A 72,089-nucleotide genomic window follows, 5' to 3' on the forward strand; every position below is an offset into this window, starting at 1 on the left:
GCGGCCGGCGAGCTCGCGCACGCCGCTCGGCACCAACGGGAGGCCGGAAATAGCTCCAAGCCGAGCGGATCGGCACTTTATAAGCACCGCGGAGGAGATCGCGGAGCCTCATTCGACTTCCAGCGGCCGGCACATCCGGGAGGCCGTGCGCACGCGCCAAGTGGCCGAAAATAGCCCCCGCCGAGCGGATCGGCTGTTTATAAGCACCGTGGAGGAGATCGCGGAGCCTCATTCGACTTCCAGCGGCCGGCGAGCTCGCGCACCCGCCCGGCACATCCGGGAGGCCGTGCGCACGCGCCAAGTGGCCGAAAATAGCCCCCGCCGAGCGGATCGGCTGTTTATAAGCACCGCGGAGGAGATCGCTGAGCCTCATTCGACTTCCAGCGGGCCGCGCACTCGCGCACGCCGCCCGGCACATCCGGGAGGCCGTGCGCACGCGCCGAGTGGCCGAAAATAGCCCCCGCCGAGCGGATCGGCTGTTTATAAGCACCGCGGAGGAGATCGCTGAGCCTCATTCGACTTCCAGCGGGCCGCGCACTCGCGCACGCCGCCCGGCACATCCGGGAGGCCGTGCGCACGCGCCGAGTGGCCGAAAATAGCCCCCGCCGAGCGGATCGGCTGTTTATAAGCACCGCGGAGGAGATCGCTGAGCCTCATTCGACTTCCAGCGGGCCGCGCACTCGCGAATGCCGCCCGGTTCAAATTTTCTAAGTGCAACACACAATGAGATGCATGAGAAACGGCCTTGGTTACCATCACATTTGAAGCGATGAATACGAAGTTAAATTTTATGACTCGGTGTATAAGTCGAGGTCGATTTTTTTCGGTCGATTTTGGATCGAAAAAGGTCGACCAATACACCGGCAAATACGGTACTTGAAACCGACAGGAACCAAAAGGACATGAAGACGAGACGACAGCAACCAACACGACAGCAACCAATGATCCGACAGGGAGTGAGGGGCAGACAGGACTTATATACATGACAGGTTAACGAGAGGCAGGTGGGAATAATCACACTGATCATGGACACACAGGAGGGGAGGGGCGAGCACACAGACAGAAACCAAGACAACAGACACATAGTGGAGCAGTTGGGGAGGAGACGTGACACAACCCCCCCCACAAGGGACGGCTCTCGACGTCCCAAAAAAAAAAACTAGGGGAACCGAACCGCACTCGGGCGGCGACTTGGGGGACAGAACCGCACTCTGGCGGCGACTTGGGGGACAGAACCGCGCTCGGGCGGCGACTTGGGGAACAGAACCGCGCTCGGGCGGCGACTTGGGGAACAGAACCGCGCTCGGGCGGCGACTTGGGGAACAGAACCGCGCTCGGGCGGCGACTTGGGGAACAGAACCGCACTCGGGCGGCGACTTGGGGAACCGAACCGCACTCGGGCGGCGACTTCGGGGACAGAACCGCACCCGGGCGGCGACTTCGGGGACAGAACCCCACTCGGGCGGCGACTTCGGGGACAGAACCGCACTCGGGCGGCGACTTCGGGGAACAGAACCGCGCTCGGGCGGCGACTTGGGGAACAGAACCGCGCTCGGGCGGCGACTTGGGGAACTGAACCGCGCTCGGGCGGCGACTTGGGGAACTGAACCGCGCTCGGGCGGCGACTTGGGGACAGAACCGCAATCGGCGGAAACTCGGGGATACACAACCGCACTCTGCGGCGACTCGGGGAAACAGAACCGCAATCAGCGGCATACGAAAGTCAGCGCCGCAATCGGCGGCATTTAAAAGTCCAGATCGCGATCAGCGTCAATCGGAAGGCGGAGCTGTGGCAGCAGCATGAGCCACCACGCGTCACAGCAGTGGGAGTGGGGCCAGGGACGATCGCGGGTCCGGCGCAGCTGGCTTGAAATCTGGCGACGCCCGCAGGTCCTGCAACGCTGGGATGGAGCCCGGTGGTGGCCGCGAGTCTGATGGCGCCGGGAGGCACTCCGATAGCGGCCGCGAGTCCGGCGTCGCGGCAGCGAAGTCCGATGACGGTCGCAGAGGCGATGGTGCCGGGAGGAACTCCGATGGCGGCCGCGGGTCCGGCGTCGCGCCAGTGAAGTCCGATGACGGTCGCGGAGCCGATGGCGCTGGGGGGGAATTCCGATGGCGGCCGTGAGTCCGGCGTCGCTGGAGCAAGATCCGATGGCAGCTGCAAGCCCATGACGCTGGAACAAGCTCGGACGACGATCGGGCGTCGCAGCGGGAGCTGGTGGTGGAGGGGGATCCAAGCGCTGGTCGTTGTGATGGTCGGATCATTCTGTCACGGTCGTGGGTGGAGCATGGAGCAGGACGACCAAGTGCAGCTTGGACCAGGGTTTATTGGCGGAACTCAAAATACAGACTCGGTAAACTGACATGACTTAACAAAACAAAATGACTTCCCAACCAAAACATACTTAAAACCAACCAAAAGGACATGAAGACGACACGACAGCAACCAACACGACAGCAACCAATGATCCGACAGAGAGTGAGGGGCAGACAGGACTTATATACATGACAGGTTAACGAGAGGCAGGTGGGAATAATCACACTGATCATGGACACACAGGAGGGGAGGGGCGAGCACACAGACAGAAACCAAGACAACAGACACATAGTGGAGCATTTGGGGACAAGACGTGACATTTATCTTTATCAGCAGAAATGAACTCCAAGGCTTCCTTTTCAGGGCAGATCCTTCTTGGTCTCATTTTCTGTCAAAATTGACTGCAAGCAGGGAAAAACATTAACCTGTTATACACCACCAATGCACCTTTATATACACACTAACACTGCTACGTGCAATAACTATTTATTATTTACTTCAAGTACATTCTTCATTCATGATAATATAAATACTTGCATTGTGCATACTGTAAATAGAATCTTTCACATAAATTCTTAGACTTCCTTCATACTTTTTTTATGTTCGCAATGTTTTTCACCAGAAAGTAGCCCCAATGTCATTGCACCATTGTGTTGTAAAATGACAATAAAGGGCACTCTATTCTATTCTACTTTTTTATCAAATAGGTTGTCTACCCTTACTATTAATTGCTTAATATTTTACTAAGAATATGTAAACCTGTGGATCTTACCGCTCTCTTGATGCTCAAAAAAATGTTTGAGGGTTGATTCTTGGTGCACAGTGCTCCAACCAATAATGCAAACTGCAACTGAGGCCCCTCGTATTAATATGGTCCTGCCTGCTCACACACACACACACACACACACACACACGCACACACACGCACACGCACACACACACACACACACACACACACACACACACACACACGTGTGTGCGCGCGCATAGGGATAGAGAGAAATGTCAATAGCAAAACGGTTCAGTGGTGCCTCGCAGCCTTCTCTTCTCATACACCACACAAAGCCGCTTGGAAAATGACGTGTTTCTGAGATGAAGCCCTCTCTTATCGCAAACAATGCTGTGTCGGGGGTGAATAGCACATCTGAGTGTGCACCTGCTGTGTCGATGTACCCTTGAACCAAACCGACCATGCTATCGAGATTGATGCTCTGCTCTCGTGAGTTTTCGTGATCTCCTTCACCTTCATTACTGTTGCCCTGCTTAGACAAATTCTAAAATGCTGTCATTCGAAAGCTCATCTGTCAAATCACCCAGATAATCTCGTAGAGGGAGAGCACTTGCTCCTTTTTTTTTTTGCTCCTCTTATTTATTTATTTGTTGTTATTTATTCATTATTTATTCAGCACGCTTTTGTTGTACTTGTTTACTTGTTTGTCTGTTGTGGGCCATGTCTTGTCACCGTGGGATAGGGGGGAACGAAATTTCGGTTTCTTTGTGTGTCTTTGGCATGTGAAGAAATTGACAATAAAGCTGACTTTGACTTTGACTTTCGCCCGGTTTCATCGTTTACACGAGGCTGTCTGTGTCGGTGTAAAAAACTCTCCTCTGTAAAATTTCTAAATAGCTGTACATTTTCAGACGTGCATAGGCTGTTGTGAAACACGCGGCAGCCACATTTGATCTTTTTGACGCAGGTATCTCATTGTTTGTGTTGAAACAATACTGTACCATTGAATGTTTTTCGCTAATGAAGTGGAAGAATTTCACATCGTACAGACCTGAAAACAGAAGTTCAAAAAATTCCTCAGATTCTGTTACAATTTTTGTGTTTGTCATGTTCTGCGCGAGTTTCCCCCCATAGATTGTTTACAGCAATTTTGGAAGGGTCTCGTTGGATACCCTGATGAATTGCATACCCTTCTATGTATCTTTCTCTATCAGCCTGATTGACCACGTGAGCCGGATAACCTGAAGATTCCTGTTTACCTTTTAGAAATGTTCGCATGTAATCACGGAAAATTGTGTCGCTCGCTCTTTTGTAATGCCATACTTCTGTAATATCTGCAACCGTGGAGCCAAGGTCAAGTGCCTTAGCAAATTCAGGGGTTGTCCAAACACCTGTTAACGATCTTTGATCATCATTATGTGTACACGCTGTCTGCTGGTTGTTATGCTCAGTGAATGTACGGCACAGTGTGAAGACGAGTTTACCTTTAGCTGTTTTGAAGGGTAAAACAGGAAAATACAAACCACGGGGTGGGTTGACTGTGGCGCTGATGAAACCGAAATACGACCTGGGATCTTTAAAATGACCTTGGATAATCGTTGGATGACCGATGGGCTAGATGCCTGTGCTATTGATGAAAGGGTATAATGACGTCACATCAACATACGGAATCAGAAATCAGAAAACCTTTATTGTCATTCTACATAGTACAATGAAATTGGAGACCTCCATCCAGTGCATGAGGTAGATACGAGTAACATAGTCAAGTAATCGACTAATAGAAAAGTAGATGAATAATCGGAAACAGTAGTGCGGACAAAGTGCAGTAGTAGTGCAGGAGGAAAGTGTCATCAGTGTCGGCTGGAGTTGAGGGCGGCTATGGCTTGGGGAAAGAAACTGTTTTTGAGTCTGTTTGTCCTGGTCTTCATTTGCCTGTAGCGTCTTCCAGAGGGCAACAGGTCAAACAGGGCGGAGCCAGGGTGGGAGCTGTCCGCTGAGATGGCCTTAGCCCTGCTGAGGCAGCGGGTAGTGTAGATGTCCGTAAGGGAGGGGAGAGGGCGGCCGATGATCCTCTGGGCTGCCTTCACCACTCTCTGCAGCTTCTCCCTGTCAGCGGCGGTGGAGCTGCCGAACCATACTACGATGCAGTAGGTCAGTAGACTCTCAATGGAAGATCGGTAGAAGGTCAGCAACAGGTCGGTGTTGAGGTTGTACCTCCTGAGGACTCTCAGGAAGTGTAACCGCTGCTGAGCCTTCTTGACGATGGTGGTGATGTTCTCTGACCAGGAGATCCGGTCAGAGATGTGGACGCCCAGGTACTTGGTGCTGTGGACCCTCTCCACCTGCTCGCCGTTGATGAAGAGGGGAGTTGGCTCAGGGGTGTGCCTTCTGAAGTCTATGATGAGCTCGTTGGTCTTCTTGGTGTTCAGAGCGAGATTGTTCTCAGAGCACCAGTCGACCAGCTCCAGGACCTCCTCTCTGTAGGCTACCTCATCGCCATTGGAGATGAGACCGACCACAGTGGTATCGTCGGCGAACTTGACAATCCGGTTGTGGTTGTGAGCCGGTCTGCAATCGTGAGTGTAGAGGCAGAAGAGGAGAGGGCTCAACACACAGCCCTGTGGGGAGCCGATGCTCAGCGTACGGGTGGAGGAGAGGCGGGAGCCAACTCTCACAGCCTGGAGTCGGTTGGTCAGAAAGTCATTAATCCAGGCACATGTGAGAGAGGGGAGTCCGAGAGTGTCCAGCTTTGTGGTGAGTCTGTCCGGGAGGATGGTGTTGAATGCCGAACTGTAATCCACAAAGAGCATCCGGACATAGCTCTGCTGCTGCTCCAGGTGGTTCACCGCACAATGGAGGGCTACGGCGATGGCGTCCTCTGTGGATCTGTTGGTCCGGTATGCAAACTGGTGGGGGTCGAGGTGTGGGGGAAGATAATCCTTGATGTGCTGAAGAACCAGCCTCTCAAAGCACTTCATGATCACCGGAGTGAGGGCCACTGGTCGATAATCATTCAGGCTAGAGATGGCCGACTTCTTCGGCACTGGGATGATGGTTGAGGTTTTCAGGCAGGGCGGGACGGTTGCTAGGGCCAGGGAGCGGTTGAAGATCGTGGTGAAGGTGGGGGCGAGCTCCTCAGCGCATGCCCTCAGCACCTTGCCGGGGACCCCATCCGGGCCTGCGGCCTTTCTGGGATTCACTGCAAGGAGCACCTTTCTGACCTTGTGCTCCTGAACAGTGAGTGGAGTGATGTCAGAGCTGGGTGGGGGAGGGGGCAGGGCAGGGACAGGGGAGTGCTGCTGGGATGTTCCAAACCGAGCAAAGAAGCTGTTTAGCTCCTCTGCCAGCTGTGCGCCTTGGTCTTCGACTTGAGCGGCACTGCCCCTGAAGTTGGTGATCTCCTGGATGCCCTGCCACACCTTACGGCCGTTGTTGCTGGACAGGTGGGACTCGATGCGTTGTCTGTGGTCCGCTTTCGCCCGTTGGACTCCTCTCCTCAGCTCAGCTCTGGCAGCGCTGTACAGAGCTCTGTCTCCTGACCTGAAGGCGGTGTCGCGGGCTCTGAGGAGAGAGCGGACCTGGCTGCACATCCAGGGTTTCTGGATAGGGAAGACCCGGATGGTTTTGGTCACAGTCACATTGCTGGTGCGGAACTGGATGTAGCCCAGAACTGTGTCTGTGTGTGTCCCCAGCTCCTGGTGGTCGAACAGGTCCCAGTCTGTCAGTTGAAAACAGTCTTTGAGTTTGTGGAGTGCATCCTCAGGCCAGGAGGTGATGGTCCTTAAGGTGGGTCTGAGTTTGCGTCCGAAGGGGGTGTAGGCAGGGAAGAGCAGGAGGGACAGATGGTCTGATTGCCCGAGATGGGGGAGGGGGATAGCTCTGTATGCATGTTTGATGTTGGTGTAGACATGGTCCAGGGTGTTCTCACCCCGTGAAGCACACTTTACGTGCTGGTGGAAATTCGGCAGAACAGTCTTCAAGTTGGCCTTGTTAAAATCCCCCGCTACAATGTGGAAGCCATCAGGGTGAGCCCGTTGTTGTTCACTCACAGCTCTCAGCAGGAGAGAGAGTGCCGTGCTTACGTCAGCGTCGGGTGGAATGTAAAGACCAATGACGATAACAACAGCTAGCTCCCTCGGGAGGAAAAAAGGCCGGCACCTGACTGCCATGTACTCGAGGTCCGGACAGCAGTGGCTGCCTACGATGGTCGCATTGTTGCACCAGTTATCGTGCACATACACACAAAGCCCCCCACCTCTGCCTTTACCGGAGTCCAATGTTCTGTCCGCGCGTAGCAGGGAGCGGCTTGCTAGCTGCATGCTAGCATCGGGGATATCCGGGCGCAGCCAGGTTTCGGTTATAATAATCACACAACAGTCCCGGACGTAGTGGTTACCCGTGAGCTGTAGATCCAGGTCATCCATTTTATGCAGCAGGGATCTGGCGTTGGAGAGAAACAGGCTCGGGAGAGGCGGCTTGTGCGGTTGTTTACGTAGCCTTAGCATTAGGCCAGACCGACGGCCTCGCTTTTGCTTCCTCTCTCTTCTTCGCCTGCGACAGCACATGCTTGTCAGGTTATACTGTGTATCTTAAAACTAATGCGTTTGTTCGACCCCCAAAGCGGGCCTGCCTCGGCTTGAGAGTTGTAGGAAATTTGGCTTTTTTCAGGAATTCCTTCACCTCTATGCTCACCTTTTTCATTTGCAACCATTCGTGCTCCCACATAATTACAAGGTGGACATCCTGTTTAAGATGTAGTTCCTGAATTTTCTTTTGGGTGTTATCAAACCTCTCCTGAAAGGGGCGTTTTGTTGTCGGACATATTTTAGAGAGGTCGTAGCATTCTGCGCAGCAATGGTGATAACAACCCAAATACTCAAACACTATTTTTACACCCCCAATTTCAGCATATCCGTCTACAGTGTAGTTATCTATCTTGATCTCACCTCCGTTCAATGCATGCCTAATGTGAATATTTTGGCTATGCATGATCCATTGCAGGCATTGAATAGCGTCATGCGAAAAAGCTTTGTACTGACGCATATAGTTGTCTGAAGGTGTAATGGCTAGTGTTTGAGGGTTTAGGAAATTAACGCGAAATACTTTCATGCACGCAGAGGCTATTGTCACAGCATTGAATGGGTCTGTTCCAGTGGCCTAAAAAAACTCACTCCTGAATTTCTCACACACCTGCATTATCAGGTCAATGTCATTCTCGCAGTAGGCTATCGCCTGTTTAGCAAAATCGAACACACCACTAGCTTCTTTGCCATACCATTCATCAAACTTAGCTCGTTGAGAGGGTGACATTCGTTCGATGTTGTATTACGCAGGGTCAGGGTGACACCCCACGTAGTTTAGGTGTTCTAAAGAGCTGAATTTGTGTGGAAAATAACCCTTTGATTTATCTTCAAACTCCAGGGCCTTAGGCATCGCACTTAGAGGCATCGTCAGGAATGGGAGCGATTTTGTCTAAATCGACAAATGACAGAACTTTACTCCCCGGCATCAGAATGTCAAGTTTGATACCTAGTTCAAGCATTCTCCTTATCAAGATGTATGAATCAAAACCTCTCGCATTATGTGCAACAAATGTCGTTTGTTTAAACCGTGGGTTTCGAAAAAATCTGAGAAATTCGTCAACACAATCTGTGCCAAACCACTGTTTCTCCAGTCTATTTGATTTACAGCAGATAAGAAAATGTTTGTGTAAACCATCTGTATCTACATAGGTTTCAAAATCGTAGTAGACTACATTTTTGCAAGGTGGTTGAGGCTTGATGGGCTGAATGTAGCACATGTGGGGCTTCAACAGCGCGTCATCTTGATTTAAGATTTCATCACACACTGCGCATTTTTTAACAGGGCAACGATGCTTAGCACCGGTACCATCAGCTTTCACATAATATTGCCGACCACATTGCAAGCATTTTTTGTATGAGGTGCAGTTGCTCACACGATTCGTCAGACGAAACTCTTTATGTTTGGCAAAGCATTCCTCATTACGGCAAGTTTTGTTCCATGTTTAAACCGCCGTTGTTTACAACGCGGATCGAGACAAATGTTACAGTGTCCTTCACAATGGTGTTGTTGCCAGTTTTGATGCCCCTTGTACCAATGTCTGCAAAAGAACGCGTGACCAACGAATGCCTCTATAGCTTTCACGCCGTAGTAATGTCCCTCGAGGTGTAAGACAAAGTGTCTTCGTCTGTTTTGGGGTATTGCGTGTTGAAAAAAGTCAAGGGGCGACAGTCCTCTTTTCGGTACATCATAGTTATTCTCCGTTTGAGGACTTTTTCAAATTTATGGACATCCCCCAGACTCACAGGTGTTTGACAATTCAACCCTACACTCTCATGTAAAAGCCGTGCCTGTTGTGTGGCCTGTTTCGTTGTTAGTGTGTCATTTAGCAGATTAGTGAGAGAGCAAAGCACAGATTGTTGTCTTTGTGACGAGGTATGTGTAAGTGTCGTTTTTTTTCAACCTCAAAATTTCTTTGTTGGTACTGTTTACCAGCCTGCGACGCATTCCACCACCCAATGGAGTGACTATTTGTACAATAAGCTCTAATCTCTCATCGGCCAGAAGCTCTGTATTTGATTGGGCTAAATGCTCAAGCATGTCTGTTACACTATCTCTGATAGAGTTTATGTCACTCATTTGCTGGTAGATATAAGCCCTCTCGTTACCACCCACTAACTCAACCTGAATCACATCACCTGGTTGTGCTAGCCTATCCACCTCTTGCATAACATCATCTATTTTATCTTCAATCTGGAGGTATAAGGTTGCAAAATCATTGATGTTCGCTTGCGATGGTATATTTAACTGGCTCCTTACCTCGACATTATTGAAATGCGGTCTATTGACTACAACAGAACCACCCTGCTGATCAGTTATTATAGAACTGTTGTCAGGTTGGTGAGGCATGTGTTGAAACGCTGGTGTGCTGTCATCAGTAACATCTATTTCATGATCAATTACAACAGAGCAGTTGTTAGGCTGAGGAATGTGCTGAAACGTTGGTGCAATGTCATCAGTTATTACAGAGCCGTTGTTAGGATGGTGAGGCATGTGTTGAAATGTTGGTGTGCTGTCATCAATAACATCTATTTCATGATCAATTACAACAGAGCAGTTGTTAGGCTGTTGACCGATGTGCTGAAACGCTGGTGCAATCTCATCAGTTATTACGGTGTAAGGGAACGGACAGTACAGCCAAGTGCGTAGCGACGGACTTTATTGGAGAAGGGGATGATGGGAACAGCGGGCGCTGGAGCGGCGATCGGGCTGGAGAGGACAAACGATTCTGCGGGGGTTCCAAGTAGTCAAGCGGGTCCGTAGCTTCGGGACTGATGAGCAAGGCAGCATCAAGGGACAGACTGACACTCAGGTCTGCGCTGGCGGCGCTGATATAGTGCTGTCCATGAGCCCGTGGCAGGTGACGGCGATTCCATTGACAGGGGGGCGTGGTCCTGTCGCCGGTGGCACCAGCACGTGACAGAACCCCCCCCACAAGGGACGGCTCCCGACGTCCCCAGGAACCAAAAACAAAACAAAAAAAACAAAAAAGGAAGGCAATTCCCCGGGCGACCAGGTGGGGGGGTCAGCACACCGCCGAAACGTCCGACACCTCGCCAGACGCAGGATCGACGGACGCGGGAGCAGAAGACCCCGGTACCGGCGGGCAAGACCTCCCCTCGTCCCTCCTCGGGCGCCCGCGCCGAGGACCCGGTTGGTCCGGATGGCAGCGATGGAACTCCGTGATGAGCGAACGGTCGAGTATCCAGCGGCTCGGAACCCAGGAGCGGTGCGCGTCGTCATAACCCTCCCAGTCCACGAGGTATTGGAGACCACGACCGCGCCGCCGCGATCGGAGCAGGGAGCGGACAGCGTAAGCCGGGCCCCCCTCAACGAGCTGGGGCGGCGGCGGCGGAACGGGCGCCGGCGCCAACGCGCTCTCATGGATGGGCCGCACACGGGACACGTGGAACGTGGGGTGAACCTTCATGGACTCTGGAAGGAGAAGACGGACTGCGGCCGGGCCAATCACCTTCTGAATAGGGAACGGTCCAACAAAGCGGGGCGCCAGTTTGCGGGATCCTGCTCGCAGCGGCAAATCCCGCGTCGAGAGCCACACACGCTGCCCCACTCTGTACTCCGGAGCCGGTGTCCGGTGCTTGTTCGCCTGGCGGGCGTAGCTTGAAACAGAGCGGAGAAGAGTGACCCGGGCCCTCGCCCAGGCGCGATGACAACGGCGGACACAAGCCTGGGCCGACGGGCACGCCGCACCACGCTCCTGGTGGGCGAACAAGGGTGGCTGGTACCCGAAGACGCAGTGGAAAGGCGAAAGTCCAGTAGCCGAGCTGGGGAGGGAATTGTGAGCGTACTCTACCCAGGGAAGCTGTTGGACCCACCCGCGCTGGTCCCCGGCGGCCATGCATCGGAGAGACCTGCCCAGTTCCTGGTTCAGGCGCTCCGCTTGACCGTTGGACTGAGGGTGAAACCCCGAGGAGAGGCTGGCCGTGGCGCCGAGGAGTCGGCAGAACTCCGTCCAGAAGGTGGAAGCGAATTGAGGTCCTCGGTCTGACACGATGTCCTGTGGGAGACCGTGGTGGCGAAACACCTCCCGCACCATGATGGACGCCGTCTGCTTCGCAGATGGGAGCTTAGGCAGAGGGATGAAATGCGTCATTTTGCTAAAACGGTCCACCACCGTGAGGACCACCGTGTTTCCCTCAGAGGGGGGGAGGCCCGTGACAAAGTCGATCGACAGGTGAGACCAGGGACGCTGGGGGACCGGCAAGGGTTGAAGCAGCCCGGCCGGAGGACGAGTAGACGTCTTGTAGCGGTTACAAATTGAGCAGGCTCTGACGTAATCGCTGGTGTCCACTTGCCAGGTGGGCCACCAGAAACGCTGTGCCACCACGTACCTCGTGCGTGCCGCGCCGGGATGACAGGCCAGGCGTGAGTCGTGCGCCCATTGCAGCACGGACGACCGCAGACCTTCAGGGACGAACAGGCGACCCTCCGGGCAGTTGCTGGGGCCGGGTTGATCGCGTGATGCGGCTTCCACTTGGCGTTCGATCTCCCATGTAAGAGCCGCCACCCGAACTGAGCTCGGGAGGATAGTGGGAGGCGGACCCTGTCCCTCCTCCCCCCCCGGAAACAAACGCGACAGGGCGTCCGCCTTCGCGTTACGGGAACCCGGTCTATAGGAAAGAGAGAACTCAAACCGGTCAAAGAACAGAGCCCACCGTGCTTGTCTTGCGTTCAGCCTCTTGGCCGATCGCAGATACTCCAAGTTGCGGTGGTCGGTCCAGACGATGAACGGAGTGGTGGCGCCCTCCAGCCAATGCCGCCACTCCTCCAAGGCCAACTTGACGGCGAGGAGCTCCCGATTCCCGATGTCATAGTTTCGTTCCGAGGCCGACAGACGGCGAGAAAAGAAGGCGCACGGGTGGAGGCGATCGTCTTGGCGGCTACGTTGAGACAGCACCGCCCCGACACCCACGTTCGAGGCGTCCACCTCTACCACGAACTGTCTGTCGGGATCGGGAACCCTGAGGATGGGAGCGGATGTGAACCTCCTCTTAAGCTCCTGAAATGCCCGTTCTGCCCGTTCCGTCCATTTGTACGGGGAGGCGGGGCTGGTAAGGGAGGTGAGGGGCGCGGCCACTGTGCTGTATCCACGGATAAAACGGCGATAAAAGTTCGCGAACCCTAAGAACTGTTGCAGTCGCTTGCGTGTTTCGGGAACAGGCCATGACGTGACCGCTTGCACCTTCCCAGGGTCCATCTCGATGGATCCCTCACGCACCACATAGCCGAGGAATTTGACAGAGGAGGCGTGGAACTCGCACTTCTCCGCCTTCACGTAGAGCGAATTCTCAAGGAGACGGCGCAGCACCGCCCGTACATGCTTGATGTGCTCAGGGAGCGAGCGTGAGAAAATGAGGATGTCGTCTAAATAAACGAACACAAATTTGTCCAGCATGTCTCGTAGCACGTCATTAATCAGTGACTGGAAAACCGCTGGGGCGTTGGTGAGCCCAAACGGAACCACCAAGTACTCGTAGTGTCCGCTCGGGGTGTTGAAAGCCGTCTTCCACTCGTCTCCCTCCCGGATGCGGATTAGGTGGTAGGCGTTGCGAAGATCCAGCTTGGTGAAAATGGTGGCTCCCTGAAGGCTCTCGAAGGCGGAAGACAGAAGAGGCAGAGGGTATCGGTTCTTCACAGTGATCTCGTTTAGTCCCCGGTAGTCGATACACGGGCGTAGCGTGCCCTCCTTCTTCTTCACGAAGAAGAACCCCGCTCCCGCAGGTGAAGAGGACGGTCGTATGATACCGGCTGCCAGGGACTCCCGGATGTATTCCTCCATAGCCCGGCGCTCAGGAGCGGACAGGGAGTAGACGCGTCCCTTGGGAGGGAAGGTGCCGGGTAACAGCTCGATAGCGCAGTCGTAGGACCGGTGTGGAGGAAGAGAAGTGGCCCTGGCTTTACTAAAAACCTCCTTGAGCTCGTGATAAAACGCTGGGACATTGGGGATGTCGGGACTGTACCTCGGCGGGGCTCTGCTGAGTGGGCTGGTGGCCGCCTTCAGGCACGCCTGATGGCAGCGTTCGCTCCACTGCCGAACAACCCCCACCTCCCAGTCCAGCACCGGGTTGTGCTGCCGCAACCAAGGGTGCCCCAGTATGAGCTGCTGTCCTGGGAGGGAGAGAAGAAAAAACTGGATGGTCTCGTGGTGATTGCCCGAGAGCAGTAACTTAATTGGTTCCGTCACGAAAGCCACCTCGCCGATCAGACGGCCATCAATGGCACGTGCGGGAATAGACGGGCTCAGAGGGAGGAAGCCGACACCCCACTTGCGTGCCAGGCTAATGTCCATGATGTTCCCCTCCGCGCCGGAATCCACCAAGGCCGCCACGTTCTGGTCGCCCGCCGCGAGCTGGACGCGTGCCTGTAGCGTGAGCGTGCTGGGGCTGGGAGAGCCGGTGCTGGTCGAGCTCACGCGGATCCCCCGACGCCGCGTGAGCTCCGGCCTCTTTAACGGGCACCCCGCTACCCGATGGCCCCCCTCCCCACAGTAAAAACACAAGCCCAGTGAGGGGCGTCGACGGTGCTCCTCCGAGGGAACCCGAGCCCCTCCCAGATCCATGGGCTCGGCGGGTGGTGTGGTTGGCGGGTCCCCAGCAGACGGAGGAATGTGACCACACGGGTTTCGCGGGGACCTCCTCTCCCGATCGCGCCGCCGCGTCTGGATCCGCCGGTCTACTCGGGCCGCCAAGTCCATCGCGCCCCTCAGGGTTCGCGGGCGATCGTACGCAACCAGTCCATCTTTCATGTACTCAGCGAGTCCGTTTAGGAAGGTGCTAACGAGCGCCGGCGTGTTCCATCCGCTGCTGCCGGCCAACGTCTGGAACTTAAGGGCGTAATCTGCGACCGATCGGCTACCTTGACGCAGCGTCGCCAGTTCCTCGGCGGCGTCCTCGGCGGCGGATCCCAGGTCGAACAGGCGGAGCAATTCCTCCGCGAAGGCGTCGAAGGAATCGCAAGCCGGGGCCATCCTTTCATATTCGGCCAGGCCCCACAGCCGCGCCTCGCCCGTGAGGTGGGTTAGGACGAACCCGACCTTGGCTGATTCCGACGAAAACGTGATTGGCTGGAGGCTGAACATTATGCGGCAGTTCGACACGAATGCCCTCACGTGCTTGGGATCGCCGTTAAACTTCTCGATGTTGCCAAGGCGGGGCTCCGGGACGTCCACGAGCGTCCTGGCCTCGGCAGACGAGCGGTGCGGGGGTACCGTGACAGCCGGGGACGCAGCCACCGACAGTCTCTGGAGGGCTTGGGCCATCTCCTGCTGCTGTAGCTGTTGCTGCTGACCAACCTTGATCAGGTGCCGGATGTCGGCAGACAGGCTGCTGACGGCGGTCTCGGCTCGCTCCAGTCGACTCAATGCCGTCTCGTCGTTCGCTGGCTGCATAGCGTTGGTCAGTCTGTACTGTAAGGGAACGGACAGTACAGCCAAGTGCGTAGCGACGGACTTTATTGGAGAAGGGGATGATGGGAACAGCGGGCGCTGGAGCGGCGATCGGGCTGGAGAGGACAAACGATTCTGCGGGGGTTCCAAGTAGTCAAGCGGGTCCGTAGCTTCGGGACTGATGAGCAAGGCAGCATCAAGGGACAGACTGACACTCAGGTCTGCGCTGGCGGCGCTGATATAGTGCTGTCCATGAGCCCGTGGCAGGTGACGGTGATTCCATTGACAGGGGGGCGTGGTCCTGTCGCCGGTGGCACCAGCACGTGACATACGGAGCCGTTGTTAGGCTGGTAAGGCATGTGTTGAAATGCTGGTGTGTCGGCATCGGTAACAACTGGTATGGTATCGACAGGCTTAACGGTCAACTGGTCAACCAAAGGCTGTGTATTTAGATTTTTGATCATGGCTAGAAATTGAACAGGAATATCAGGACTGATTCGTCCGCTGCTATCATTAGCTTGGTTATTTAATTCCGCTATCATGTCTAGCAATCGTGACGGGATCGGTGTAGGACCTTCATTCAGACTTTGATTGTTCAGATGAGCTATGACAACTTGTAAACGGATAAGAATATCAGGACTGAGGGGATTTTCTCCCCCCGACACAGCAGCGTTCACATTGTTGAGAACCATGAGCAGATCTGATATTTGACCCCTAGACGCACCGGTTGATAGCAAATCAATATCAATGTCAAGACCAGGAAACGTGCAAGTAACATCTCTACAGACCCTTCTCACCCAGGTTGAACTACTCCCCTCCGGACGGGGTTATAGAGCTCTGTACATCAAAACCAGCAGACACAGAGACAGCTTCTTCCCCCAGGCTGTTGCTCTGATGAATTCACACCACTCTTAGAGTCCCAGAGTCATTGCTCTGCAATAGCATCCTGCTCTCCACACCTTTTTTGAATTGTCTACACTGTTTATACTATGTGTCCTCTCTGCATCTATTGCAGCCTGGTCATCCTGGAAGAGGGACCCTCCCATCTGTGGTCTCTTCTCAAGACTTCTCATTTTCCCTAGTTGGAGTTTTGAGTTTTTCCTTGCCCTCCTGGGAGTTTAAGATCAGGGGATGTTTGAGAATATTTGTCATTTTTCACACGTCCTGAGTGTTGTTAGTCACCTAAATGTTGAACAGAGGCTGTGATGTACCGAAGTCAAATTCCTTGTTTGGCACGCTCAAACATAGCGAATAAAAACTCTTGAATCTTGAATCTTATTAATGTTCAACAAATCTAGCTCAGGTGTATCACTTCTTTGTTTTCTAACCGTTTCACAAAATGTTTGCAAATCTATTTCATCAATGTTTGTTAGGAAATCTGACTCCGCTGAGGAGAGCTTATAATAATCCATTATATTTCTATTTTTTTAAACAACAAAACAGAAGCTGTTAGGGTTTTCCAGGTTATCTTTATCGTAGGATTATGTTGGAATGTAGACTATAATGATTAACCAATCTTGTCTTGCTCTCACAATGCAGTAAAATGAAGTGGTTGCTTCCTCTGCTTGAGTGACCAGCTGCAGAGGAAGCAATCAAAGTTGTTCTGTTTCCCACAACAGTATAAAACACCCCCTGCTCTGATCTTATCAGAGGCCGGGGGTTCACCAAACCTGTCCACTCTCACCCCCACTCTGTTCCTCCTAATAAGTATGCCCTTGCAGGAAGGAGACTTTCAGATTTCATTCCTTGAGCGAGTGAACTCTCCACCTGCAGGTGTCTAAAAGGACTTGCTTGTCTCCCGTGTGGTTCTTGCAAAATAAGTTGGAGTGAGCAAATCTCTAACAGAAGCAACACTGAATAGTAGAAAAAACAAAAACAAAAAAACCAGACCTATCTTGATTCAGCCAAATTTGTCAGGATGCGTATGACCCTACAACATTCTTGTAATCGACTTTTGTAGATGCAATTACCACCGCACTTTACTGGACGCCTCCTATTCTTATGACGATGACCCTCGCATGCCGGCTCAAGCCCCCTGGTGGTTGGATGGCTCGTGTTGTATACGGCTGCCCTCCTCCTCCTCCTTCCTCTTTGAATCCCTTGCCCCGTGTAACGATGCTTAACTGGAAGTAGATATTTAAAATCAGTTAAACCGTTATATTACCAAAAATAGCTAGTCGAATGATAACATAGAAAGAGAAAAATTAGAAGGGAATACCTCTAACTTTGTTTGCCGACACGTAAGGGTGGTTCACGCCTTCGTATGCAGATAAAGCATGCCCCAATTCTGTGTCCGTGAATGCTTCCGGCTCCACCTCTATGTTCGTGACAACTTCCTGTTGGTCTGCGTGGGGCATGAGTTGATTGGTCTCAATGGTAGCACGTGACTCTGATGCGATTGGTTCCGCTGGCTCTGATGCGGTTGGCTCTGGTAATTCAAAATGTCGTCCAGAGACACCTACTGGACTCTGTGTTTTGAAATCAGCTTCTGTCGTAATGGCTGCGGCTACGAGATTTGTTACATACATAAAATAAATCACAAATTAGTAGCATTTATATTAGCTACCATAGATGAACGGCTGACTCACCGTCGTCTGATTGCATTAGAATCCACTGAAGTCATCGTCGAAGGGTGCATGAGCATCAGCAAAAACGATATCTGCATGACAATACATAAAGATTACATCATGTTTTACAATTAACCCTAGTGTATTATAATAAACCTAATGTATTATTATTATTATTATTATACTGATAAAATAGTAACATTACCTACCTTTAACCATCTCAAAACAATATTTGGTGCACTCCGACTCAGCTGATCAGAGCTCATGCGCTGGCTTGTCTTCTCAAAATGATCGGTGGTCATCCGTCCTTCAAACTTGGTGGAGAAAAGACCACGCCTATGGGGTCATGTGACGCGAAAACGCTCTGCTAAAGCCAATGATTCTGATGGCGCTTTAACGACTCGACTCTTGGAGACGACTACGACCCCCCGCAGACTAATGAATGTCAAATTAGGTGCACCAACACCTGGCCTGTCTCCTTCAGATACCTTTTTTCAACAAAAATTATACATAGACGACTCTGAGCCAGTAAATGCTGGCGCTTTAACGACTCAACTCTTGGAGACGATTACGAACCCGCAAACTCAAACTATTTAACGGACCCCACTAAATATTGAATGTCAAATTAGGTGCACCAACACCTGGCAGCTATAGTACATGCCCCATACATGTCCCGATCCAAGATGGTGCCAGCCAGCCAAAATGGTGCCAGCCAGCCAAGATGGCGCCGCCTCGGCTGGCGCCGCCTCGGCTGGCGCCATACACATTAGCTTATACATTAGCATAACAATACCCTATCCAAGATGGCGTCAGCCAAGATGGCGCCGTCTCGGCTGGCGCCATCTAGACTGGCACCAAACTCATTAGCATACACATTTTAATAACAATAGACATCAAAGCGTTATACATTCTCCAGCCAGCCAAGATGGTGCCGCCTTGGCTGGCGCTGCCTCGGCTGGCGCTATAGACGTTAGCATACACATTAGCATAACAATCCATCCATCCAAGATGGCGCTGTCTAGACGGCACCAAAGTCATTAGCATATACATTTGCATAACAATAGACATCAAAGCATTATACATTCTCTTATTCACATCAAAGCGTTATACATTCTCTTATTCTCAGCTAGTAAATGCTGGCACTTTAACGACTCGACTCTTGGAGACGATTATGACCCCGCAAACTCAAACTATTGAACGGACCCCACTAAATATTGAATGTCAAATTAGGTGCACCAACACCTGGCAACTATAATACATGCCCCATACATGTCCTCATCCAAGATGGCGCCAGCCAGCCAAAATGGCGCCAGCCAGCTAAGATGGTGCCGCCTCATCTGGCGCCGCCTCATCTGGCGCCATACACATTAGCATATACAGTAGCATAACAATACCCCATCCGAGGTGACGTCAGCCAAGATGGCGCCGTCTCGGCTGGCGCCATCTCGGCGCCGTCTAGACTGGCACCAAACTCATTACCATATACATTTGCATAACAATAACATCAAAGCGTTATACATTCTCCAGCCAGCCAAGATGGCGCCGCCTTGGCGGGTGCCGCCTTGGCTGGCGCCATACACATTAGCATATACATTAGCATAACAATACCCCATCCAAGATGGCGTCAGCCAAGGAGGCACCGTCTCAGCTGGCGCCATCTTGGCGCCGTCTAGACTGGTACCAAACTCATTAGCATATACATTTGCATAACAATAGACATCAAAGCTTTATACATTCTCTTATTCTGATATATTCTCCAGCCAGCCAAGATGGCGCCAGCGCCGCCTCAGCTGGCACCATAAACATTAGCATATACATTAGCATAACAATACCCCATCCAAGATGGCGTCAGCCAAGATGGCGCTGTCTTGACTGACGCCATCTTGGCGCCGTCTAGACTGGCACCAAACTCATTCTGCAAACTGAAAAAGACAATGTCAGATGTTTACAGTGCATAAAGAATGCTTTAAATGTTTGCCATCTTTAGCCTATATATCATTCAAAAAATTCTGCTGTCAGACAATAATTTGTTTTAGCCCTTTGTTGTATGAACTCTGTATTTTTTTAGTTTTGAGTCATGTTTGATTAAGTTTTTGCATAATTGAGTGATATGAGGCCGCCGTGAGGATCTGTCCCCCCCTGTAACTTGGGCTAGAAATAAGGCAACCTGTTCAAATTTGCCACACTACCTGAACAGACCCTGAGGAAGACAAACCCCCCCCCCCCCAAAAAAAAAAAAAAAACAGTTGGAGTCCAGGACTTACTGTTCTCAAAATGGGAGGGGGGCACAAATTCTCACGGGTTGTTCCTGTTACAATTTTTATCCTAACCCCACTACCTGTCTCTTTACTTGGGACAAAAGGAGCCTTCAGAACTGAAATATATGTTCATTCATTCATTCATTCATTCATTCATTCATTCATTCATTCATTCATTCGTTCGTTCGTTCGTTCGTTCGTTCGTTCCTTCGTCCGTTCGTTTATTCGTTCATTCATTCATTCAAATCAATTCACTTAAATCATTCTCGTTATGAATGATTTCGTCACAAAACGTTTGTGGCTTTTTCTTAAATGAACACGTTTGACATTGCTATAATGTCTGCATTTAATTATAATGCACTGTCACTTTAAAGCAAATTAATAAATGCAACAATATTAAGATGCTTTGAAAATACCTGAATAATGAAAATAGATGAATGATCACAATTAAGTATAAGGGCTCCTTTCTAATATATACTCCTTGTAGCATGTAATGCTCCCCAAAAAGTGGAGCTCCTTTGCATCGAGGTTTATGCAAAGAGCTCACGTAATTATATCGTTGCTTTTTGGTGACGTGGCTGAGTGTTCCGTCTCTACGATTGGTCTTTGAATGCACCTCGCTTCAACGGCAGAACGCGAATGAACTTAAAGAAATAAAATGAAATAAATCCTTTCTAAAATGAAAATTGACTGACGCAAACGTGTGTCCTTCATATTTTTTATTGAAAACAACATAGTGCTGACGCTGTACGACGCCGTACGGCATCGGTTTTTCGCTTTCCAAACAAGGCGTGCGAGCTCCCGCGGCAGGGGAAACAAATCCTCACGGGGGAACCAAATCGAGCACAACACCTGTACGAGCGTCTTGACCAGAATGAATTGATCGTCGATAAATGTGTATACAGTCAAACCTCGGTTTTCGACCACAATCTGTTCCAGAAGGCGGTTCGAGAAGCGAATCGGTCGATTTCCGAATGTTCCCCATTACAAATAATGGAAAAAATTTAATCCGTTCCAAGACAAAAAAAAAAAAAACGCCTTTTTTAAGCATTTTTTCATTTGCGCATTTTTGTCCGATCGCGCAACTGCAGCGCACCGCCGAACGTGCAACTGTAGCGCGTCGCCGACCGCGCAACTGCACCGCACTGTTCGCATTATTGTGACAGAGCCGTCGCTTAAATGTAGAAAATATTTTAAAAGTCCTGATGTACTTTCCAATATTTAAGTGGACCTAAATGCGCAGGGAGCTTAATTTTGTTCGATCGCGCACCTGCAGCGCACCGCCGAACGCGCAACCGTAGCGCGTCGCCGACCGCGCAACTGCGCCGCACTGGTCACATTATTGTGACAGAGCCGTCGCTGAAATTTAGAAAAATATTCTTAAAGTCCTGATGTACTTTCCAAAATTTGAGTGGACCTCAATGCGCAGGTAGCTTAATTTGGTCCGATCGCGCAACCGCAGCGCGCCGGGCGCTCACTATCGCGTTGCTTTAAGAGTGTCTTTGTGTTTTAGTATGGGTTTACTGCTCCCACTTGCTTTCTTTGAAGGAATGATTAGGGGTTAATACAATCCTCAAAGTAACAAAAATACAATAGCGGAGTCAGTCGGCATCCGGGCCGCGCAATCAGGTTTTTTTGGCTCATCTCGCGAGGTTCGACCTCCGAATTTTGTTCGACAACTGAAGCAAAAAAACTCGAATTTTTTGTTCGAATTCCGATTTGTTCGAGAACCGGGACGTTCGAAAACCGAGGTTTGACTTTTTTTTTTGGGGGGGGGGGGGGGAACCCTGGGTCCCCAACAATATCACTACATTTATCCATATTTACTGTGGTTTACTTAAATAGGTGGTGATAATGAGCAGGACCAATTATCAACATCTCAGTTTTATCTGGGTTAAGTCATATGAAATTGAGAGACATCCATGTTTGATCTCAGCAAGGCACACCCCAAGATTACAACAATCCTGTGGATTTGTCAACGATAATGGCATTGATAACATTGAAAACCAATGTTGTATTTACAAATTATGTCCCCAAGCGGAAGCATATAATTACTAAATAGTATTGGTCCGAGTACCAATACCTACGGGACACCACACGTAACGTTAGTGAGCTCAGAGGTCGGGTTCCCATGGACGACACGATGGGTCCTGTCAGATAGATAGGAATTAAACCAGCAAAGTTCTGACCCTGAAATACCAACGCATGTTTTAAGGCTCTCTAATGAAATATTGAAATCTACAGTGTTGAAGGCAGCACCAAGATCGAGTAATAATAGTACTGATGAGGTGTTTGAACCCATAGGTCACTTTAGCAAGTGCTGTCTCAGTGAGTGGTTTGCTCTAAAACCAGACTGAAACGATTCAAATTGATTATTAACAATCATGTACTACTTTTTAAAGAATTTTTGCTATGAAAGGGAGATTTGAAACTGGGCTATAATTACTGAAACAGTCCAGGTTGAGGTTTAGTCGCTTAAGTAGCGGTTCAATAATAACGGTTTTAAAGGCTGTTGGCACGATACCAGAGGAGACAGACAGAGTAATTATATTTAAGACGGACGGTGCTAAAATCTGAAATAATTATTTGACAGTTTGCCTGGAAGCGAGTCGAGTAAACACGTTGTTTAACCAATTTTGTGAGCCTTTCAAGGGACACGCTTTTAAAATTTGAGAGGGATATCACATGATCGTCAGCTCCCGTAATCGGTCTTGACTGAGTGATTGGAACGGTCACCGTGATCTCATCCCTTATGGATTGAATCTTTTGAGCGAAAAGTTTCATGAACTTGTCGGCTGAGTGGAAGAAGGTTTGGAGGTCGGCTGGCGGAGTGTTAGCTTTGCCACCATATTGAATAAGTATTTAGGATTGTTTTTATTGAGATTGATATTTCGCGAGAAATAATTTGTTTTTGCAAAAATGGATGGATGGATCATTTTTATTGAGATTAATAATTTGCGAGAAATAATCAATTTTTGCTAAGATAAGCGCTTCTTTGTATTTCAGGGGGCTGTCACGCCATGCCTGATGGGAAACCTCAAGTTTGGTTAAACAGCATTTGCGCTCAAGCTTTCTACATAATTGTTTAAGCTCAAGTGTTTCATCCGTGAACCACGGAGTCGGCTTTCTACAGTGAGTTTTAAGACAGAGGCGCTACAGAGTCGATGGCATTTAACAGTGTCGTGCTGAATTCATTTGTAAGATTGTCAATTGAGCCAATATATGCGGGAAATACGGCAGTTGCCGGCGGCAGTAACTCAGAGAGTGCAGTCACAGTTACGGAGTTAATACTACGGCTGCTGTAACTTTGATTGCGCTCCTGTCGTTGACAGAGAGCTAACATTTCTAATTTGATTTGAAAGTGATCGGACATAACAGTAGTGCAGGGGTGGCTAAGAACCACATATTTTACTGTGTTACCGCAAAGAGCCACATCATACACATGAGCATATACATGAACCCCCCTCCGGCTGCTCGGTTTTAAATGGGCCACATTTAGCTGTGCATTTTTTCCCTGCCATTTTGAGAGCGAAATTGACACTACTTGTTTCCTTGAATGGGTTTGCCCCTCCTCCTTTGCGGGATTTCACTTTATGCTTGACGAAAATACCATATTGAACTCAAGCGAAGGGAACACGCAGTGTTTGACGATAATACCATATTGAACTCAAGCGAAGTGAACACGCACACAAAAAAGAAAAAACAAAACAAAACAAAAAGTTGATATGAATGTAAAGGAGTCGCATGAAACCAGACAAGGAGTCGCATGCGGCTCGCGAGCCACGGGTTGGCTACCGCTGCAGTAGTGTATGACGTACTGTTATGTTTGAGGTAAGAAAAAAATCTTTTGGAGCAACGTGCAAAATCTCTGAGGAAGTCTGCCATTTAGAATTTCTTTGGAGCTTGGTGCCGTTTCTGGCCTTTTATAGAGATTTAACAAACTCCTCTTAGAGAAGAATGGATCATGCCATAAAATAATGCTTAAAAGTTGGCCCGAGCGATCTTTGGCCGGTGCCCCTAAGATGCTGAGCCTTCTTGTAGAATAATTGCTGCTTGTCCAGCACCAATTTGTTCCAGCTCCATGTGAATGGTTTTGTGGTAGAAAAAATAAATAAATAAAATCAAAGAGCATGAGCTATCTTTAGCAAAACCTCTAAACCAGTCCAGCGAGAAAAGGTTATTCATGTTCTGCACTGAAGGGTCTCATGAGAGCTTTGCCTACAGCGGCAAAGAACCTTCTGATCCTGCTCTGTCTGGCTCTATCGTGCCTGTCATTGAGTGCGTTGGTCAGGTGTGTTAACACAGCGTCATCAAAGCATGAATCATCAGACATCAATGCTATTAGCAACTTCTTCCGAGAGCCAAACTGTCTGAAGAGGTATTTGATGACTGCCTGGATGAATCTACTGTAGCTGACCATGTCCTCGGCCGCCAGTGATGCCAAGTTGACTTTGAGCACTTTGTTGGAGAGACGTCGGATGATCAGAAGCATGTCATCTGGCTGCAGAGACCTACGGACCTTCTTTGGGAAGTTCTTGACCATTGTGATGATAAGCATGCTTACAAAGTTCCTGGTCACCTCTCGTAGTGAAGACTCATTGATGATGCGCTCTGGGTGGTCCTGGTCCCGTTGGTTAAATGCTGACAGGTAATTTGCTGACTCTGTTTCTGAAGTCCCCTGAGAAGTGATTGCATCAGGTTCTGAGGTCACAGTCGTGGTGATGAGAGTGTTGATGTCTTTTAATGCACCGCACACTTTATCGGCGCTGGCTTTCCTCTTTCTTGGCTCCATCTCCATCCAGAGGAAAACCTGTTGCAAAAACTTCCCTACAGAATCCTCAATAATGTTTTTCATGATCTCTGATTGCAGGAATTGTTTGCTTACTGCAATTTACCCTTCCTGAAAACTCTGCAGTGAAACTGGTCTGGTTGGCCTTGATATAATTATAAATTTTATCTCTCAGTTGTTTGGAGAACGTTGTGACGTCATCTCTAAGTCTTTCTAGGGTTTTGGCGACTTTTGGGCCTTCCATGGGAAATTTGTCATACAAGTCCTCCACTTCATCCTGTATTCCTTCAAAGTTGAATGGGGGAGGAGGGTCGGGCGTCTCCAACAAGGATCCCCCTGGATCGAATATGCTGCCACAGCCCGAGTATCGCTGAAACCCCACCAGGAAGTCGTACTCCTGCACATCTGGAGAGACAAATTCTGTCATAAGTTTTTCAAATCGATTCTTTGAAAAGTCCACAAAGCTGCTTTTGCGGACGACCTCATGGTGGGGTGTGGGCTGCTCACGAGCAGAGAAAAAGTTGATCAAGGTCTTCAAGATCAACCTCAGGTCAAAATGAGGACAGGCAGACACACTACTCTTTCTGTCTATATTGACAGCATGGTGAAGGTCGCGCCTCATCGTTCTGACAATGTCAGACAATGTACCATAAATGTCCGGGGAGGTGTTTGGTGGGGAACCTGCAGAATTGGAGTCTGTGGGTTCTGACCACTTGCGAAGAATTTCAGTCACCGCCTCTGTTGTCTCTTCGACACCAGTTTTTGATTTTGGAATGGAAGATGTCTTAGAACTCTGAGACTCTTCTCTTGCCTGAGTGCTGCTATGTTGGCCCCAGCATGGTCTCAAACACCGTGTGGTGGATTGGACATGGCCCAGGTAGGACCACAAAGCACCACAGGAGAGCCTTACCACTTTGAACAGAACCTCCAGCTTGGTGAACGTCCCTGGGACGTAGATAATGGGTATCAGTGGCTCAACGTCTGTATCGGTGGCTGAATCCAAAGTCCGATTGACCCTCTTGGAGATTTCCTCTGCAAGGAGCGTGCCCAGCTTGTTGGTGTAGTCGCATGGCTGCTCAGGAACACCAAGTGCTGATGCAAAGGCGGCATTCATGGTGCCATCCATGACTGGGGCCATGCATTTGGATTTAATATCTGGCACCCCCTGCTGGAACAGGAGCGGAATCATTTTCAGGGTGTCAGCTGAGAGTTTCTGAGCAATCTCTATGCACATGTCAGCCAAGATGGCCCCCGTGTCTGAGTCAAAGTCTTTGCCAGCCAGCAAACACCATTGCGCTGAAGAGATTTTGTCAAAATGTTTCATCACAATTGGGAGGACCACCTCCTGCTTGTCTGTGCATCCCGACTCCATTCTCAAACATCAAAGGTGTCCCGATGCTGGTGACAAATGATCCAAATTAAAACATGACACACCCAAACTGGCCAAAGAGGGACAGTGTTTCACCCTATGACAAAGGGACCCTTGATAGAAAATTCCAAATATGCCTTATGATGTAAGAATTTTACTCCACCTCTCTGTGATGGGATAATATTCCACTGTGCTTCCTGTCTGATCGCTGATGTCACTTTGCTCTCCTTGTATGAAAGGTGTGGCTCTGAAAATGCTGTCTTGAAAGGTTCAATGGTTATTTTTTGCTTCAAATAAAAACAAGTCACGTGCATTGGGAAAACTGAAAACCGCATAAGTGTAAAACTTTTCCTTAAGTGTTTTGAAGCCCCAGAGAAATGCTTTAGTCATTATCAGGCATACTTGTATTTGAATCATAGAGCATACAATTATTGACAGACTTTGGGTATTTCCCTACCCACAGACATCACTGGCCAATAAACTCTCTGAGTGATAGAATATCTTGGTTTGGTCTGGCCAGAGTGTGTTCTTGCAGGGCTGGCATGAAAGTTATGGAAAATGGCGGCTGCACCACAGAACACTTTTACTCTGAACGGTTTGGGAGTACCTTTGTCACGCCCGTGCCACAGCACGCTCGGCCTGCACTTTGCTCGGCCACACCCCTTTCGTTACCATAATGTCTGTCACCTGCTTCCTATTGTTACCCTGTGTATTTAAGCCCTGCCCGTGTGTTTCTCCCTGTCGGTGTCTACTGTTGTGTCCATTCCTGTTCGTGCCCAGTGTTCCTGTTCGTGTCATCTGGTTTTCCCTCGGTCTGTCTGAAGGCTCACGGTCAGAATTTTAATCTTGTCCAAGGGGACTTCATGCCGGTCAGTCTGTCTGTTTTGCTGGCCGTGAGTCTTCCTCCCGTCTGTGTCGTTCGTTCCCCACCTGCCTCCCTTCCAACTCCTTTTCCCTGCAATAAATCCTGGTTCAAGCTGCATTTGGTCGCCCTGGCTCAACTCATTCCTGACAGAAGACACCGACCATCACAGCGACCAGCGCTTGGACCAACCCTTTGCCGGCTCCCGCAACTGTTGCATGGTCGCCAAGGAGATGAGTTCAAGCGACGCAAGATGCACGGTTGCCCCCCCCCCCAAAACAGATCCGACGGCGCGGATGTTGCGGCCGCCACTTGTTCCGGCGGCGCGGATCCAGCGGCTGTCACCGTCGGCCTTCAACGGTGCATGACGCACGGCCGCCCCCCGACCCAGTCCCGACGGCGCGGATGCTGCGGCCGCCACCAGTTCCGGCGGCGCGGATCCAGCGGCCGTCACCCCGTCGGCTTCAACGGCGCATGACGCACGGCCGCCCCCCGATCCAATCCCGACGGCGCGGATGCTGCGGCCGCCACCAGTTCCGGCGGCGTGGATCCAGCGGCCGTCACCCAGTCGGCCTTCGGCGGTGTGTGACATGCGGCCACCTCCCCATTTCCTCCCGGCTCTTGTTGGACAGTCTTGGACTTTTTCTTTTTTGGGACGTCGGGAGCCGTCCCTTGTGGGAGGGGTACTGTCACGCCCGTGCCACAGCACGCTCGGCCTGCACTTTGCTCGGCCACACCCCTTTCGTTACCATAATGTCTGTCACCTGCTTCCTATTGTTACCCTGTGTATTTAAGCCCTGCCCGTGTGTTTCTCCCTGTCGGTGTCTACTGTTGTGTCCATTCCTGTTCGTGCCCAGTGTTCCTGTTCGTGTCATCTGGTTTTCCCTCGGTCTGTCTGAAGGCTCACGGTCAGAATTTTAATCTTGTCCAAGGGGACTTCATGCCGGTCAGTCTGTCTGTTTTGCTGGCCGTGAGTCTTCCTCCCGTCTGTGTCGTTCGTTCCCCACCTGCCTCCCTTCCAACTCCTTTTCCCTGCAATAAATCCTGGTTCAAGCTGCATTTGGTCGCCCTGGCTCAACTCATTCCTGACAACCTTTCTGGCACCAAAAGTATGGCTCTCCTCCTGAAGAGAGGCAAAAAAGTCATGATATGCAATATAAAATGAATAAGAAAATAAATAATTAAAAAGCACAATAAATATGCATTTCGAGATTACATTTTATTTATCTCGTCTGAGTCACTTGATTTAGCTAAAAACATATCTCAATATAGAATATATTAAATGTCACATCTCTCCAGGTCATTATCACATATCAAGAACACGTGTCTTCAATGTCCCAATATGCTTCTCTGAACCAGGTCTGAATTTCAGATAAACACCAATCCCTCCTCCAATCCTATCTTTATTTGACTTGGTTTACAAACCAATCTGCATGGTGTTGCAAATTTCCATCTCATGTAAGATCTATATATATATATATAAAAATAAAAAATAAAAAAAACTTTTCCTCACCCCCCGTGGGTGGTCTCTTTTTCCCTTCAAGCTCGGGTCCTCTACCAGAGGCCTGGGAGCTTGAGGGTTCTACGCAGTATCTTTGCTGTTCCTAGTACTGCACTTTTCTGGACTGAGATGTCAGATGTTTTTCCTGGGATCTGTTTCAGCCAGTTTGGGGGTTACTGCCCCTAGTGCTCCAATGACCACAGGTAGCACTGAAGTCTTAACTCTCCAGGTCTTCTCCAGCTCTTCTCTGAGCCCTTGATATTTCTCAAGTTTCTCATGTTCCTTTTTCCTAATGTTACCATCATTTGGGATGGCTATGTCAACCACAACGGCTTTCCTCTGCTCTTTGTCCACCACCACAATGTCCGGTTGGTTCGCCATTACCATTCTGTCTGTCTGGATCTGGAAGTCCCAGAGGATCTTGGCTTGGTCATTCTCTACCACCTTTGGAGGTGTTTCCCACTTGGATCTTGGGACTTCCAGTCCATACTCTGCACAGATGTTCCTGTACACTATTCCAGCTACTTGGTTATGGCGCTCCATGTATGCTTTACCTGCCAACATCTTACACCCTGCAGTTATGTGCTGGATTGTCTCAGGACCTTCTTTACACAATCTACACCTGGCGTCTTGTCTGGTGTGGTAGATTTGGGCCTCTATTGCTCTGGTGCTCAAGGCCTGTTCTTGTGCAGCCAGGATCAGTGCCTCTGTGCTGTCCTTCAGACCAGCTCTTTCTAGCCATTGGTAGGATTTCTGGATATCAGCCACTTCAGCTATGTTTCGGTGGTACATCCCATGTAAGGGTTTGTCCTCCCATGATGGTCCCTCCAGCATCTCATCTTCCTTTGATGCCCATTGTCTGAGACATTCACTGAGCACGTGATCCGTTGGGGCCTTATCCCTGATGTACTTATGGATCTTGGATGTTTCATCTTGGATAGTGGCTCTCACGCTCGCTAGTCCTCGGCCTCCTTCTTTACGGCTAGTGTACAGTCTCAGGGTGCTGGACTTGGGATGGAACCCTCCATGCATGGTTAGGAGCTTCCGTGTCTTGATATCTGTGGTCTGTATATCTTCCTTTGGCCACCGTATGATTCCTGCAGGGTATCTGATTACTGGTAGGGCGTAGCTGTTAATGGCTAGGGACTTGTTCTTGCCGTTGAGCTGACTTCTTAGGACTTGCCTTACTCAATGGAGGTATTTGGCTGTGGCTGCTTTCCTTGTTTCCTCATCAAGGTTGCCATTTGCCTGTGGAATTCCAAGGTATTTGTAGCTGTCCTCAATGTCTGCTATTGTTCCTTCTGGGAGTGAGACCCCCTCTGTGAGGATTACCTTTCCTCTTTTAGTCACCATGCGGCCACATTTCTCAAGTCCGAATGACATTCCGATGTCAGAGCTGTAGATCCTGGTAGTGTGGATCAGGGAGTCAATATCCCGCTCGTTCTTAGCGTACAGCTTTATGTCATCCATGTAGAGGAGGTGGCTGATGGTGGCCCCATTCCTGAGTTGGTATCCATAGCCCGTCTTGTTGATTATTTGGCTGAGGGGGTTCAGTCCTATACAGAACAGCATTGGGGACAGAGCGTCTCCTTGGTATATACCACATTTGATTGTCACGTGTGCAAGTGGCTTGCCATTGGCTTCAAGTGTGGTTTTCCACTGTTTCATCGAGTTGGCGATGAAGGTTCTCAGAGTCCCATTGATGTTGTACAGCCTCAAGCTTTCAGTGATCCAAGTATGTGGCATTGAGTCATATGCTTTCTTGTAATCAATCCAGGCAGTGCTCAGGTTGGTACGTCTGGTTCTGCAGTCTTGGGTGACTGTTCTATCCACCAGGAGTTGATGTTTTGCTCCTCTGGTATTTTTACCAATACCTTTCTGAGTAGTGCGCCGCAGTCATCTGATGGCGCCGCGGATGGCTGCCATGAGTCGCTCTCTGTTTCTTTGTCTTATTTTGTGTGTTTTCTGTGTCTTCTGCTGTCCATCCCGGATCACTTTTACTAGAGAAGCACTGTTAAACATCGGTAGGTCTTCTTCTGGTATTTTCTCTCCTGTTCTCTCTGATTCAGACTGTTTGTCGGAGATTTTAGCCGGAGCGGCGGTGCTATACAAGCTAGCGCGACGGCGGCGACGCGGAAAACGAGCGGGAGGCCTCGTAAAGCTGAGGCAGAGAGGGTTCCGTTCTGCCCTACCGTCAATTCATCTGGCGAATGTCCGCTCCCTGGCGAACAAGATGGACGAACTGCTGCTCCTCACTTCAAGGAACACGGACTTCAGAAGATCCGCCGCGCTGTGTTTTGTTGAGACGTGGCTTAGCGAACGAACCCCCCACCACGCCATGGAGTTAGCTGGGTTTCGGCTAACGCGTGCAGATCGCAGCGCGGAGCTCTCCGGAAAATCAAAGGGAGGTGGTCTCTGTTTCTACATTAATGAACGTTGGTGTACCGATGTCATGGTGTTGAAAGAGTTTTGCAGCCCTCTCCTAGAAACACTTTTCATAAACTGCCGGCTGTTCTATTCACCACGGAGTTCTCCTCGATCGTCATGGCGGCTGTTTACATCCCAGCACACGCACGTGCGAGTGAAGCCACGGAGATGCTGGCTGACCAGGTGACAGACATGGAGAAACTTCTACCAAATTCACTAATCATTGTTCTGGGTGATCTTAACAGGGCGAACCTCGCACACAAACTCCCCAGATACAGACAGCACATAACGTGTCCCACCAGAGGGGCACAGACACTGGACCACTGCTACACCGTAATTAAGGATGCATACCACTCTGTGGCTCGTGCAGCTTTAGGATTCTCGGACCACTGTCTAGTTCATCTGATCCCTGCCTACAGACAGAAACTAAAAACTTCTAAGCCTGTGATGAGGACTGTCAGGAAGTGGACAGTGGAGTCAAGGCAGGACCTCCAAGCCTGCTTTGACTGCACCGATTGGAGTGTTTTTGAAGCTGCAAACTCAGACTTGCATGAACTCACTGACACTGTCACATCATATATCAGTTTTTGGGAGGATCTGTGTGTGCAGACTAAGACCTTCTGCACGTACAACAACGACAAACCTTGGTTTACACCGAACCTTAGGAGGCTGCGCAAAGTCAAGGAGGAGGCCTACAGGAGCGGCTACCGGGACCTGTTCAAGCAGACCAGAAACACGCTGAACCGAGAGGTCAGGAAAGCCAGGAGGTGTTACGGGGAGAGCCTGGAGAGACACTTCTCTGCCAATTCTGATCCCTCAAAAGTGTGGAAAGGCCTGCAGAGCATCACGGGCTTCAAGAAACGAACCCCCCGTCCTGTGGAGAGCCCAAGGCTCGCTGACCAGCTAAACAGGTTCTACTGCAGGTTTGATCGGTCCTCCCACACAACGGGACCTCCTGCAGCACAATCCACACAATCCACATACTCACCTCCCCCCACAACTGGTCTGTCCACACCTCCATTACCGTGGTCACCGACTCTCTCTCTTGCAGAGGCCGCGCCCGCACTCCAGATTCGCGAGGAGGAAGTGCGCCAGACGTTCCGGAGACAAAAGATCAGGAAGGCACCGGGCCCAGACGGCGTGTCACCTTCCTGCTTGAAAGTCTGCGCTGAGCAGCTGGCGCCCACCTTTGCACGGATCTTCAACCGTTCCCTGGAGCTGTGTGAGGTGCCCTCGTGCTTCAAAAGCTCCACCATCGTTCCAGTGGCCATGACAGGTCTGAATGACTATAGACCTGTTGCACTGACATCTGTGGTCATGAAATCTTTCGAGAGGTTAGTACTGAACCACCTGAAGGATGTCACGGGCCCCCTGCTGGACCCCCTCCAGTTTGCCTACCGGGCAAACAGGTCGGTGGATGATGCGGTCAACATGGGACTGCACTACATCCTGCAACACCTGGACACCCCAGGAAAGTACGCCAGGATCCTGTTTGTGGACTTCAGCTCGGCGTTCAACACCATCGCTCCTGACATCCTCCAACAGAAGCTCATCCAGCTCGCGGTGCCTGCCTCCACCTGTCAGTGGATCACCAGCTTCCTGACCAACAGGAGACAGCGTGTGAGGCTGGGGAGCATCACATCTGACACCCTGACCACCAACACTGGAGCCCCTCAGGGATGCGTCCTCTCCCCACTGCTCTTCTCCCTCTACCCCAACGATTTCTCCGCAAGTGACTCTTCCGTGAAGCTCCTGAAGTATGCAGACGACACCACTCTCATCAGACTGATCCAGAACGGTGATGAGACTGCGTACAGACAGGAGGTGGGGTGGCTGGTCCACTGGTGCAGCCAAAACCACCTGGACCTGAACCCGCTCAAGACCGTGGAGATGACAGTGGACTTCAGGCGAGGCCCTTCACCACTTTCACCCCTCACTATCCGCAGTAATACTATTCTCTCATCAGACACCTTCAAGTTCCTGGGAACCACAATCTCCCGGGACCTGAAATGGACCGGCCACATAGACTCTGTCCGAAAGAAGGCCCAGCAGAGGCTGTACTTCCTGAGACAGCTCAAGAAGTTCAACCTGCCGCGGGAGCTGCTGAAGACCTTCTACACTGCCATCATCCAGTCTGTCCTCTGCACCTCCATCACTGTCTGGTTTGGATCGGCCTCCAAACAAGACAAGCACAGACTGCAACGGACAATAAGGACTGCAGAAAAGATAATTGGAATCAACCTCCCATCTATCCAAGACTAGTACCTGTCCAGGACCAGGAAACGTGCAAGTAACATCTCAACAGACCCTTCGCACCCAGGTTGCAGCCTGTTTGAACTACTCCCCTCCGGACGCCGTTATAGAGCTCTGTACACTAAAACCAGCAGACACAGAGACAGCTTCTTCCCCCAGGCTGTCGCTCTGATGAACTCACACCACTCTTAGAGTCTCAGAGTCATTACTGTGCAATAACATCCCGCTTGCCACACCTTTTTTGTCTACACTGTTTGGACTATGTGTCCTCTCTGCATCCATTGCAGCCTGGTCATCCTAGAAGAGGGACCCTCCCATCTGTGGTCTCTTCTCAAGGTTTCTCATTTCCCCTAGCTGGAGTTTTGAGTTTTTCCTTGCCCTCTTGGGAGTTTAAGATCAGGGGGTGTTTGAGAATATCTTTCGTTCTTCACATGTCCTGAGTGTTGTTGTTAGTCACCTAAATGTTGAACAGAGGCTGTGATTTACCGAAGTCAAATTCCTTGTTTGGCATGCTCAAACATGGCGAATAAAAAAACTCTTGAATCTTGAATCTTGAATCTTGAAATAGATGGAGCCATAATTGAAAGAATCCAAAAAATTTAATTTCTTGGTGGAATTATAGATGAACATATAGTACATTGGAAAGAACATATTAAATACAGTCAAACCTCGGTTTTCGAACGTCTCGGTTCTCGAACAAATTGTAATTCGAACAAAAAATTCGAGATTTTTTGCTTCGGTTGTCGAACAAAATTCGGAGGTTGAACCTTGCGAGATGAGCCGAAAGGACCTGAGAAAACCCGAACGCGCGGCCTGGATGCCGACTGACTCCGTTCGTTATTGTATTTTCGTTATTTTATTCAACAAAATCCAACACCAAGAACAGACATGAACGAGCAACAACAGGCTAAACGATAGGTATGCTAGCGTGACATAAACACAAACGAAGAGCTGAGAACGGGCCTGACGTAACATTCAGAGTTATTCAAATAACTATTACATAAATAACACGTTTATAAAACCATCTGTGTCACTCCAATTCATTAAATCCATCGATCGTCCTTTATGTCAACAATGGGTGCGCGCCGCTGACGGCGCTTGCACTTCAAAATATTCCACAGGCCTATATAACGATGTATATAAAGTATATATCAAATAACTATTATATAAGCAATAATATTATCAAGCCATCTGTGTCACTCCAAATCATTAAATCCATCGTTCAAATTCCTCGTCCTTTGTCAACAACGCCGCGCGTGCGCCCTGACGTCAGCCTCGTCGTTATTCCACAGATCTAGTGTATAACTACATATATTGTAGCGTTAACAAAGTACAAGGAAAGACGTGTGTTTGGTAAACGGCTCTTTATTTAACAAAACAAGAGTTCAACGAGCAGACAACTACTGAACTGTAACGATAAAAACATATATGTACAAGTTGCTACATGGAATAAAATATATCAAATAACTATAACATAAATAGTTCACTGCCACACGGCCCCAAGCACCGGCGTAGACTTCCAGGCGTGTGGCGGCGTGGACTTAAAAGCCATGTCCGAGCCCCATCCACCGTCCCCGGACAGCCACCCGGCCGAGCACCGGCCCCCGACTTCCATCCACGGAGGTGAAAGAGAGCTCGGTAGAGTTGGACCGGGCGTGCGTAAAAGCCATGTCCGAGACACATCCACCGTCCTCGGACAGCCACCCGGCCGAGCGCCGGCCCCCGACTTCCATCCACGGAGGTGAAAGAGAGCTCCGTAGAGTAGGACCGGGCGTGCATAAAAGCCATAATAGTTTTTCAAACTCTGTGTCACTCCAAATTATTAAATCCTTCAAACTCTTCATCCTCCGTGTCACTTACAAACAAAGCCGCTAATGATGCTGGTAGTACGTGGGGCCCTTCGTCATCTTCGTCATCCCGTGATCGAATCTTTGTCCTTTGTGTAAACAACCGGCGTGCCGCGCTGCGCCGCACCGCGCTGCTAAAGTCACTTGAAATTCAAATTACAGTAATCCCTTGCTACATCGCGGTTCGTTTATCGCGGTTTCACTTTTCTTTTTTTTTAATTTTGAAAATTTAAGAAAAAATTCACATGTAAGTCGCTCCTCAGTATAAGTCGCCATCCCCCACCCAAACTTAAAAAAAAAACATACAACACAACAAAATACGGTACTTTATTTTTAATTTTTATTTTTTCTCCTTCTTCCTTTCTATTCATGTGAAAGTCACGGACATCAATAGGTAAACTAACAACTCTGTTACAGATAACTACAAATTTTATTTATTATTTTTTTTCTTAAATTGGATAAGGGTGGATTAAATAAGTCTTACTTCTTACTTCTTATTATTTTTGTACCGAGTATTTATACAAAGTCATAATTAAAATGACTTTCACCTAGTTTTTGCCTTTTATTTTATTTGATTGATGATGTTTACATGTTTGAAACAAAAAAAATAGAAAAAAAATACATTCATTCATTCATTCATTTATTTAGTTTCCAAGCAGTGCTCCCATTTTTAACAATAATAAGACTAGAATATTCAGGGTAACAATGAAAAAGAGGTTATTAGATGGAGAGTGAAGATAATGAAAAGAAGGTGGAGTTGAGTAGATGTTTGGTTGAAGGTGACAAAGAGGACGTGCATGTACTTGTCATCTGCTGCCACACCTCAAAGGTCCATACTTCAAAGATCATTCTTTGTGTGTGCATCTGTGCATGTGCATGAATCTTTTTAAAAGCCACAACACTTCAAAGATAACTTTGTGCGTGTGCATCTGTGTGTGCGTGTGTGCTTACGTTTATGCGTTTTATAGCAGAATGTATTGTAGTTTGGACAGCAGTCATTCAGGTTTTTGGACAATAATAAAATCTAGCTCTTGGATTTCGAAGATGCTTCACAGCAATTTTGTCTCCGAAACATGCACTGCTCTCACCATCTTAGTGCACAATAAATGCATACAATGCATCCTCAAAAAATTCTAACCAGAGTTACAGGGCAATTTTTCATTTTCATATTCGCCTCATACAAAGAAATTAAAATTGAAACATTTGTTTGGCACATGGTTGACGGAGCAGGAAGAAAAATGCACGAGAAAATTAAATGTTTGTCTTGTCGTGTAATTATTGTCACACATGCTCTCTGTAGAAGACAACCATGAGGTAATTTTACCGAGTCTTGGGCCTATACGCTAGCAGTCCCCAACATTTTTAGTATCACGGACTGGATTATTGTCAGACAATATTTTCACGGACCGGCTTTTAAGATGTGGTGGATAAATACAACAAAATAAAATGATACAACCATCATAAAAACTGTGATGCCGAAGGAAAAGAGACACAGGAGGTGTGTCGCAACAGACTTTACTTAACATACCGTAATTTCCGGACTATAAACTTTGTCCATATATAAGGCGCACCATTAATGCAATCACAATATAATAACTTGAAATAGTGAAAACAATAACAATATATCAATAATGTTAATATCACACAACACACAAAATAAACATGTAAAGCTTACTTTAATAAATACAAAACAAAACAGTCAGATAGCTCAGTAAACTTTAAAAGTTAAAGTTAAAGATTAAAATAATAACAAATTAACAATGAATGAATTTGAAGTTGAATGAATTTGTTATTAGATGTATTAAGTTTGTTTTATTGTTGTTATTGTTGTATGAATAAGAAGGGTGATATTGGTGTTTGTGACTGCAGTAAACAGGCCAGGTTGCATCATGTCAGATTTTTAATCCAAATTAAATCATTCTCCATTTTATTTTTTTATTTCAACTTCAGACGCAACAAATTACTTTATAATCACAAAATAATGATCTATAGTCTTTTGGATTCATGATTCATAGTCTTCAGCGGGCCACTTATGATTGATTTTATTACACAATGCTTCGGGCCAGTTTAAATTTAGTCGGGCCGGAATTTGGTCCATATATAAGGCTTTTGAGAAAATTTGAGGTTTTTAGGTGCACCTTGTAGTCCGGAAAATACGGTACTCGTAAAATAAGGAATAGGAAGAACAGCGGAAGCGCGTTACCACATAAACACCATGTTTCCAACATACCCTTCAAACCGTAGTTCCATGGGCAAATTCTGTATGCAAACACCACAGTATAATAATAAATGTGATTCCACTCTGTATTCCTATGCAACTTTACTAGCAGCGTCCTCATAACATCGCGCTAACATAACATGAGTAATGTTATGTTATGTTCTAGTCACCAAAGAGCAGGAGAGAATCTGGTCCATTTTTCAAGATATAAGAAGATTCAGTCATACTCTAATAAATGAAATGGAAATAAGGCAAGTTATTTATTCTTTCTTGTGCAGTCCGGTACCAAATGATCCACAGACCGGTACCGCTCCGCGGTCCGGGGGTTGGGGACCACTGCTATACACGTCTTCGTTACACTGATGTTAATGGTGATGGACTATACTAATGTAATGTGACGGGATTGGTTTCTGTGAAATGTTAATGGCTAGCAGTTCCGAGCTGCCTGGCATCAACAGTGCATCATGAGTACTTTACTTTTGATACTTCACATACAAGTTGTACATCATTGAATTTGATTCTCCGTGGTCACGTGACCTCTAATTGAACGAGCTGGGAGAGAGATGGTTCTCTTCTCTTCTTGGTACTGGACAAAAACTTCAACCCAGGTAGTGTGACATAATGGTGTTGAGAAGTGTGGCCAGCAAGCTGTTCTGGTTACTGCTATGTTTGATGGGCATTATGTTATACAAGCCCAGATGACCTGTGCCAGTATGGCACCATTGGGCAAGCTAATAGCGGTTTGATGAGCTAAGGCTGGTGAACGCTATGCTAGCTGTTTGCTAGCAACCTGGGTCACGCGTGGAAGCGTATAGCATTGAAAAACCGCAAAACTTAAACTTACATGACTAAGAATGTATTGCGTGGCACAATACATTTAATTTATAAAGTTATAGGGATGTTAATCCTTGTTATATACAGTGGGGGAAATAAGTATTTGACCCCTTGCTGATTTTGCAGGTTTGCCCACTTACAAAGAATGCAACGATCTACTATTTTAATCATATGTACATTCTAACAGTGAGAGACAGAATCCCAAAGAAAATTCCAGAAATTCACAACATATGAATTTATAAAAATTGATAACGGTCTAATGAGGAAAAACAAGTATTTGAACCCCTGGAAAAACAGCATGTTAATATTTTGTAGAAAAGCCATTATTGGCCAGCTCAGATGTCAAACGGTTTTTATAGTTGGTGACAAGCTTTGTGCACATTTCGGCAGGGATGTTGGCCCACTCCTCCCTGCAGACAGCCTCCAAATCATTCAGGTTCCGAGGTTGTCGCCTGGCAACTCGAATTTTAAGCTCCCTCCAAAGATTTTCAATTGGATTCAGGTCTGGAGACTGGCGAGGCCACTCCAGAACCTTGATGTGCTTCTTCTTCAGCCACTCTTTTGTTGCTTTGGCGGTGTGCTTAGGATCGTTGTCGTGCTGAAACACCCATCCTCGACCCATCTTCAGCTCTCTCACTGAGGGAAGGAGATGTTGGTCCAGAATTCTACGATACAAGGCCCCGTCCATCCTCCCCTCAATACGATGGAGTTGTCCCGTCCCCTTGGCTGAAAAGCACCCCCAAAGATTGATGTTGCCACCACCATGCTTGATGGTGTTCTTTGGGTTGTACTTGGTGTTCTTTGCCCTCCACACACGACGAGTTGAGTTGAGGCCAAAAAGTTCTATTTTGGTCTCATCTGACCACATCACCTTATTCCAGGCCTCTTCTGAGTCGTCCAGGTGTTGAATGGCGAACTTCATGCGGGCCTGTAGATGTTTCTTCTTGAGCAGGGGGACCTTGCGTGCGCGGCAGGATTTCAATCCATGACGGCGTAGTGCGTTACCAACCGTTTCTTTTGTAACTGTGGTCCCAGCTGCCTTCAGTTGATTCATCAGTTCCCCCCTTGTGGTTTTGGGATAATTCCTCACCATTCGCATGATCAGGGAGACCCCACAAGGTGAGATCTTGTGTGGAGGCCCAGACCGAGGGAGGTTGGCGGTGGTGTGGTGCTTCTTCCATTTCCTGATAACTGCACCGACAGTTGATCTTTTCTCTCCAAGTTGCTTTCCGATTCTCTTGTAGCCCATCCCAGCCTTGTGCAGATCAACAATCCAGTCCCCAGACCTGAATCCAATTGAAAATCTTTGGAGGGAGCTTAAAATTCGAGTTGCCAGGCGACAACCTCGGAACCTGAATGATTTGGAGGCTGTCTGCAGGGAGGAGTGGGCCAACATCCCTGCCGAAATATGCACAAAGCTTGTCACCAACTATAAAAACTGTTTGACATCTGTGCTGGCCAATAATGGCTTTTCTACAAAATATTAACATGCTGTTTGTCCAGGGGTTCAAATACTTGTTTTTCCTCATCAGACGGTTATCAATTTTTATAAATTCATATGATGTGAATTTCTGGAATTTTCTTTGGAATTCCGTCTTTCACTGTTAGAATGTCCATATGATTAAAATTATAGATCGTTGCATTCTTTGCAAGTGGGGAAACGTGCAAAATCAGCAAGGGGTCAAATACTTATTTCCCCCACTGTATGTGCGTTTGTGTTACCAGTAATTGAATGTGTGTCATATTGCTGCTGAACATCAACAAGACCAAGGAAATCGTTGTTGACTTCCGGAAGGGTCACACAAAACACCTGCCGCTGATCATCGATGGTGCTGTGGTGGAGAGGGTGAGCTGCACCAAGTTCCTGGGGGTGCACATCAGTGAGGACCTCTCCTGGTCCGCAAACACCTCGTCACTGGCAAAGAAAGCTCAGCGCCGCCTGTACTTCCTGCGGAAGCTCAGGCGTGCATGTGCTCCTCAGGCAGTCCCGTCTACATTCTACCGTGGCACCGTTGAGAGCGTCCTCACCAGTTGCATCGCTGTCTGGGGTGGTAACTGCACTGAACAGAACTTGAAGGCCCTGCAGCGCATAGTGAATACAGCTGGTAAGATTATTGGTGCTTCGCTCCCCTCCCTGAAGGACATTTACACTTCCCATCTCGCCCGCAAGGTAACCTCGATTGCGAGAGATGTGAGTCACCCGGCTCACTCTTTGTTTGACCTTCTGCCCTCTGGGAAGAGGTACGGGAGCCTGCGCTCCCGCACCACCAGACTCGCCAACAGCTTCTTTCTCCAGGCTGTTAGGACCCTGAACTCGATACCCCCTTCTGCGTAGCGTGCGGCACTGTTGCGCTATTTTCTGGAATGTCTGCTGTACGCTCACTTGCTCCTTTTTGCTCCTCCTATTTATTTATTGTGTTATTTATTCATTATTTATTCAGCACGCTGTTATACTTGTTTACTTGTTTGTCTGTTGTGGGCCATGTCTTGTCACCGTGGGATAGGGGGGAACGAAATTTCGGTTTCTTTGTATGTCTTTGGCATGTGGAGAAATTGACAATAAAGCTGACTTTGACTTTGACTTTGATAATTAAACCTCAACATATGTTTTATTTCTAAAAAAAAAAAAAAAACGTGACTTTATGTTGTGTCATGTATAGACCCAGAAGCAGACATGACACAAAATTTGAAAAGTAAAAGTCTTTATAAAGTATCAACAGAAAGCAGGGCTGGGCACTCAAGAAAAAGAGACATTCCACCTGGAAGAAAGCTCGACGCACTGACAACTTCTCACAGAATAATCTAAACTAATATACTGTAAGACAGCGTGTTAGAGATTCGCTCACTCCAACTTATTTTGCAAGAACCACACGGGAGACAAGTAAGTCCTTTTAGACATCTGCAGGTGGAGAGTCCAGTCGTCGCTGTGTGTGCAGCGATGATCGAATGGAGGTCTGAAACTCTCCCTCCTGTAAGGGCATATTTATTAGGAGAAGCAGAGTGGGGGTGAGAGTGGACAGCTTTGGTGAACCCCCTGCCTCTGGTCAAATCAGAGCAGGGGGTGTTTTAAGATGTTGTGGGAAACAGAACAACTTTGATTGCTTCCTCTGCAGCTGGTCAATCAAGCAGAGGAAGCAACCACTTTATTTTACTGCGTTGTGAGAGCAAGACAAGATTGGTTAATCATTATAGTCTACATTCCAACATAATCCTACGATAAAGATAACCTGGAAAACCCTAACACAGCGGTCCCCAACCTTTTTAGCACCAAAGACCGGATAATAATAATAAGTGATGGATAGGGGTAGGACATGATAAGCCTAGGCTTCTTCCTACTCCTTTTTGAACAGTGATATCTATTGTTTGTTGTTTGTTTTTTTTGTTTGTTTTTTATTGTTTTTATTCTTTAAATCATGTTCGAAATAAAGATTCATTCATTCATGTCAGACAATATTTTCATTGACCGATCTTTGAGGTGTGGCGAATACATACAACAAAATAAAATGACACAACTGGCATAAAAACAATGACATAACAGGACAAAGCATATAAGGGAAACGCATTAGCATTACTTGGCTATTAGTGTTACTCCACTGCTGCACCTCATTAATAAATCCACACGAACGGAATTTATACAGTTGAACCAAACCGTTTGATTCGATTTCAAAAGCCATTCCACCCCTAGTTTATTTGCATGTGAGTTCCTATACTCGGTGGCAAAAGCGAGTTCAGTGTTTACCATCGCGGTCTGACGACGTGCCGTGGTAACTCGCACGAGCTTTGCCCTAACCTCGAGCTGGTCGATGGATTAACGAGCGGGTTCATTGTATCCTCCAGGATTCCTCCAACTTTAGAAAGAGAAGAATGAACTATGAAATGAACAAGTTCATAAAAAAATATGAGAACTGAACTGGACTGAAGAAATTGGCTTAGAAAATGAACTTCCTGAATACTGTCTAATGACTTAGCATCTTAGCATCATAGCATGTTAACATTAATTGACTTATTGCGTTATTGTAGATACCATTTAGAAAGATGAAGGCTTGTGCTTCGTCATAACAAGTCAATGATGAAGGCCAATGAGCTTCCCCTCTCTTCTTCACATTCCTCCTGGCAACTGACCCGTGTCGGACATTTGAAGCGTATTCGTCCATGCTTGTCTGACGGGATTACCCCAACTGGCGCCCCGCCTCCTCTGCTGGTTGTGTTGTCCCCTGGAAGCAGGATTGCAGCCAAGTGGGGTGGTGTTTCTGTCAACTGGGGGATGGCGGTGACGTAATATTGATTTTACTGCCCCTATGGGTGATTTGAAGAAGTGATGTTGCTAATAAGATAAATCAAAGCACATCACATGACATTCACACCACTTTGTTGGACACAACACACACACACACACACACACACACACACACACACACACACACACACACACACACACACACACACACACACACACACACACACACACACACACACACACACACACACACACACACACTAGTAGTGAACACAGTCAACTGTCTCTCAACACTATTTTCTTCTACAGCACAAAAAAAACAGCTGCAGCTGTATCAAAGTACTGTACAGTGCATAAGATCATTCATGATAAATGAAGAATTACCTTTTTTGCCACCACAGAATAATCGCAAAGAAGTAAAACAAAGGCTTTATTAAACAATAAAAAATATGACAATAAAATGAATGGACAATCGTTCTTTTTTTTTAAATAGAATCAACACATTTTATTTCTAAAATTTACATTGTGTACAGCACCATACTTCATTTTCTTGTCTAAGCATAGTTAAATTACTTAAAAAATCTCTAATGCAGTGGTTCTTAACCTTGTTGGAGGCACCGAACCCCACCAGTTACATATGCACATTCACCGAACCCCTCTTTAGTGAAAAAAGCAACACATTTTTTTCAAACACACCAATGTTCTTTTCACTGGTGCACAAAATGAGCCGTGCATGAACATCACCTTGTTCAAAGAACAAAACCGACAATGCATGAACTCAAATCAAATTACATACCTGCAAATCAGTGCGACTTCTGCTGTTGCCTTTATGGTACCAGTTCAGATATGCGTCATCATGAATTTACACAATAAATCAGGTGTGTTTGGACCTCCGCAGTGGAGGCTCTGTCGAACCCTTGAGACAGACTCACCGAACCCCTAGGGTTCTATCGAACCCAGGTTAAGAGCCACTGCTCTAATGTAATTTTGTCAAAATTTATGACAAATTATTCCTTTATTTGCTCTACATAGAGCTACCAGAAAACATAAGTATTTTTAGTTGAACTTTTAAGAATTCAAGCGTTTAACTTTTTCAGTGACACTAATTTAAAGTGAAAAAAAAAAAAAAAATCACTCCAGCAGTAGCCAGGCATTATGTATAGTTAACACATGCAATAAGAAAAACTGAGTGACTCCGATTTTAGGAGCTGATCCAATTCTCTGCTGGATTGATTGATTGATTGATTGATTGATTGATTGATTGATTGATTGATTGATTGATTGATTGATTGATTGATTGATTGATTGAATGATTGATTGATTGAACTTTATTTATCCCACAGTGGGGAAAATTTATTGTCACAGCAGCGTACAAGAGTGCAAGAATACAAGAAACAAGTGCCAAATGTAAACATGGATAAATAACAGACAAACAAGGACAAAGACAAGTGCCACGAGTACCAGTAAAGACGAAACGGAAGGAAACCAACACATGATCAGGTGCCGCACATGTTGTACAGTCTGACAGCAGTGGGAATGAAGGACCTACGGAACCTCTCCTTCCTACACCGTGGGTGTAACAGTCTCCTGCTGAAGGAGCTGCTCACGGACCGCACAATGTCATGGAGGGGGTGAGAGGTGTTGTCCATGATGGATTTCAGCTTAACTAACATCCTCCTCTCACCCACAAGCTCTATGGAGTCCAGAGGACAGCCCAGGACAGAGCTTGCTCTCCTGACCATTCAGTCTCCCTCTGTCCCGGTCCGTACTGCCCCCTCTCCAGCAGACCACAGCGTAGAGAATGGCTGAGGCCATCACAGAGTCATAGAAGGTCCTTAGGAGAGCCCTGCACACACCGAAGGACCTCAGTCTCCTCAGCAGGTGGAGGCGACTCTGGCCCTCCTTTTACAGGGCGTGGATGCGATCAGTCTAGTCCAGTTTGTTGTTAAGGCGAACACCCTGGAATTTGTAGTTCTCCACTACCTCAATGTCTGATCCCTGGATGTTCACCGGAGTGAAGTGGGGTGTTGTCCTCCCGAAGTTCACGATCATCTCCTTCGTCTTGTTGGTGTTCAGCTGAAGCTGGTTGAGCTCACACCAGCTGACAAAGTCCTTGATGACCGTCCTGTATTCCAGATCGTTCCCCTCAGAAACATATCCAACAATGGCTGTGTCGTCGGAGAACTTCTGGATGTGGCAGTGTGTGGTGTCGTGGGTGAAGTCCGAAGTGTACAGGGTGAAAAGGAAAGGAGAGAGCACCGTACCCTGGGGGACACTTGTGCTGCAGAACACAACGTCAGACTCACAGCAATGTAACCTCACGTACTGTGGCCTGTTGGTGAGGAAATCTGTAGTCCACGCAGCCAGGTGTTGGTCCACTCCCACCTTCTCCATCTTCACCCTGAGCAGTGACGGCTGGATGGTGTTAAAAGCACTGGAGAAATCGAAGAACATGATCCTCCCAGTGCTCCCGATGTCCTCCAGGTGAAGCAGTGTTCTGTGTAGTAAATAAATGACTGCATCGTCCACCCCAACACCAGGCCGATAAGCAAACTGCAGGGGGTCCAGCTGTGCTCCCACCAGTGAACGCAGGTGACCCAGGATGATCCTCTCCATAGTCTTCTTCAGGTGGGAAGTCAAGGTAATCGGCCTGAAGTGGTTAGGCTCCTTGGGGCGCGCCACCTTCGGTACGGGGACCACGCAGGAGGTCTTCCACAGGCCTGGAACTTTATTCAGGCTCAGGCTCAGGTCGAACAGGTACATGATCACGCCACTTAGCTGATCTGCACAGTCCCTGAGCAGTCTCGGACAGATGTTGTCTGGGCCCGGGGCCTTCCCTCCCTTGATCTTCCTGAGTTGACTCCTCACCTGAAGATCTGTAAAGGAGAGGGGTGCGTGGGAAGACTGGGGTGGGGGAGCGAAGAGTGAAGAGTGTCTTCGGAGAGTGAGAGGGGGTTGGTGTGCTGGCGGGGGGGCTGGAGTGTTGAAGGTGGCAGGCTGAGGTGCGGAGGGGGAGCAGGCCGGGAAAGGTGAGGAGTGGGAGCAGGGTGGGTAAAGGGGTGGGGGGGAGGGTGGTATAATCAAATCTGTTGAAGAACAGATTGAGTTCATACGCCCAGTCCTTGTCCCCACGAGTTGGTTTCCTATCAACCCCTTTACCATGGGCTGAGATGGATTGCAGACCTCTCCAGATTTTTCTGGCGTTGTTAAGCTCCATTTGCTTCTCCAGTCTCCTCCCGTAGTTCTCCTTCCCCTTCCTGATCTTCAGCCGGAGTTCCTTCTGGACTCTACGCAGCTCCTCTACGTCCCCCGAACTAAAGACACTCTTCTTCTCATTAAGCAGAGCCTTTATTTCGGAGGACACCCAGGGTTTGTTGTTGGGAAAACACTGTACCAACTTGGAGGGCACAGTGTTCTCCACACAGAAATTAATGTAGTCCGTAATGCAATGGGTCATGTCACTGCCATGGGGGCTACAAAGTGCTTCCCAGTCTGTATTCTCAAAGCAGTCTCTGAGCCTGGCATTAGTCTCTTCAGACCACAACATCACATACCTCCTCTCAGGTGGTCGTTGTTTCACCACTGGGGTGTAGTCTGTGACCAGATGGACGAGGTTGTGATCTGAGCGACCAAGTGGGGGGAAAGGGGGATGAGGTATATGCATCCTTGACATTAGCATACAACAGGTCCAAAGTTTTATTGTCTCTGGTGTGGCAATTTACATATTGCGTAAAGGTGGGGAGAGAAGTCCCCGGAGATGAGAAGGGAGGATTGGGGATGCTGAGTTTGAAGCTGAGAAACGATAGTGTGAATCTGGTCACACAGTTATAGCAATAACATGTGAATACTCCCTCCGGAGGTAGTACGGCAGCATGCTAACCACTAACGGCTCCAAGTCTCTGGAGCAGAGTTGCTCCTTAACACTGATGTGTCTGGGATGATACCATCTATCGTTCACAAACACAGCGATTCCCCCTCCTCTCTTCTTACCGCTCTCCGTAGCTCTCCTGTCAGCCCGCACCACTTGAAATCCATCCAGGGAGGAGTGTGAGTTGGGCAAGAGATCGTTCAGCCACGTCTCCGTGAAGCACATGAGACTGCTTTCGCAATATTCCCTCTGCATCTGGGTTAGCGGCGTTAGCTCTTCCATCTTGCTTTGAAGAGATCTTACGTTCCCCATGATAACCGACGGCAAGCACCATTTAAACCGTCACGTCCCATCGCCCACTGCCCCTCAGAGATGATCATTGGGCCTTTACCTTTTACCAATGGTACTTTTGATACATAAAAGTTCCCCCAAAAAACAGTGACAGAAAATTATGAAGAAACTTCCATATATCCCAATATATGATTTTCTCTTAAAATTATATAGCATTAATGTCAATTTCTATTCTCATTTTTAATTATACTGTTTTTTCCCCCTCAGGGCCAGTACTGTGACATTTGTCGTCATGGCGACAGCGACCGTGCCCACCCCATCACAAACGCCATTGACGGCACAGAGCGATGGTGGCAGAGCCCGCCACTGTCGCGCAGTACTGACTTCAACGAAGTCAACGTCACACTGGACCTCGGACAGGTACTAAGGTTTCTGTTTCATAATTAGCCAAAAACTAATGCTTAATCTTAGGTAAATGTTTAACTTCAGTTTTTGTGAAACACTATGTATTTGATGTACATATTAGCTATACAATACAGTGGAGCCTCGGTCCGTTCCAGGAGGCTGTTCGTGAAGTGAATCTTTCGAATTCCGAATAATATTTTCCCATTACAAATAATGGAAAAAATGTAATCCGTTCCAAGCAAAAAAAAAACGCCTTTGTAAGCATTTTTTCATTTGCGCATTTTTGTCCAATCGATACTATATATATATATATATATATATATATATATATATATATATATATATATATATATATATATATATATATATATATACACACATATATAAAATTATTTTTTTAGTGGGTAGATCTTTGTGACTTGGTCACTTCAAAAGTAGCTCGCGAGCTGAAAATGCTTGGGCACCCCTGGTCTAGACCCTGAATGTAAGACGACCCCCACTTTTTCAGTCTTTTTTCAATGCAAAAAAAAACCTCCTCTTATATTCGGGCCAATACGGTATTTAGCTTGTAAATCATGAACTCAGACTGACCCTACTCCCATTGCCTCATTAATATGTTAATCTGCTACTAATTCCACTAGTGTTCCAGACCAGGAAGAGGAGGAGGAAGGAGGCTAAAATGATAAGACAGAGCAGATAACTTCTGACCCAATAAGTGCAGTGGCGGAATCTTTCTATAAGATACGACTTCACTAGATTCAGAAACACAAATTGTAGATATCATTCATGTAACAGCATAAACAATTTCTATCAATAAAAAACATGGGATGTACGACATGCTGTGATAGTTTGGGTCCTTGACGTTGTCAGTTGCAATTGTCATTTATTTTGCATCGCAGGGTTGTGATTGGCTGGGTGTCTTTCATTAGCTTGAATTGCTCAATGAAACCTTGTCAGAAGGTCTAGTTTTCTGCCATCCCCTTCTGCATCCAGCCTTGTCACTTTGTATTGTTTTTACATTAAGACAATTATTTTTCGACTTCTGTTTCTGGGTCCGAATTCTGCTGATCATGTTACACATTACTACAATACTTTTTGTATACAACAAAATCTGTATCTGTTGTTGCAGGTTAATAGAAAAAAAACATTTCAACCGACCACCGTGCTGCCCTGATGGGTATCAGTACCTATTACCGTATTCTCACGACCAAAGGGCACACCGTACTAAACGGCACAGTCTCAGTTATGTGTGCTATTACTGTATTTAACACACACAGGGCGCACCGTATCATAAGGCGCATGTATGCCATGATTTACGGTAAACAAAACAAAAAAAACGTCACTGGAGCAAGAAAGTGAGTTCGGTTGTACTGTTTAACCATGTACTCTACTGTACTCACATTATTGTTGATCGATATTCATACGCAAATCCGTCCAAGTCCTCATCTTCGGTATCCAAATTAAACAGTTGGGCAAGTTCGCCATCTGTGTCGTCGTTTTCACGTTGCTTTTCGGCAATGATCACAGCTTTCCAGGAAGCTTGAATTGTGTCTCCTAAGCATGTCTCTGTCTATGCGGAGGTACGTATTCCTCTACAGTCCTCTGATTGTGCCTCGTAAGCAAACGTAAACGTAAGCAAATGTAAACTTAAGCAAATGGGTACCTGTATATCACGTGTAGCAGAAGCCAATGGCGGCGGATGTATGTACTCCCCTACGTATTACAGCCAGTCGTCTGATTGGTTTACCGCCCCGAAAATGTAATATCCTCTGATTGGTTCATCGGGTGCCTGTATATTACGTCTCTGTGTGGCGGAAGCTACACAAAACAATGGTGGCGAAGGTACGTACTCCTTTACGTGACACGTCTAGTCCTGTGATTGTTTTTTTTTTTGTCCCGATCAACGCGGCGGAAGCCACACAAAACAATGGCGACGAAGGTACGTACTCCTCTACGTGTTACGTCTAGTCCTCTGATTGTTTATTTTGTCCCGATCTACGTCTCCCCCTGTAGCCACACAAAACAACTTAACAGATTTTTGAATTTGGTCCACACAAAAGGCGCATCTTCGTTTTTTGAGAAAACTAAAGGCGTTTATGTGCGCAATATGGTTGTGAAATAACGGTAGAAAAGTTAGGCGATTTGATGACCCTGACTAGCATTTTATATGTATTTAATAGTAATGCTCCAAAAACTAATCACACATTTATTGGTACTTAGCAGTGACATTTCAACACACCCATTTCACAACAAAATGCACACTCATACCCGCGCACAAACATTTTTAATTAAAGCAGGACCAACAAACGTTTTCTTGCAATTTTCAAGGACCAAAATAAAACAAATTATTAAAAGTAGAGCTGTACTTCCAACAATCCGTGGCTCTTTACATACCAACAAGTACAGTAGAACACGTTGCAGTGTCATAGCATTTTCTATCCATCCATTTTCTGAAGCTAATATTCTCGCTATTAGCCATTAGCTAACCTCGGCTGCCCCGGATTTAATTACGTGGCCTCTTGACGCCTCCCAGACCCGGCAACAATCTACAGAGGTGCAACTATCGTGTCAATTTGTACTGTATTCCACTCAATTATAGACTGAGTAGCATTTTAAATATATTTAATAGTAATGCTCCAAAAAAATCCCAAATTTATTGGTGCTTAGCAGTGACATTTCAACACACACATTTCACAACAAAATGCACACTATACCCGCGCACAAACATTTTTAATTAAAGCAGGACCAACAAACATTTTCTTGCAATTTTCAAGGACCAAAATAAAACAAATGATTAAAACTATCCCTCTAGAGCTGTACTTCCAACAATCCGTGGCTCTTTACATTCCAACAAGTACAGCAGAACACGTTACAGTGTCATAGCGTTTGCTATCCATCCATTTTCTGAACCTAATATTCTCGCTATTAGCCATTAGCTAAGCTCGGCTACCCCGGTTTTAATTACGTGGCCTCTTGACGCCTCCCAGACCCGACAACAATCCACAGAGGTGCCAGCTTCTTTCCCCAGGCTGTTAGGGCCCTGAACTCGCTACCCCCTTCTGCGTAGCGTGTGGCACTGTTGCGCTATTTTCGGGAATGTCTGCTGTACGCGCACTTGCTCCTTTTTTTTCTGCTCCTCTTATTTATTTATTTATTTATTGTTGTGTTATTTATTCATTTTTTATTCAGCACGCTTTTGTTATACTTGTTTACTTGTTTGTCTGTTGTGAGCCATGTCTTGTCACCGTGGGATAGGGGGGAACGAAATTTCGGTTTCTTTGTGTGTCTTTGGCATGTGGAGAAATTGACAATAAAGCTGACTTTGACTTTGACTTTGAATTTGTAATGTAATGCACTCAATTATAGTATCAATGAACAAAGGTTAAAAAAGAAAAGGCACGGCTCGGCCTTCATCACTCTCCGGTCAAACCAACCGGGAATGGGTTTTATTTTTACACTGTAGGTATTTGTTTTCATCATTTAGGACAACCTTAAAATGGCAAATTTTTCACCAGAGCCAATGAGTGTGCAAAGATTGGTGAGTTTTTGTGCAGGTTTAGAGTGTCAAAATGCAATGCTTTACAGAAAAAAAATAAGAGAAACTCTTACTAAAACAATAATGACATCGCAGCTGTCGCTGCTCAGGCCGTAATTACATTCTTCTGCATCACGATGTTGATTTGAATTTGATTGATCAGCCCGAGATTTCATGTACTATATATTTATGGAACAATACAGGTAAATAGTGTATAACAAACATGTGCGCACGTGCACGCACGCACGCACGCACACACACACGCACACACACACACGCACACACACACATACACACACACACGCACACACGCACACACGCACACACGCACACACACACACACACACACACACACACACACACAAAGCTTTTACACAGAGCAACATGACATCATACAATATCTGTGAGCATAGAAGAACAGCAAGTAAGTGTCAAACAGTGTTCAACATCCACAACACCCTCATATGGTGCCTCCATCCCTTTCAAGCGCTTATTGCACACAGGATGTTTAAGTGCCACCCCTTCTTAAGTGTGCAGGTTAAGGCAGGTTTACTCACATTCCTTCTACACTTTATTTTGGGGGTCTTTCGTGTTGCACACACAAAAACACAAAGCAGCAATAAATGAAGAGGCCAGTCAAGCAGGAAAATTTCACACAGAACATTGCAGAGATCATAAGAGCTTTCTTTACTGTGTTGTGTATGTGTGCCTGCCTGTGTGTCTGTAATATAGATGTGATGAGAACAAAAACTGTGGAAATCCAGCTGAAACATGTTTGAAATTTAGAAAGTTTTAAATAAATACAGTTAAATACAGTAATAGCACACATAAATGAGACTGCGCCGTTTAGTACGGTGTGCCCTTTGGTCATGAAAATACGGTAATAGGTACTGATACCCATCAGGGCAGCACGGTGGTCGGTTGAAATGTTTTTTTTCTTTTAACCTGCAACAACAGATACAGATTTTGTTGTATACAAAAAGTATTGTAGTAATGTGTAACATGATCAGCAGAATTCGGACCCAGAAACAGAAGTAGAAAAATAATTGTCTTAATTTAAAAACAATACAAAGTAACAGGGCTGGATGCAGAAGGGGATGGCAGAAAACTAGACCTTCTGACAAGGTTTCATTGAGCAATTCAAGCTAATGAAAGACACCCAGCCAATCACAACCCTGCGATGCAAAATAAATGACAATTGCAACTGACAACATCAAGGACCCAAACTATCACAGCATGTCGTACATCCCATGTTTTTTATTGATAGAAATTGCTTATGTTGTTATATAAATGATATCTACATCTACATAAACAATAAACAAATTTTACTCCAGACAATGACACACTACCAAAAAAAGGGAGACCACTGAAAATGAAAGGGAGGCTGTCAAGTTTGTTGTAAAAAAAATGCATTTTGAATATGATCTGTACAAATAGCAGGGATTGAAACTAGCGACCATTCTCATTTTCAAACAATGCAGGATGCTCAAGGACATTGATGCACCACCTGTTTGTGACTAATCTTAACCTGTAAAGTTCTTAAGGCTTACTTTAAGGAAGTGTTTCCCGTTTCCTCACCTCTGTTATTAGGTGTTTGTGAGTTAAAACTCTGCTCTGATTTTCAGATACCCCTCACCGTGTTGCCGTTTTGATTACTTTATTTGGATGTATGCTTTCACCGATTCTTCAAGATGATATATTTGGTCAGAATGTTTACCGTTTGATGTGATCTCATAAGATAAACATACATCTTTCATTAATCTGACCTGCAGGCACTGAAGTGATGGAAACTGTTATTCATAATAACAGTGTCATATTTTATGAGAATCACTGATAGCAGTTTTTTAGGGATGTTTTTTTTTTTAATGCTGTTAATAAATGCATTTGTTTTCAAAAAACTTTTTTTGAATATCCATGCTTTACTACCTACTAAAGGCCAAAACCTTTTATGCAATGACCTTTACAGGTCGTTTATATTACTTCACACAAACACTACATCCATCTGCTCCTGGTTCGGCCCCCCGGTCAAAATTTAGAACCCAATTCGGCCCGCAAGTCAAAAAGTTTGCCCACCCCTGCTCTAAACTATTGTTTGTCAAATTACATGCGCCAACACCTTGATTTTTTTTGTCTTTCAGATACCTTTGGCACCATGCTGACGACACTTCAATGATTTTCTCAACAAAACCCCCTTGATCTTCTAAACTATTGTTTGGCAAATTACATGCGTCTCGCTTTCAGATAACTTTAGCTAAACTATTGTTTGTCAAATTACATGCGACTCTTCCAGACAACTTTCGCACCAATAATAACGACTCTCGTGACCCCCCACACTGACACAAACACCCCCTCCTCTTCACCTTCTCAACAAAACGGGCCCCTTCAAGCCACACGTACGAGCTGGTAGCAAAGCTAGCTCAGATGCTGTACCTGTCTTGATTCATAAAAATACATGCCCATACACATCTTAAAAAGGGCACCAGCAAACCAAAATGGCGACAGTCAAAGATGGCGCCGTCACGACTGGCGCCATCTTGATGCCCCCAACCCCGCCCCAATTCAAAAGGGGGTGATTTATGATACCATAACAAGTCATAAAAAGGTCATAAAATTTGATGACCCCTAACTCATTTGCATATGAATAGACATCAAAGCCTGATACCTTCTTTCTCTCTCACGCACGCCGCCCGGGACCACCGGGAGGCCGTGCACTCGCGCCGGGTGGCCGAAAATAGGTCCAGCCGAGCGGATCGGCACTTTATAAGCACCGCGGATGAGATCGCGGAGCCTCATTCGACTTCCGGCGGCCGGCGCACTCACGCACGCCGCCCGGGACCACCGGGAGGCCGTGCGCACGCGCCAGGTGGCTGAAAATAGCTCCAGCCGAGCGGATTGCCACTGTATAAGTACCGCGGATGAGATCGCGGAGCCTCATTCGACTTCCGGCAGCCGGCACACTCACGCACGCCGCCCGGGACCACCGGGAGGACGTGCGCACGCGCCAGGTGGCCGAAAATAGCTCCAGCCGAGCGGATCGGAACATTTTTGACATTCTGAACTAAAGAAGCTGATTTACATTCCAAACGTCTACATGTGATGATCTTTCAATTTAACTAGGGACACATTTTCAATATTTCCACAGCAAAATATTTGTATTTTCACCAGCATAATAGACATTCTAACAGATTCCAACTGAATTCCCCACTCATATGTGGGTTTGGATTTCGGACGTGCCGTGTTTTTAAGATTGTGTGGTGCCTTCTCCAAGGCCGGCATAATTCACTTTACCATATGTGTGTTCTGTTATATGTTAAGAAGTTCTGATTAAATTTAGAGTTGTGGTTCCTTTAAGAGTTCCGGTGACGGCTTTTTCTGTCATGCGCATGGGATGTACTTTGGTCAGTTAATAAACATGGCTCACAGAGTCTGAATGTGAGACGTTTTCTGCTCGTTTTCTACGCCTTTAAAGTACTACATGGTATCTGCCCTTGGAGGTTCTACAGCTTTGAGGGTGGTGAGCCTTGTTGAACATCCTCCTCTGACAAGAAAGTATGAATCCCTGAAGGAATACTTACTAAAGACGTTTGAACTGTCTGGCACTGAGAGGGCCTGTAGGCTTTTCTCTTTTCAGGGGCTCGGTGACAGCAAGCCCTCAGAACTAATGGACTGGATGCTCGATCTGCTGGGTGACCACAAGCCGGATTTCCTTTACCTCTACCCTTTCCTGCGCCAACTGCCTGCTCATGTGAGAGCTGCTTTGGCCAACACTGCCAACACAGATTGCAGAGATGTTTTAGCTGAGGCTGTCAAGTGTGTCCAGGCTCGTCAGCAGCCCTGTGCAGCTGCCCTCCTCCCTACTGGTCTTGGATCTGATGTACTGGATGGTCACACGCTTGTCGCAGCAGCAGCTCCACCTCATCAAAAGTCTTCGGGTGTGTGCTTTTACCATGCCAAGTTTGGCTCCATGGCAAAACAATGCCGCTCTCTATGCAGCTTCGGTGTTGTGGGAAACATCAAGGCTGGCGCTCACTAGTGGCCGTGAGCTTCGGCCATGCCGGCAGGCTGCTCTGCATCAAAGACTCCGTCTCCGGCCAACGTTTCCTCTGCGACACGGGCGCAGCGGAGTCTACTGCCTGCCTCACAGTAGGACGTGGTGGCGGACACCCACGGCCCCCCCCCATGGAAGCTGCCAATGGAACCCCTATCCGTACGTACGGCGTGTCGAACTGTGTATTTGGGGGCATCGCTTTGGCTGGGACTTTGTGATGGCCAAGGTTGCTGCCCACCTCTTCCACAGCAAAGCACGGTGTCGAGCACCACATTGACACCACTGGCCCGCCCCTATACGCCCACGCTCGTTGCCTCGAGCCAAACAAGCTTGCCGTAGCCAAGACGGAGTTCCAGTCCATGGAGCGCCTGGGGATTGTTCGACGCTCCAACAGTCCTTGGGCCTCCCCCCTGCACCTCGTCCACAAACCAGGAGGGGGCTGAAGTCCTTGCGGGGACTACCGACGGGTCAACGACGTGACAACGACTGACCGCTACGCGGTGTCCCACATCCAGGATTTTTCAGCACACCTAGCTGGCAAGGTAATTTTTTCGAAGACGGTTTCCTTCAGCTGCCCGCACACCCCTCGACATCCCAAACACAGCTGTGATCACATCATTTGGTTTGTTTGAGTTCCTGCGCACACCAGTTTGGCTATAAAATTCTGCTCAAACTTTCCAGCGGCTCATGGACTACATGTTACGGGATCTGCCTTTTGTGTTTGTGCACCTTGACAACATCCGGGTGGCCAGTTTATCACCTTCAGAGCACCTTTTGCACCTTCGCACTCTGAGCACCTTACAGAGCACGGGCTGATCATCAATCCTGTCAAGTGCGAGTTTGACCTTTCCACCATGGACTTTCTGGGGCACAGAGTCACCAAGGACGGGGTCGGTCCTCTCCCGTCGAAAGTAGAGGTCATCACTATTTTCTCGCGCCCAGTCACTGTCAAAGCCTTACAGGAGTTCCTTGGCATGGTTAACTTTTACCACAGTTTTCTCCACAGGGCTGCTCAAACCATGTGACCCTTGTATGAAGCTCTGAAAGGTGGCAAGCCAAAACACCCTGTGGACTGGAACCCAGAATGGGACAAGGCTTTTGCAGACGCTAAGACTGCCCTGGCTAAGGCTGCCATGTTGGCCCATCCCGCCTCCTCTGTCCAATCGCACTTACCACGCCTCAGACTACGCAGTTGGTGCGGTTGACAAACTATGGGTGGGTAATGCTTGGCAGCCGCTCGCCTGTTTCAGAAGGCAGTTGTGTCCCAGTGAACGGCAGTATAGCACCTTCGGCCGGGAGCTACTTGGTGTGTACCTCGCCATCCGACACTTTCATTCACTGCTGGAGGGACGCCGGTTCACCGTTTTTGTGGACCACGAGCCTTTGACTTTCGCAATGTCCGAAGTCGTTCAACCATGCTCTGACAGGCAACAGCCGCAGCTGACTTACATCTCGGAATTCACAATGGACATTGCACACCTTTCTGGAAAACACAACCAGGTTTCAGACTGCCTCTACGTGCTGTTGCGGGAGCGGTTCACCTCGGCTTGGACTGCAGCAGCATGGCAGAAGAGCAGGCCACTGAGCCGGACGTGCAGGGATGCTGTTCATCCACTGCTGGACTGCAGCTGCATGAGGTGGCATTCGACGACGCTCGCACCACTCTGCTTTGTGACATCTCTATGGGCTCTCCTAGGCCTGTTTGCCTGTGAAGTGCAGGTGGCCTGATTCCGACGCCATCCATGGCCTCTCACACCCCGGTACCAAAGCCTCACAACGGCTGGTGGCAGCCAAGTATGTGAGGCACCGACTTAAAAAGGGCGTGAGGGACTGGGCGAACTTTGATCTAGAAGGGTATGAACTAAACTTCATTAATAGGGCTGACAAAAGGGGAGGGGGCAGCCTTATATGTAGATAAAAGACTAAAATACAGGATTGTCAACCGTATGACTGCTGCCATTAAGGGTATATGTGAATGCATTACCATAGAGATAAACATGGAAAAAAGAAAAGTATCACTGTCAGCTGTGTTTATAGAGCTCCTAGCTCCAGTATAGATACATTTAAGGAAATAATGGAAAATATCTTTACAAACATTGAGCAGAAGGTCACTTTTATTTGTGGTGATTACAACATAGATATATTAAATCCTAATTGTTGGAAATAATATACTTTGGAATCTATGTATCTACTTTCGTGTGCAAGATTCTCCGCAGTATGTGACCATCAGGCCTTGTGATAATGACTTGGGGGCATATGGCCGGCTAATGACTGGAGTCATTAGCCGTGCTATACAATAAGCCCCATAGTTAGCTAGACATGTACAGATCATGAGATTGTCATGGGATGTTCTGAAGCAGACAAAGGTCTTATTTAAGTTGAGGTAATGAGATATAATTATGTCCTTCCTGTTTGGAAACCTACTCGATCATGTACACTTGCCCAATTGTTTCTTTCTCAATAAAAGGCACGGCTAAACTCGAGAAGAGCGCGGCTCTCAGCCACACTTGCTGCCTGTGTCTGGGGTGCGCCCTTCTGCGCAGAAGAAAACGCTAAGCCAAAAAGACCTACCGCCTCTGAGATTGATTTCAGATAAATGTTGTCAACCCAACATTTTTGGGGGCTCGTCCGGGATTTCCTGAAAATCTGCTCGCTGATCCGAGGAGTGTTGAAGACGCCAAATCCGTGCACGGCAGAGGTCACAGAACGCCTGGGGAGCAATGTTCATCCACCAGGCCGGCGTCCGGTTCAGCACCTCTCGGCAGCGATGATTGACGGAATCTTCAAAAGAAATCTCTCAGAGACTCGGTGAGACCTCTTCGTTGGCCGCGTGGTTGGTGTATTTTAGTCCCCAGAAAAAGGGTACCCAGGTAAGGACGGCGGAGTCCTTGTTGTGAATTCCAAGTGAGAGGAATTCGGTCTACAGATGGAACTTGTAGACGGAAATACACCTCGTTGTGTTAAGAAAATTCCGCGGTGTGAATGTGTGTGTGAATGGTAGCACGTATCACTCGCTATTGTGCTGCATGTAACATGGTGGGAAGAAATGGCGAATTTCTGTGGAATTCCTCACCAGAAAACTGGTCGAAGCAGGAATTACCTCAGAAAGTTGTTATTGCACTAAAGAAACATTCCATCTTTAGAAATCCCTATGATTTAAATGTTGAACTAAATTGATTAAAATGGGGGGCCGTCAAAGTGTTACTGACAATGTATCAGGGGATGAGAAGTATACGTTAAATAAGTTACCAAACTTGAGGCCGCAAGTATGCTCGTCAGACAATGAAGCCATGAAAGGCCACTAATGTGAGAAAAAAAAATAAAAATAGTAAAACCAAAACATCAAGCAGAGGAAGACGTTTGCGCAGCATTGTTTGTTGATGTTGTTTGTGCACTGTGTTTTTGTTGTGGGCCTTTGTTTTGTCCTTGTGTTCTCTGCGTGTTTGTGTGTGTGTCTATGTGTTAAATTTTTTAAATTGGCTAAAATAGTGTGCAAGGAAAGTTACTAGACTGGGGTCTATTCGATTTGCACTGCAAGAAAAAAAAAAGGAGACATTGAAACTGGAAAATGCAATTTTTGAAGAAATTGGGGTAAAGGCAGGCGAAAAAGATGAATAAATACTTAGGAGATGCAACAGAATGATGTTCGAGCAGAATTGAATCAGTTGAAACATGTAGAACTTAGAGGTGAAATATGAATTTTGTAAAATTTTGCAGAAATTTTAATCAATCTTTTATTCGCCAAGTTTGAGCATGCCATACAAAGAAGCAATAATTTAACTTGAAAATATGAATTTTTTTAATTTTGCGATTTCAGGAATGTTTAAAAACTTTCCCAGTGTGATTTAAATGGGCTGAATGATGTGAATTTCAAACTGGGACAATGTAAAGGTGAAATGTAGAATTTGCCTTTAAGAATGAGTGGAAGGAAAATTGCCCTAAATTTGCAAATTTTGTGGAAATGAAAAGCTTATGGAATTAATTGAATGCAAGCATCTCTTGAGTGAATTTTTGGAATATGTCAAAATCGGAATGAGTGGGTTGTTTTACCAAGAACCTTGAGATAGGACAGATTCAAATGAGGACTGAATTAAAAATGATGTAGTATGACTGTGAGGACAGCTTGAAGAGAGCTTGAGGAGAGTGAGAACAGTGCATGCGTGCGTGCCTGTGTGTGTGCGCGTGTGTGAGATGCAAATGAGCAGGAATGAATGACAAGATACAGCTTGACTGGTTGACGTTGTTGGAGACTACTATGTGAAAAGTAGTAGAACAACTTTGAAGAAAGAGTGATTTTGAACATATTTAATGCTAAGAAAAGAAAATAGGGCTTCAAAGGGCTTTAAGTAGACAAAAATTCAAGTTTTCGTCTACAATGATGATAATTGCTTTTGAAACAAAGGAAATGTAAGGATGAGATTCCTTTCTCCTCATGCAGCATTTAGGCCAGAGAGGAAGTGAAGTCAAGTAACAGAAGTTAGGACGGGTAAAAACCATAAGTAAACTATCTTGGTTTACTCTCAGCGAAAGGGAGAGCAGGGAACAGGTTATATTAGACACACCACGACCTGCCACGAAGAACAACTGATGTTTTTTTTTTTTTTCTGTCAATTCTGCAGAGCTTGGGCTCCACACTATGCTGAAATTGCTAAGCCACTAACAGGAGTGGCTCATGGACAGCCGTTAGCAGTCAAAGATACATTCGCGTGGACACCAAAAGTAGAAGAAGGATTGACAAGATTGAAAATGATATTAGTTCAAACAACAAAGGGTGTGATAATGGATAAGGTGTTATAGACGATGTCAATAACAAAACTGTTTTGCCAAAATGACTTTTAAGGCAACGCCTGTTGTGTCACTTATGTGACAACAGGGGGGAGATGAGTTATTAGTTACCTATTAGTTACCTTTGGTTTAGATTCTTGCAAAAAACATTTTTAAGCATGTCCTGTTTGTGTGAAACATGATCCACACAGGAACCTAAAAGAAACTCTATATGAAAATCACATCCTAGATTCAAATAGTGGAGCCTAACAGGAACATGGAAAAAGTGAACAGCTGAGAAATGGCCTTCGATGTACTGGCAGTGAATTATAAATTCAGGACAGTACAGTAATATCTGTAAAGTGAGCATAACACCATTAATACTGAGGTCAAAATAGAGATGATACTAGGCAAAATTTGGAAACTTTATCAGAAATCGAAGGCTCAAATCAGGAAAGGTGGAAAGGTAATAGAGAGAATGGCATAAAATCGAAGTTAGGAAAACAAAAGATAGATAGTAGCCTGAAAATAGGAGGAGCTTCTGGAAATTACAGTATAATTGAGAGAAATCACAGTTAAGACTTGCAATTTAAGTTAGGGTAATCTGTCAATTTAAAATGGTTCAAATGAGGTCCATCACAACACATCCGAGCGCTCATGAAGGAAAGGCGCTGTCCTTCTCAGGTAGATTAGATTATTGATAATAGTAGAATTTGAAGTTTGATTAACAGAAGGCACTATGGAATGTATGTCAAATTGGAAGATGATATTTAAGTTTGGTATCCCAGTCTGTCTTTTTCAGTATCCATCAGTGACTCTGAAACTCGATCCCGAGACTCCACCGACAGCTGAGAACATCAAGAAGAATGGTGCATGGCTCTAAGGCACCTTGGACCTTTGCAAGAGCAAAGAAGGACTATATTTGTGCTTGGGGGGAGCACAACGCCCTGGAGGAGAACAACATCCTCGGAGGCGAAGTACAAAGAACGAAGGAACTCACAAGATGAGAATGGACTCAGTTGAAAATGGACTCATCCAAGAGTGAGGAATGAGTAGACTCTGAGACTACTACCAAAGATAACAACCTGACAATGAGGTGCGGCGAAAGACACATGAGACCTGAAAGATGCATCAAGCTGCTGAGACGTTATCAAACTTGGTGGAGCTTGGGTCAGAGTGGATGGAAGCTTGCTTGGGCACTGAATTTGACACGACTGAGGAGTCTTGCTAAAAGATAAATAAATAAATAAGGAACAAATTGTGTAGTGTTACGAAGAAAGAAAAAGTATCATAATCAGAGGATAAATTTGGATGAAACAGATAGGCTAAAATTGTAAGAAATAAGAGTAGAATCACATTTAGCCCATCCAGCTTAACAATTAGACATTTAGTCATTAACAGTTTGGAGAAGGGAAAATAGGGCATTAGGATCTACTAGGATGCAGTCAAAAGGTGATTAGATTATTCAATGGAGGTAATTAATAAAGTAGAAGTTAATCACACCTCACAGGGAAATTCTGGTGTCAAAACAAAAAGTTTGATAAGATCAAGGAATAACAGCCATGAAAACTTTTGACAGTTAAGAATAACACTGCATGTGACTCACACCAAGTGACAGTGAACGCGATGACAAATGTCATAGGACTCGGAAAACAAATGCCTTAACATGGCAAAGTGAAAATAATGTAGTGGAGTAGACTGTTGGAGGAAGACTTTTGAGTATCTTTACCCAGGTGCTCGATCAGAACGATGGATTAGGACAAGATTATTTAAGGACCTACTGAGGCCGCTTCTTTCCCCATGCTCACCCATGAACATGCTCAGCAGTACAAATGACTGAATTTTTAGGCATTTAATTGGCAATTTTCCGGTAAAGGTCCGGTACGAATGTACATTTCCCTTGGGAAGAACATTCAGAAATGAAGGGTTTACCGTTAATATTCGCTGATTGCCTGTTCACTTACACATACTAAATTTGTTTGTTGTTGTATGAGTGATAGATGCAAATGGATTGGCGCTTGTGTGGTTAGGAATATGTGTGTGTGTGTGTGTGTGTGTGTGTGTGTGTGTGTGTGTGTGTGTGTGTGTGTGTGTGTGTGTGTGTGTGTGTGTGTGTGTGTGTGTGTGTGTGTGTGTGTGTGTGTGTGTGTGTGTGTGTGTGTGTGTGTGTGTGTGTGTGTGTGTGTGTGTGTGTGTGTGTGTGTGTGTGTGTGTGTGTGTGTGTGTGTGTGTGTGTGTGTGTGTGTGTGTGTGTGTGTGTGTGTGTTGAGGGCAGTATGAAAGGCCAAAGTATTTTGGAGTTGGTATGAAAGGATCACAGTTGAGGGTAAGATTCCTCTCACCTGAGACGGGAACACCCAAGCGTGATGACTAACAGCCGATGGTTAATCAAAGGCACCATGAACAACAAAAATAGTTCATGGAGAAGGCCGAATTCAGCAACACGGATGGACAAGACAGGACTGATACCGAACACTAGGACGATGGACATATGACATGACGAACCTGGACTCACCCGACAAGGTGACAGACTATGTAGATGACAACCATACATCTGGAACTTAAGCTTGCTTGTGGCAAGTGCGAGCTTTGCTTTGTTTCTGTGTGTCACTTGACTTATTGCAGCGTCAACCGCCAGCCGAGGAGCAGATTGCTGGTTGTTTTATAACTTGTATTACTTTTGCAGGCTGTCGATTGCAGTCTTGGAAAGTTTATGTTGAATTCACGTGAAAATGTTAACCCTAACCCTTTTGATTTTTATGATGATTGATGATTTTCAGGACGGAATCCCCGTGCGCCATGATTCATTGTGTGTCTATTTTCATTTAGTAGATACTCGATGCCTGTGTAGTTTTGTGAGTACAAGTGTCCGTTGTTGGTATTGCCGAGTGTGAGGTGCACAGTCAATTTTCAGGAACTTGGGGATGACGATCCTGGATGAGTGCAAGGTTCGACAGGACTGACTGCAAGACATATGATGATGTGGTAGGGCATTTGCCGGTTCCTTTTTGGATGCCTAATGACACATTGGGTGAATGTGTCAAAGGGGGGTGGGGTTACGTTTGAATGAGTAAGTAGATACATATAAAATTTAATTGTGACATTCAATGCTTTTTCGGATTCACTTGTTTTGGAGGCTTTAACAGGACGTGTCAGAATTCAACAGGCAGCAGTCACAGGAGAAATCGTGCGAGACTGACAGCACGATGAGAAATAAGGGAGATAATTCATAACTCCTGGGGGGAGTGTTGTTGTTTGTTTGTTTGTTTGTTTGTTTGTTTGTTTGTTTGTTTGTTTGTTTGTTTGTTTGTTTGTTTTAGGTTCACGCGGGCCTCTGGATCATAGGAGTAGATGCAGGGACGCTCGGAGGTTCTATTGAACACTCCGATGAGACGACGACCACCAATCATCCCCGTGCCCCGAACAACCCCAAAGGAGAAGAATTGTTTGCTGACGACTGGTTATGGAGATGTCAATTACTAGGGAACTCCTGGACGCTGACCGGGGCCTGGGAAGAGACTCTGAGGACGGTGAAGTGGACATAAAGATCTTGGATGGACAGCAGGCCCTGGGCAGTGATCCCAGAGCAATTCACCACTGAACATTCAGTGGACTGGACTTTGCATCGACAGACACACACATATGCAAGGGGGGCAAAACTAAGAGCATTTCAACTTTGCAGTATGCTGTGATATTGTGTCAATATTATGTCCTTCATTACTTTATCAAATGACCACATGCGGCATTATTTTAATTTGTCACATGACTAAAAGGTTGACATCAGCGTCTGCTGTCCAGAATATCATGTTGGCCCAGCGTGAACAAGATGAGTGGGACCGCCTTGCGTAAATCGCCTACCTGTCTATTGATCCAGAACAAAATACATTTCATTATAACAAACATAGCCAAAGCCGGATGAAGGGCTGTAGTTCTGCTAAACTCTGGAATGTAAACTTTCATGCTTTTTGATGGTACTATACTATATTATGTAGGCATATGCTCATTTATAAACATGTAGTTATTAGGTGATCTTTTTTTTTCCCATGAATTCCAATGTTAAAACAGGAGGGAATGTTGAAAATAATGTACTTTTTATCATTGGAATCTATGTATCTACTTTTGTGTGCAAGATTCTCCGCAGTATGTGACCATCAGGCCTTGTGATAATGACTTGGGGGCATATGGCCGGCTAATGACTGGAGTCATTAGCCGCGCTATACAATAAGCCCCATAGTTAGCTAGACATGTACAGATCATGAGATTGTCATGAGATGGCTAAAGCAGACAAAGGTCTTATTTAAGTTGACGTAATGAGATATAATTATGTCCTTCCTGTTTGGAAACCTACTCGATCATGTACACTTGCCCAATTGTTTCTTTCTCAATAAAAGGCACGGCTAAACTCGAGAAGAGCGCGGATCTCAGCCACACTTGCTGCATGTGTCTGGGGTGCGCCCTTCTGCGCAGAAGACAACGCTAAGCCAAAAAGACCTACCGCCTCTGAGATTGATTTCAGATAAATGTTGTCAACCCAACACATGCCATACCCTGATAAAAAACTGTTGTTTTAAATTGTGTTAAATTCTGCAAGCCATAATAAGGTCAACATTCAATTCAAGATACGTCATACCTTAACCATATTGGAGCCCCGCAACATCCACTTGACATCTTCGTCATCCTGCAATCCTGTAAGGAAAAAAAACAGCAACATTTGCTAAGGAAAGGCATATTATAAAGCAACCATGAAGTATCTCTACTCTTCTCTACGCTCTAGTTTTAAATACCGTAATTTTCGGACTATAAGACGCTACTTTTTGCTTAAGTTTAAACCCTGCGGCTTGTCATCCGGTGCGGTGTATCTGTGGATTTTTCGTGATTTTTGTGATGACTAATACATTTATACACTTGTAAAAAGGCTGCGTTGTGCGGTACCGCTTTACTGGGCGGAGGAATATGTGACACGGTCACTGGGGCGAAGAGTGGTGTGTTGATCGTATGTCCATCCACCTGGCAAATAGTGCCGTATAATTGACACAAAGAAGAGACAGAATGAGATCAAGATGAACATTACTGAAGAAAGTAAGCTTTTATACACAGACCCTCATTATGGGGGACAAAAGAAATGCCGCTTTCAAGTTAAAAGCGGTCGATTTGGCTCTTAATGTAGAAACTATAGCTGCTCATACATGCACTTTAGATTTTCTTCCAGTCACTAGGGAGCGCTGGGCTATTGTTGATCTTGTTCTGTCACCCTTTTCTTTATTTATTTCCCAGTCACGTCTACTCTGGAGCAATACGTGTAGCTCGCTAGTTTAATGTAACTTAGCGCTTTGTGCATGAATAAAATGAGCATGAATAGACCCTCATCATGGAAAATGCTAGAAGAAATGCATGAAAGCGACAACAAAAGAGAGACCGAGAAAGTGTGTGGTGAAGTATATCTGACGCTATTCCAATACGACACTGAGGAGGAAGACTTCAATGGTTTCAGTGCACAGGAGGAAGATGAAGACAGCTCTCAGTGACTTTTACTGATGTGTTTTTTTGAATCCAGCCCTATGAGTGCTGTGTTGCTTCCGTGTTGCTGCTGTAATACTGCCGCATCACAGGCATTGTTTGGAGAGAAAAGTTAAGGTATGTTATTAAAACTTTAAAAACTCTTTGTGTGTACCGTCTTTCTTTGTAATTAACACGCGCGCACATGCGGCTTATGTATGAAAAAAAAAACAATATTTTCCCCTATTTTTTGCTCATGCAGTTTATAATCAGGTGCGGCTCATAGTCCAGAAATTACAGTATATTGTTTCACCTCTTTGAATTCTTGTGTTTTGATAATAGTACTTATGTTACAGGGGATTCCAAAATCGATACCCCCAAAATTACTCAGTAATTCCTCTTGGAAAACTGGAAAGAAAAATTGCACCTAACACAAGAAAATTATGTTGTGTGTTGTGTAGAGCGAGCAAACATAGCAATCCCTACTCTCAATATGATTCATAAGATATTCAATTTGAAAATGCATTAACACAAGATTGTATTATCTCACAATGCATTATGGCAAACAGTAGAATCTGGGTCGGTTATTGCACGATGTTGCAAAATAGTGATAAATAATGTCACGGAACAGAGACAGGGCGACCAAGTGCAGCACGATCCTTTATTGAAAAAGGGGGAAAGGGGAAGTGGAACGATGGACTTGCGGTCTGGCTGGCGTGGCTGAGCAGCAGAGCACAGCACGTAGTCGTAGTCGGAGGCAGGCAGGTTGTCGAGGCAGGTGGAGATCAGAAGCGTGGTCAAAGGACGAGCAAGTAGTCGGGGCAGGCGGCGATCAAGGCGTGGTCGGTCAGTTTACGGAAGCAGTTGGCAACAGAGATCGTTCAGGGGGCAAAAGGGCAGTGGTGTCACGGGCAGGGTAAGTAGACGAACTGACAACCACTGGCAGAATACACAGAGGTTAAGTAGGGGACCTAACGAGCTGTAGCAAGTGCTGGCAATTCCTTGATTGGGGCTTGGCTGGAAGTCCTCACAGCAAACGCTGGATTGGCTGCCTTGCATAGTTTCTTCTTAGTTGCCAAGACCATAGAGATACAACAGCTAGAGTGTTTGTGTTTGGCGCCGTTCTTTATACTGTAACTCACAGAATTATTTAGTGATTTGAACGCTGATTGGGTTGCTACCAACATCAGACATGCAGCTATAATAGAAGACAAATGCATCATATCATAATTTTACTATAATATTATAATGTCATATTTTTCTGTAATGTTTTAATTTTTTAATGTAAAGCGTTTTCAATTATTTTATACATGAAATGTGCTATTCATATAAACCTGCCTTGCCTTGCCTATTATTAGAGCTTTAAGAAAGACACTATTGCAGGATTTCCTGTTCAACATGGCAGGGGTGTCAAACTCATTTTTGTCACGGGCCCCATCGGCATAATGGTTTCCTTCGGAAGCCCGTTATCAATAGGCAACAACAGGCTAAACCAGGGATGGGCAAACTACGGCCCGCGGGCCACATCCGGCCCACGGGACCGTTTAATCCGGCCCGCCAACCCTAAATAAATTGTATTATTAAACATTTTTTTTGGGTCATTTTGCCTGCAATGACTGTGTTTCCCCAGTAGATGGGGAACCACTCGCCTGCGCATTTACTACCAGAAGCCGTGTCAGAAAGCTCGGTGCACACTCACAAGTGCGTGTACGTACTCAGTAGTACGGAAATGGCGCACTCGCGCACTATTTGTATCAGTGCCGACTTTAGAGCGTGGGCTGTGACGACAGCATTCTTGTAATTTAATTTGTGACGTTATTAAAAAGAATGCAGTAGAACACTCAAAAAATCATTGGTCTTAATTAAAATATATGCATTTAATTTGTATCTAGCCTATCGTTTTTTTTAATGGTATGGCTCTCACGGGAAATTATTTGTAAAAAATGGGCATGTATGGCTCTGTCCGCCAAAAAGGTTCCCGACCCCTGAACTATAACATCCATCCATCCATCCATCCATCCATCCATCCATCCATCCATCCATCCATCCATCCATCCATCCATCCATCCATCCATGCATCCATTTTCTATACCGCTTGTCCCCACGGGGGTCGCGGGCGTGCAGTCATCGGGTAGTTGGCTGGGGACACCCTGAAATGGTTCCCAGCCGATCGCAGGGCACACAGAAACGAACAACCACCAGCACTCGCACTCACACCTAGGGGTAATTCGGAGTGCTCAATTGGCCTACCTAGCATGTTTTGGGATGTGGGAGGAAACCAGAGTGCCCGGAGAAGACCCACGCGGGAACAGGGAGAACATGCAAACCCCACACAGGGAGGGTCGGAGGTGGAATTGAACCGGCACCCTCCTAACTCGGTGGCGCACTGGTTAATTATGTTAACTATAACATAAATAATAATTGTATCTAACCATCCATGTCACTCCAAATCATTAAATCCATCAAAATCTTCGTACCCTGTGTTACTTAAAAATACACCGCTGCTGACTCCGGAAGTAGATGTGGCGTTGACGTCGGACTCATCGTCAGTTGCGGTTCCAATTATTCCACAGACCTATATAACTATATATAAACTAGCTAAAAACTAAGTCTGAACAAAAGAATACAATGGCTATCATCAATGAAGACATAATGACCAAAATTCAACTACCGTCATTTCCGATGTATAAGCCGCACCGGTGTATAAGCCGCACCAGCTAAAATTCGGGGATATTTTAGTTTTTTTCTTACATAAGCCGCACCGGACTATAAGCCGCACGTGCACACGAGTTTTTTTTACAAAGAAAGACAGTACACAGAAAGCCTTTTGGAAGTTTCAATAACATGCTTTAACATGTCTTTCTAAACATTGCCTGTGACGCAGCAGTAGTACCGCAGCAACACGGAAGTGTGCACGCGAGTTATTAACAAAGAAATACTGGACACAGAAAGCTTTTTTAAAGTTTTAATAACATACCTTAACATTTATTTCCAAACACTGCCTGTGACGCGGCAGTAATACCGCAGCAAACGGAAGTAACACAGCACTAATAGGGTAAAAGTCACTGAGACGCGGCGGTAACACAGCAGCAACACGGTAGCACAGCACTAACAGGGCTTTTTAAAGTAAAAGTAAAAAAAAGAGCTTCATCGTCTTCATCTTCCTTTTGTGCACTGAAACCATCGAAGTCTTCCTCCTCAATTTCCGATTGGAATAGCGTTAGATATCCTTCGCCACACACTTTCTCAGTATCTCTTTTGTTGTCGTTTTTATCCATTTCTTCTAGCATTTTCCATGATGAGGGTCTGTTCATGCTAATCTTATTCATGCACGAAGCGCTAAATTACATTAAACTAGCGAGCGACACGTATAGCTCCAGAGTAGATGGGACCACAAAATAAAGAAAAGGGTGCCGCAACACAATGTCATCAACATCGACTGCCTTTAGCTTAAAAGCGGCATCTTATGCATTTCTTTTGTCCCCCATAATGACGGTTTGTGTATAAAAGCTTCCTTTCAGTAATCGCGTTCTGCGTGATGTGCGAAATGTTGTAAACACAAACTAGCACGTCTTCTTCGGCGCATTATCTCTTCTTCGCCTGTCTCGCTCTTGCTTCCTGCTAGAGCGCCCCCTGGAGGCTGGAGGAGACCCAACAGAAGACAAGAAAAACAAACTCAAAGCATTACTCAAACCACTACTCGTTGAAAATAAAATAAACAAACAGGCATACAATCACTTAATACCCACAGCAAACATCATCCCCAGAATTTATGGCACACCAAAAATTCATAAACCAGGTACACCTCTCCGCCCCATCGTAGACAGCATAGGGTCAGTCACATACAACCTTTCAAAAGCACTCACAGAAATAATAAAACCACTACTAGGACTCACGGATCGACACTGCAAAAACTCGAAACAACTCGCTACAGAACTCACACACGTAAAGGTACAGAAAGATGAAATGCTCATATCACACGACGTCATTTCACTCTTCACAAAAACACCCATACATGCCACCATACACATAGTACATGCCAGACTATCAGCAGACAGGACACTTAAGAAACGCACAAACCTAACAGCACAGGACATCACCCAACTACTTCACTTCATCGCCACCTCCACATACTTTCAATACAGAAACACAATTTACAGGCAAAAAGAGGGATTCCCCATGGGAGACCCTCTTTCTGCCATCATGTGCAATTTTTTTATGGAAGATCTGCAACAAAAGGCACTCTTAACAGCGCCGGACACATACAAACCCACGCTATGGAGACGCTACGTCGATGACATTCTAGAAAAAACAAAAACAGGACATACACAACACCTCACAGACCATCTCAACACCATAGACACCACCGGTAACATTAAATTCACCCATGAAGAAGAAACAGACCAAGCCATAGCCTTTCTAGACATCAACATACACCATACAGACAACGGAGACATAAAAATAAAAGTACACAGAAAACCCACACACCGACCAATACCTCCTCAGGACATCAGAACATCCCACTATACATAAACTGTCAGTTGTCAGAACACTATACGAACGCACAACAATAATCACGGATCCGGAGGACGTAGCACAGGAAGAACAATACATACAACGGGCACTTAAACAATGTCAGTATCCACAATGGGCAATAACCAAAGATGCAGAACAGGTAAAAAACAAAGGATACAAAACACAGGGGAAAAGAAAGAAACAAACACGGAAACAAGAACCCAGCAGAATGGTGATTTTGCCGTATGTGAGAGGAATTACGGAACGCATCAAAAGAGCCATGAATAAACACAACATAACCACACCTATCAAACCACATACAACACTCCGTCAAATACTGGTCCACCCAAAAGACAAAGTCAACCCAGAAAACAAATGCAATTCCATATACGAAATTCCATGCAAATCATGCAATAAATCATACATTGGAGAGACAGGGAGGAACTTCATCACAAGAAAAATAGAACACAAGAAGGAGTGTGAGAAGGAGACGGCAACAAAACAAACAAGAGCAATAAAACTACAAGCAGAACAGGAGCACTACAAGTCAGCCATAACCGATCACTGTAAAAGAGAAAACCACATCATGGACTGGGAAAAGGCCAGAGTCATCCGCACTGAAGAAAATAAACATCAGCGTTGGATCAGGGAGGCCATTGAGATCCGCAAGCGGGACCCGAGAACCATCAACAGGGATGAGGGAGCCTCTATGCTCTCTACAACCTGGAACAGCATTCTGGAGAGGTGAATGGACAGCAGAGGGCGTGGCTCACCTGTCAAATCTGACAGGTGAGCCACGCCTTCATCCATCAGCTGATAAAGACGCGTCACTATCACATCTGTGAGACTCTGATGAAGGCGGAAGAAACCGCCAAAACATGTCAGGTGAATAACCTAAAACAATTTGTTTGATATAAAAGAAACCAGTGAAGTGCGTAGATTCTTTTTTGTCCGTTTTTCTAAGCTGTTTGGAAGGGTTTTACACCCATCCTAAATAGGCCTAAAAATAAAAAGCGCTTGAGTTTGTGTGGTTGAGAGTGTGACTGGTAGGATAAATTGACTAAAAAACAGTTCTAGCATTGATCCACGGCAATAACACAGGCTAGTAATTTGTTGAAAGGTCAATTTAAACCTGCATTGAGGATCCTCAAAGAAAAAATAAATAATAATATTTTTAGAAAAAAAATAAATTAAAAAATTGGAAAAGCTAAAACTACTAAAATTAAGATGGGAAATAAAAACGGTAAATCTCTAGCTCTTGACGGAGATGAGAAGTACATGGCGAGTAGATTTCTTAATTGTATGCAATATATGGCGAAGTGGAAGAAAAAGTATGGTGTAGAAGGGGAGTTGAAAGTTGAAGTGTGGAAGATAGTCGTTGAAGTTTTGGAGGACAGTGTAGCTAGGAAGGTAGGACTGAAAAAGAAAGAAAAAGAGAGAGAGTTGAATTGTGCTAGAATGTGGTTGAAAGCTTCACAAGAGAGAAGAGAGCAAAGACAAAAGACAAAAGATAGGAAGTTGAAAAGTGATGAGGCTGCGACTATGGGAAGGCCGGAAGACAATGAGGCCACATTGCGCAGCCGCGGTGTCCGGGCCGCAGCTCAAGCCGCAGCTCAAGCCGCAGCTCAAGCCGCAGCTCAAGCCGCAGCTCAAGCCGCAGCTCAAGCCGAAGCTGAAGGCACAGCTCAGGCAGAGGAGCAAGAGGGGCCTACCGCTCGTACGCAAAACTTGTATCCAAGCTTAACAGACCTGCAGCCTCCCCCATATAACAGCAAAAAAAGTCAGGGTCGCATTAGAAGTCCTGTACAAACAAGAGGTTTGACCACTGCTGCTAGATTTTCCCAAAATTTAGACAATGTTGATGTGTGCCCAATGATACAGGTGCCAAACCCTATTGTAGGAAAGGCCAACCTCCACATACGTATGTTTTTCGGCCATGGACTTTGGAAGAGGCAAGAAAAGCAGTTGAAGGGGTTATCCCTGTTGCTGAAGACCAAGATATATGGGCAGAGGACATGGCTGGAATCATACATTCCTATAGACTGAATGGGCATGAGGCAGGAGAAGCTGTGATGTCTTCTTTGGGAAAAGACTGGGCAAAGGTTAGAGGGACTTATACAGGTAGAAATAATCAAGGGCCTTTTCCCTATCCCGTTGAGGGTAATCAGTTGGTAGGGGAGTATGCAGCACAATGGAATAATCTTGTGCAAAGAGTGAGGACTACCGTAATTTCCGGACTATAAGTCGCGGTTTTTTTCATAGTTTGGGTGGGGGGGCGACTTATACTCAGGAGCGACTTATATATGTTTTTTTTTTTCACAAATTTTTACTTGATCATTAAGACATCACTTACAAGTATAGTTGACCACTTCCCATGTTATTTTTAGTATAGTTGATCACTTCACATGCTTTTATTTCTTTATCTTGAACATATTCAAAACATAAAAAATAGAGAAAACATCAAATAAAGCAATTAACACTTTAAAGCACCATATCCAAGTCCACTGTCTGCTGTATGTACACTTGCTCCATTTTTGCTCCTCTTATATTTATTATTATTATTTATTATTATTTGTTTATTTATCATTTATTCAATACTCTTATTTATTCATTGTTAGTGCCTTCTTGGTTTTTTTTGTGTTGCTTGTATGCATATGTGTACTATCTCACCGAGGGATAGTGGAAATGTAATTTCAATCTCTTTGTGTGTCTTAGTATATAAAAAAATATATCGACGATAAAGCAGACTTTGACTTTGATAAAACAACCAAAAAAATATATATTTTCAGACGAAACTGGATGAGGGCGCTCTAAATTTTACCGTTGGCCGTGACTCATCAACTGGGTGGGCTTAAGAAAAATGGCACCAAAAAGAAACTCATATTTTGCAGGTTACAAACTTCAAGTTGTAAAATATGCAGCTGAAAACAGTAATCGAGCAGCAGAAAGAAAGTTTGGAGAACCGTGATGTA

General features: G+C 46.4%; 1 long non-coding RNA gene across 1 annotated transcript; it reads left to right on the forward strand.

Annotated features, from left to right (window-relative positions):
* The first annotated feature begins 3,406 nt into the window (after nucleotides 1–3,406).
* LOC137839653 (uncharacterized) lies at nucleotides 3,407–54,513 on the forward strand. The gene is made up of 3 exons (XR_011085691.1): nucleotides 3,407–3,536; nucleotides 46,622–46,774; nucleotides 52,433–54,513. It is a non-coding gene; the product is annotated as an uncharacterized lncRNA (long non-coding RNA).
* Nucleotides 54,514–72,089: the final 17,576 nt, after the last annotated feature.

Source organism: Syngnathus scovelli, chromosome 18, assembly GCF_024217435.2.
Source record: "Syngnathus scovelli strain Florida chromosome 18, RoL_Ssco_1.2, whole genome shotgun sequence".
Lineage (NCBI taxonomy): Eukaryota > Metazoa > Chordata > Actinopteri > Syngnathiformes > Syngnathidae > Syngnathus > Syngnathus scovelli.